The sequence below is a fragment of the Bos grunniens genome, chromosome 3 (assembly GCF_055505025.1).
Source record: "Bos grunniens cultivar Pamir isolate PY7600 chromosome 3, Bosgru_T2T1.0, whole genome shotgun sequence".
In the NCBI taxonomy this organism is placed as follows: Eukaryota; Metazoa; Chordata; class Mammalia; order Artiodactyla; family Bovidae; genus Bos; species Bos grunniens.
In genome coordinates this window covers 30,896,440-30,968,528 of record NC_141167.1, presented here as the reverse complement: position 1 = coordinate 30,968,528, position 72,089 = coordinate 30,896,440, and the positions used below count along the sequence as shown (strand labels likewise).

The 72,089-nt window shown below is 41.4% G+C and overlaps 1 long non-coding RNA gene across 2 annotated transcripts; it reads left to right on the top strand.

The window, feature by feature from the left end:
- The first annotated feature begins 17,596 nt into the window (after positions 1-17,596).
- On the top strand, positions 17,597-48,054 carry LOC147375416 (uncharacterized). Of its 2 annotated transcripts, none has more exons than XR_015161536.1 (3): positions 17,597-18,109; positions 47,176-47,295; positions 47,378-48,054. It is a non-coding gene; the product is annotated as an uncharacterized LOC147375416 (long non-coding RNA). The 2 variants fall into 2 exon arrangements; XR_015161537.1 differs by lacking the exon at positions 17,597-18,109 and adding an exon at positions 43,052-43,712.
- Positions 48,055-72,089: the final 24,035 nt, after the last annotated feature.

Sequence of the window (72,089 nt, the reverse complement as noted above, 5' to 3'; positions counted from 1 at the left end):
CTCTGTCGTTCCCTTCTCCTCCTGCCCCCAATCCCTCCCAGCATCAGAGTCTTTTCCAATGAGTCAACTCTTCACATGAGGTGGCCAAAGTACTGGAGTTTCAGCTTCAGCATCATTCCTTCCAAAGAAATCCCAGGGCTTATCTCCTTCAGAATGGACTGGTTGGATCTCCTTGCAGTCCAAGGGACTCTCAAGAGTCTTCTCCAACACCACGGTTCAAAAGCATCAATTCTTTGGCGCTCAGCCTTCTTCACAGTCCAACTCTCACATCCATGCATGACCACAGGAAAAACCACAGCCTTGACTAGATGGACCTTTGTTGGCAAAGTAATGTCTCTGCTTTTCAATATGCTATCTAGGTTGGTCATAACTTTTCTTCCAAGGAGTAAGCATCTTTTAATTTCATAGCTGCAGTCGCCATCTGCAGTGATTTTTGGAGCCCGAAAAAATAAAGTCTGACACTGTTTCCACTGTTTCCCCATCTACTTCCCATGAAGTGATGGGACCGGATGCCATGATCTTCATTTTCTGAATGTTGAACTTTAAGCCAACTTTTTCACTCTCCACTTTCACTTTCATCAAGAGGCTTTTGAGTTCCTCTTCACTTTCTGCCATAAGGGTGGTATCATCTGCATATCTGAGGTTATTTAGGTTATTCCAGCCTGTGTTTCTTCCAGTTCAGCGTTTCTCATGATGTACTCTGCATAGAAGTTAAATAAGCAGGGTGAAACCATAAGACCTGTGTCATCCTTCTCTGATACCACCCTGAGAAAATGTGATTCTCTACTTGTTGCTGCTTTTAACAGTTAATTTTAGCCCCCAGTTGACTTTTTCTCATTCTTAACCAGTACTAAGCAGATTACCTTTCCTACCGAAAGCAGACTTCCTTCTCTTTAAAGATATGTTTTGTCATGGTTTCAGGCTTGAGCTGTTTTTTTTTCTTCAACTTCCAGACTGTGTGTGGACCCTAGCTGTCTTGGTTTTCTGCCCTATGCTGCCTGTATAAACCAAAACTTTGGACAACTGCACCGCAAAGTCCTAGAACAGCACCGTGTTTTAGCACTTGCTTATTTGAACCTAAGTTGCCCTTGAAAACTAAGCACAACACTTACTTGCCAATTTAGCTGAGTATTGAGTAAAAATGCCCAACCTTTTAGGTGTTTGTATCGATTTTTCTATAATATTAGTTCTCCTATAATACCAGAAATGGAAAATGTAAAAGTCTTTTCCTAATGGGATTTTTGACTTGTGAAACATCTGTCTCTAAGTTGCTTTGACACTTTTGTGAGCTCCCCCATAATTCTCAGCACTAGCTAGACACAGTTTCCCTTCAACTCGACTGAAATTTTAAGGTCAGATCACATTGGAGGATAAAACTCAGTGTGGATTTATTAATATGTAATCATTTAGCACTCTTTCTGTTTAATAAAAATATAGTAGAGTGCTCTGTCTCGGGAGAATCTATTGTTCTCATCTTCCTCAGTTTCCCTCCTAGAGAACTGAACACTAGATGAAATCTGCGTATGTGTCGTTAGAAACCCCTTAGCACTCATTGGGGCAGGCGCTCATAGTATATGAGGCAATAATGAACTGGCAAATGTTAGACTTGAGTTTTCATGAGTATATGAAAGAGAACTGGAGAGGCAAACAGAGGACTGCTTTGAAGGGTGGAGAGGAAATCTTTTTTTCTCACATTTCTCTGAAGGGAGAGGGAAGGATTGTCCTATTTCCCATCAGATAGAAGAAACCGTAAGATGCTTAGTCTATAAGTGGACCCCAGAGATGTGAATTTGATCATAGGTAGGTTATTTGGGAAATGTGGAAAAGCTGGTAGAAGGAAGTGAAAGATGGAGAAAGACCTACTATTGGTGCATGATTATGCAAGCCACCATGAGAAAGCTAAGAAACTCTGGGAAAGGATGTAAGATACACTGAGGAATTCTCATACCTGAGGTGCAAAAGGACCTGGGGTATTTATACATCAACCTCTTGGTTACTGAGGAGGCCAAATATGGCAGATGAGTGAAAAGTGGTGATAGCCAAGGATATGTTCCTCTCAGAACAAAGCCCAGACAATGACCCACAGTGCACCACCATTGTCACACTAGATGGAACTTAGCTAAAGGGCTGTGAAGCTTTGCATGGGGCTTGCAGAGACTGACAGACTAGCATGATACTCTGACAGCATTCTATGCCTAATCCAGCTTCCTTCTCTCTCACACCAGTTGTTACTCCACAATAGACATTCAGTTCAGTCACTCAGTCATGTCCAACTCTTTGCAATGCCATGAACCACAGCACGCCAGGCCCCCTTGTCCATCACCAACTCCTGTAGTTTACCCAAACTCATGTCCATTTAGCTGGTGATGCCATCCAACCATCTCATCCTCTGTCATCCCCTTCTCCTCCTGCCTTCAATCTTTCCCAGCATCGGGCTCTTTTCAAATAAGTCAACTCTTTGCATGAGGTGGCCAAAGTATTGGAGTTTCAGCTTCAGCATCAATCCTTCCAAAGAACACCCAGGACTGGTCTCCTTCAGAATGGACTGGTTGGATCTCCTTGCAGTCCAAGGGACTCTCAAGAGTCTTCTCCAACACCACAGTTCAAAAGCATCAATTCTTCGGTGCTCAGCTTTATGGTCCAAATCTCACATCCATACATGACTACTGGAAAAACCATAGCCTTTACTAGATGGACCTTTGTTGACAACGTCTCTGCTTTTTAACATGCTGTCTAGGTTGATCATTTATGCAACTCTAATTCTCAGTATCTGCTGTCAGAAGAGCCCAGTTTGCAACAACTTCCTTACCTTCTTAGGGCTGATTAGAGTTTTTCTAGCTCAGGGATTTTTTACACATACCCAGACTTTATCACTGCACGCTCCTAGGCATCCAGGCAGACTTGGGCAGTATAGGGTGTGTGGGTAGATTGTGGCATGAGGAAGCCCTGCATATGGGAAATACTTCCCATGATGTCCTCTTAAATATCTGACTAGATACCTAAATGCATGTGGCTTATGAGCCTCTTGCTGCCAGTGATGGTTCTGCTTGAATCAAAGAAGGATCTTATAGCTGGTTTTGAATTGAAGAAATTGGCTAAAGCAGGGAGAGAGAAAAATACCAGTCAGAATCTGCTACCAACATCTCTCGTGTGAGACAACAGTATGTGGGGTTCAGGCAGTGTCAGTAAGCAAAACCAAAGTTCTTATCCAGGAAAGCTACATCTTAGTGGACCTAGTGAAGCACTCAAGGCAGACAACTTCATTGCCTGAAAACCTTGAGTTCTGGCTTTTGTGTTCTAGTTACTCTCAGTCAGTCTGAACTTAGTAATGGGAAAGAAGTAGGTGTACCTGCAAACAACATATATTAGTGTTGGATACCTCTTGGTTCCTTTGGAGGAGGGTAAGGCTGGCAACTTTTTATCCAGGTATGTAATACTATATGACTATATAAATGGATTTAGCCTTGTTGGCCTAGAGACTGTGGTCCAAACACTGTTCCCTGTGGACCGGTATTCTGTCCTTTTCTGATACCTATGTCTTCAATGCAATTAAAGATCTTATTAGAGGATTTTTACTCTGCCATCACTTTCTCTTCTAAGCTAAATTTAAGCTTACATCTCTCCATACAGATGGCATTTATCCCTGTTCCTTTCTTCTATTCAAAGCTCTTATGAGAAATGCCAAGGAAAGTGTAAAATCTTTTACTTGGCCCTAAAGCCTTAGAATTTATTCCTTATAATCATATCCTCAGAAAGATAACCTTTGTTAGAAATGTTAATGTTTAAATTTCTTGAATTTCCATCTCGTTGCCTTGTCACTTAGTTCTTTGTGGCTTTTGAAGAAAATGAGCCAATTCTTGATCACAAAAATGAGCGAGAGACCATGACAACCATGGACTTGGCCTGAGGGCTAGGAATTCTCCCCCTAGGAGAAATTAAGAGCAATTTGTCCAGATAGTTGTTGATACAGAAATGAGTAGGGAATCTATTCCTCTGTTTGTGACCTCCTCTATTGGAGAAAAGTTCATATTTCAGTATAGGTCTAGACTGTGTCTATAGTATAAATCTCATTTGGTATACAGTCTATTTTTAAATAACTTATTTTTTAATTGAAGGATAATTGATTTACAGAATTTTGTTGTCAATTGTGGTTTCCTTTCTGGAGGCTGCAGGATTATAGTTCTTGCTTCCTGATGGGAGGGACTGGCTGTGGGGAAAACTGGGTCTTGCTCTGGTGAGCAGGGCTATGCTCAGTATATCTTGAATCCAATTGTCTGATGGGTGGGGCTGTGCTCCCTCCCTATTAGTTGTTTGGCCTGAGGCAACCCAGTCTTGGAGTCTATAGGCTGTGCAGTAGGGCTACTGGTGACCTCCAAAAAGGACTTATGCCGACACATGCCTTCCAGGACTGCTGCTTCCAATGCCCCTATCCCCACAGCAGGCAACTGACCACCCATGCCTCCATAGGAGATCTTCAAACACTCACAAGGCAGGTCTGGCTCAGTCTCTCATGGGGTCACTGCTCCTTTCCCCTGGGTCCTGGTATGCACAAGATTTTTTGTGTGTGTGTGCCCTCCAAGAGTCTGTTTCCTTGAGTCCTTTAGCAGTTCTGTAATCAAATCCCACTATCCTTCAAAGTCAGATTCTCAGTTCAATTCATTTCAGTCGCTCAGTCGTGTCAGACTCTTTGGGACCCCATGGACTGCAGCACGCCAGGCTTCCCTGTCCATCACCAATTCATGGAGATTACTCAAAATCATGTCCATAGAGTTGGTGATGCCATCCAACCATCTCTGTCATCCCCTTTCTCCTCCGGCCTTCAATCTTTCCCAGCACCAGGCTCTTTTCAAAGGAGTCAGTTCTTCACATCAGGTGGCCAAAGTATTGGAGTTTCAGCTTCAACATCAGTCCTTCTAATGAATATTCAGGATTGATTTCCTTTAGAATTGACTGGTTGGGTCTCCTTACAGTCCAAAGGACTCTCAAGCATCAATTCCTCAGTGCTCTGCTTTCTTTATAGTCCAACTCTCACATCCATACATGACTACTGGAAAAACCATAGCTTTGACTAGACAGACCTTTGTTGGCAAATCAATGTCTCTGCTTTTTAATATGCTGTCCAGGTTGGTCATAGTTTTTCTTCCAGGGAGCAAGCATCTTTTAATTTCATGGCTGCAATCACCATCTGCAGTGATTTTGAAGCCCAAGAAAGTCTCCCTGTTTCCATTGTCTCCCCATCTATTTGCCATGAAGTGATGGAATCAGATGCCATGATCCTAGTTTTCTGAGGTTTTCTTTTGTTTTTCTAAGCCAACTTTTTCATTCTTTCACTTTCATCAAGAGGCTCTTTAGTTCTTCACTTTCTACCAAAAGGCTGGTTGTCATCTGCATATCTAAGGTTATTCATATTTCTCCCAGAAATCTTGATTCCAGCTTGTGCTTCATCCAGCCTGGCATTTCACATGATGTACTCTGCATCTAAGTTAAATAAGCAGGGTGACAATATACAGCCTTGACATACTCCTTTCCCGATTTGGAAACAGGCTGTTGTTCCATGTCCAATTCTAACTGTTGCTTATTGACCTGCGTACAGATTTCTCAGGGGCCAGGTCAGGCGGTCTGATATTCCCATCACTTTCAGAATTTTCCAGTTTGTTGTGATCCAAAAAGTCAAAAGCTTTGACATAGTTAATAAAGCAGAAGTAGATGTTTTTCTGGAACTCTCTTGCTTTTTTGATGGTCCAATGAAAGTTGGCAATCTGATCTCTGGTTCCTCTGCCTTTTCTAAATCCAGCTTGAACATCTGGAAGTTCGTGGTTCACGTACTGTTGAAGCCTGGCTTGGAGAATTTTGAGCATTACTTTGCTAGTGTGTGAGATGAGTGCAATTATGTGGTAGTTTGAGCATTATTTGGAATTGCCTTCCTTTGGGATTGGAATAAAAACTGACCTGTTGCAGTCCTGTGGCCACTGCTGAGTTTTCCAAATGTGCTGGCATATTGAGTGCAGCACTTTCAGAGCATCATCTTTCAGGATTTGAAATAGCTCAACTGGAATTCCATCACCTCCACTAGCTTTGTTTGTAGTAATGCTTCCTAAGACCCCTTGACTTCACATTCCAGGATGTCTGGCTCTAGGTTAGTGATCACACCATGATTATCTGGGTCATGAAGATCTTTTTTGTGTAGTTCTGTGTATTCTTGCCACCTCTTCTTAATATCTTCTGCTTCTGTTAGGTCCATACCATTTCTGTCTTTTATTGTACCTATATGCATGAAATGTTCCCTTGGTATCTCTAATTTTCTTGATCTCTAGTCTTTCCCATTCTATTGTTTTCCTCTATTTCTTTGCACTGATCACTGAGGAAGATTCCCTGGGGATTCCCAATCCCTTTGCTGTATCCCCAGGTTTGGAATTCTGGTGTGGGGCTCAGAATCTTCACAACAGTGTGAGAACTTCTTTGGTGGGAGTATTCTCTGGTTTGGAACAACTGATGTGAACTTTAAGGGAAATTCATGGTATGCCACCTGGAATGGCAATCCTTAGTGAGTTTTTAAAATGTAAAAAGTTTATCTTCAAAGATTGAACCTTCAGGGCTTTTTAAAAATCTATGAAGTTTATGCACCTCTGGGGCAGATTCAAAAGGATCTAAAGGTGTTTGCCAACTTCTCTCCACCTGTTAATGTCACTCTGACAAGCAGAGACATGTCCTTCAGCCACTCCAGGTAGCTAGGCCACCCATGCCTGGAGCCTGGTTGTCCCATTGCTGGTTCTCATTGAGCATGTAAACCTTTACCCACTGCCAAGTTTCAGCCTAAAGCTCAGGTTTTAGTATTTGTTGTAGTTCTTAACTGTTTTTTGAAGGAACTATGCTTATGGCTAGAAAGATGCCTATATTTGTGCTCTGGAAGTCAATAAAGATATCTACTTCACTGTCCCTGAAGTCACCCCAACCTGGCTCTGACCTGAGGAGGCCTTTCAAAGCCTGCCTTTCTCCACTAGGGATCCATGTAGCCCTTGTTGGAGTGTTTTTCCCCCCAGGATCCTGGTCCTTGGGACAAGTGCCATCTAGATATTGAGGTAGCATTTTTATACTACAGACCTTAACACATACTGGATGGTAGAGTGTGGAACAAGTTAATGTTACTGCAACTCTGTCTTGCCTTAAAGATACCTTCCCTCATTTCAGCATTAGATCTTCAAAACTTTTTTCCATTATGATGGGTATGAAGATCATTGTGAGTTTAAGGGTTTTCTCTGTGTTTAAGGTTAAAATGTATAAAATCTATCTAACAGCCAGTATTAGGTTTTGAATAATGGGGAAATATACCTGGTTCTACTAAGAAAAACATACAAAAAAAGTCTGGCTTTATCTAACTGCCTATGGTATATAAATAAAACCTTTAAAAAAAAAAAAAGACTATGCATGGTCAAATATTTATTTTTCTGCCATCTAAACTAGGGACATTGAAACCCTTAGAAATTTCTGAGTGATATGAGTGTCTTCTGTTTTTCATAAGGAACTTGTCTTGATCACACCTGTGTTTATGCTAATGAAGTAACTTAAAAGTAGTCCCCCTAAACAACCTCAGGAAGGGGACTGGTTATCAGAAAGAAGTAACTAGTGGATTGAATCTTCCAGCTCTACTCACTAACTTCCAGAAAAGGCAAGTAGGGGCTGGAACTTAATTTTGATAACTCTTGAACAATGAGACCTGAGCTTCTGCATTGGTGAACACATGGAAATGCTGGAAGGGTTGCATGCCCAGAGAAGGTATGGGAGCTCTGGGCCACTTGCCTGCCCCAAATCTTACCCTATGCATCTCTCCAACTTGGCTGTTTCTGAGTTAGTGTTTAACAAACCAGTAAGCATTAAGAACTCAGTTCCATGAACTGGTCTGTTAAATTACTGAACTTGACAGAGGGTGCAGTGGGAACACCAAATTTATAGCCAAGTTGGGCAGAAGTATGAATTGTCTTAACCCATGACTGGTGCCTTAAATGGGGACCTTGTGGGACCAGGTCCTAGTATCATTCATGTCCATGGTGTGAGACTAAGGTAATGAGTTAATGTATCCTAAACTTGAGCTGGTGTTTAGGACCCATGTATGTATCTCCACCACTGCAAACTCCATGATTGTCTCACATATTGAACTAAATGCTGCAGTTGCATTTACATCATACATTCATAGGATTAGTGTTCAATCTTAAGATTGACTGATGCATATGCTAAGTGAGATTGAGTGTCCTTTGAGCCCTGAGAACATCTTAGCTTCTCTGGCTGTTGGATAGCAACTTCTGTGAGTGTCCAGAGGCAGAACTTAAGTTTAGTCCTATCCATTTGGTTCACCGAGCTTTTGAGATTATTATGTATCTCCACCAGAAAGCCTCATTCTGGAATTTTTCTTGGAAAAACTAGGAGAAAGAGTAAATGGAAAAAAGGGATTTGTAACCCTCTGTCAAAGCTCATCCAAAGTGTATGATAATGGAAGCCCTAGATTTGACTTAAATTAGCAATACAGACAGACCCTGCATCTACAGCAGAAAGTGCGTTGAGTTCTCATAGTCTGAGAATCTCAAAAGCCTTATGGTTATGGTTCAACTGAGTAATTACTGGGGACAGATATAAATCAATTATTCAGTGGCTACCTGAGATTTCCAAAGTTAGAAGGTATATCAGTGGTAAAAAGAAGCCAACATCTACCACTACCCCAGAGAATGGAACAATTGTAAATGTCTTTCTACTGGAGAGAAGTTTCCAGGATGTTAACATGCTGAGAATAAGTGTCAGAGAGGGCTGTTCCCTGAGAGTAAAGACCAGGAGAAATTTGCAACTATAATGAGCTTTCCTGGTGGGTGTTAGGATGGCAGGCTTGGGGAATATTGCTGGGGCACGTGGCTGATAAGCCTAGAATAGGGAGCCCACATGTTAGGAGATAAGTAATTTATAATTACTTATATTTATAAATATTTATATTTATAAATACTCCTCACAGGCAGTTAAAAAATCCTCAACCTGGAATAAAGCATATGGTATCCTGTGTTCTGGGCAGTGGTGATGAATTGATGAAGGTAATCAAGGGGCTGTGCAGCCTCTTAAGAGGATGAACTTAGTTGTCCCATAGGTGACTGGTCTATCACTAACTCTGGCTGTGAAGTGACAATTTAGAAGCTCAACTAACAAGCAGGAGGTAGAGCCCTGTGGGCCATGAGTAAAGGAGTTGCTCAGGGCTATATGTCAGGCTACTGTGCTTCCTCTTGGGCTCACTGTGAGTAGTCGAGCATAATTTATTAGCAAACCATTTTGGGGACATCAGTATTCTTGTTCAAAACTCTGGAAATATTCCCAAATACTGTCCTTGGGCTCCAAAGAAATGACAAAGCTACATCCAGAAAGACCTAGTCATTGGGTCTTAACACAAGTCCTAAGTGGAGTGTATTAGAATGTTCACTCTGGGTGTTCCTGGTGGGAACACAAGGCCTGAACTTCAATTATTCTCATGGAATGCTTCTCTACTTTCTGAGATCTCTCACTAGCTATACTACTATCTGAGATCTCTCACTGCTGCTGCTGCTGCTAAGTCACTTCAGTTGTGTCCAACTCTGTGCGACCCCATAGACAGCAGCCCACCAGGCTCCCCAGTCCCTGGGATTCTCCAGGCAAGAACACTGGAGTGGATTGCCATTTCCTTCTCCAATGCATGAAAGTGAAAAGTGAAAGTGAAGTCGTTCAGTCGTGTCTGACTCTTAGCGACCCCATAGACTGCAGCCCACCAGGCTCCTCTGACTATGGGATTTTCCAGGCAAGAGTACTGGAGCTCACTAGCTATGAACAACAGCATGCAACTCCCTGCCTTAGCAGTCACATACTCTTCAGTTCTAGAGGACTTCTGCTATCTAGGGTCTCCATTTCTCAATCCCCAATTTTCCCCTTGTTGATGCTCACTAGTGTGGAACTTGTACACATCACCTTGATTTTTCCTAAAATTATTGCTTCCTAGTTTCTACCATTTTCAGTCCTGGAAACCTAGTGTTACTCCCAACTTGTGATGGTGGCTTCCAGGAGTATCTGGCTTTCTCTACTTAAAAAAAAAAAAAAAAATTACCCTCTCTGCAGTTCCAAGCAGTATCTAAACTTCAAATAGGCCTTTTTCAAAGTGAGGCTTCTAAGTCAAATTTTGTTCACAGGGTTCTCAAAGCAAGAATACTGAAGTGGTTGGCCAATGCCTTCTCCATTGGACCAAGTTTTGTCAGAACTCTACCATGACCCTTCCATCTTGGGTGACCTTACATGGCATGGCTCATAATTTCATGGAGTTAGAGAAGGCTATGGTCCATATGATCCATTTGATTAGCTCTCTGTGACTGTGGTTTTCATTCTGTCTGCCCTCTGATAAGAATAAGAGGCTTATGGAATCTTTGTGATGGGCAAGACTGACTGGGGGGAACTGGGTCTTGTTCTGACTGGCAGGGCCACGCTCAGTAAAGAGCCTCTTGATGAAAGTTGAAAGAGGAGCAAGAAAAAGTTGGCTTAAAACTCAACATTCAGAAAACTAAGATCATGGCATTCAGTCCCATGACTTCATGGCAAATAGATGGGGAAACAATGGAAACAGTGAGAAACTTTATTTTCTTGGGCTCCAGAATCACTGCAGATGGTGACTGTAGCCATGAAATTAAGACACTTGTTCCATGGAAGAAAATCTATGACAAACCTATACAACTTATAAAAAGCAGAGAGATTACTTTGCCAACAAAGGTCTGTCTAGTCAAAGTTATAGTTTTTCCAGTAGTCATGTATGAATATGATGGATGTGAGAGTTGGACTATAAAGAAAGCTGAGCACTGAAGAATGGATGCTTTTGAACTGTGGTGTTGGAGAAGTCCCTTGGACTGCAAGGAGATCCGACCAGTCCATCCTAAAGGAAATCAGTCCTAAATATTCATTGGAAGGACTGATGCTGAAGCTGAAACTCCAATAGTTTGGCCATCTCATGTGAAAAACTGACTCATTGGAAAAGACCCTGATGCTGGGAAAGATTGAAGGCAGGAGGAGAAAGGGGATGACAGAGTATGAGATGGTTGGGATGGCATCACCAACTCGATGGACATGAGTTTGAGCAAGCTTTGGGAGTTGGTGATGGACAGGGAAGGGTGGTGTGCTTCAGTCCACGGGGTTGCGAAGAGTCAGACAACTAAGCAACTAAACTGAATTAAGTCAAATTCTAGACATCTCAAGCTTCTGATGTCTAGATTTAAGATAACAGCATCCCATATTCACAACACTGGATAGAATGTACATCCCAAAATGCTAGCTACTTAACAATCTTAATGTAGAATAAGCCTTTCTCTGACTTAAAGTCCTGTGCTCATTTGCTTTACCAGTCAAAAACAAAAGTTTGGCCCCCTCCATCCAGTATTCCAGCCTACTTTAAGTTTAGGGCCTGGCAGAAAAAGTTGTTAAAAGTTTCCTTGAGCGTAGACAATTCTACTGGCCAGTTGAGTTTGGACAAACCTACATATGTAAACTTCCCAAATAAGTCAAATGTAGGAAAATTGTTACCTAAAGGAATAAGGGGAAAAAAAAAATCTACCTACTAGGGACAGATTAGTTTATATCTCCTATGATGCCTTCCTGTAGCTCCTGTAAGCCTAATAGGTTTGCCATATGATTCTCCTTTCTTTGGAAAACTTCCCAGAGTAAAATATCAAAGTAGCACTGGTTCCAAGTGAAGGTCAGAAGTGACATCCTCTAACATTTTTGGTTTTGCAACAACTGGCATCTGAGCTATGTGGCCAGCATAGCAAGACTAACTTTACTCCTCTGAAAACAGACTTCCTATGAGTACAGTTATATCTTCATGTTCTGTAGGCATCCTTGGCAAGAAGCTTGCATTCCAGGATCTCTGGAATAAGAATTAAGAAATAGACCAGCTTATCTTGGCAACTGGCTTTTTCTCTCCACCACCACTTCACCCCTGCTGAGATGGTAAAATGGCGGCTATGCTGAGCCCTGGCTGTTACACCTGGGGCACCCGCCTACCTTCTGCTCTTGAGGACTTCCACCTTGCTTGTCACTTTTAGTAGGGTTCTGGACTAGTAGCTTTTCTCCTGTCTTACTTCGAACTCTTTAAACTGCTTCTGCTTCATGACCATGGAGCCTATTCCACTGTGAAGATGTGTGACGAAGCAGAAATAATTAGAAGCACTAAGTCACTCACAATAAAGCCATATTTTAGGTAAACTTAACACCAAGGTCATTCATCCTTCCCCTCTGAGCATCTTCCTTTCTCATCCTCCCAATCAGCACAGGTTGTCAGAACTCAGTCAGACTCTGGCATTTTTTTTTCCCCAAAAATCCTGCCAGTTTTAAGATGGAACATCTGTCCAGAACTAGGCTCTTCCTATTCACTATCTCCAGAGAGCCATCATGTTGATGCCCCTTCTCTGTAGGACTTCCCTCCTGCTTGTGCCTGAGCCAGTAGTAAAGCTTTGAATTGCCTGATTGGCTCCAGTGTCATATCTTTTGTAAAGAGAGAGCATCAGGCCTAGTAGTGAACTAAGCTGAATTATAATAACACCCCATCTACCCTTCAGGAAGAGCTGGTACTGTGATATTGAAGACTCATTCTTCAGCCATCCTCTTGAAGACTCTGGGCTTGGTCTCTTAAGTTGCTTTCCTTTGATCTCTAGCTTTTTGAAGATCAATAAAGATGATGCCTCTTGGAATTTCAACTGAGGCAAGTCTGCATACGTTTTAATAACAAGTCTCCATGACTGTTTGCCAATGAGAGATTTGGGGGTGCTGCCTTTACGACTGTTAGAACATCATATATATTCTAGATTCTCCTCCTGTATAAGTTTGAGTTGAATTAAGCCCTGGTTCTTAAATTTTACTTTTTATATTCAGGTCTAGTGAAATACAATAAAATAAACCAGCCAAGGAGTTCAGGTACCTTTGGTAGTTCAGATTTGAGAACTCAAGTCTATGCTTTAGTATTTTCTACACTAGACTACACCTTTAACATTTTTATGGGTGGGAAAATAAGAACCCCAGCCTATAAAGATCTATGTAGGAAGCATCTTCGAACAAGCTGAAACAAGATTGCACATTTCATTGCTGCTGTTGTTCAGTTGCCCAGTTGTGTCCAACTCTTTGCAACCCCATGGACTGCAAAGAGAGTGAAAAAGTTGGCTTTGAGGCTCAACATCCAGCCACCTTCATACGGCTATTAAATGGTGGGTCTTGACTTATATGTAGACGTCACCTGAGAAAGAACATACTTGAAACTAATTATGCTTTATCTGCATGGTAGTGGCAGTTTAATTACTAAGTTGTGTTGGACTCTTTTGCGACCCCATGGACTGTAGCCCACCAGGTCCTTTGTCCATGGGATTTCCCAGGCAAGAATACTGGAGTGTGGGTTACCATTTCCTTCTCTAGGGGAACTTCCTGACTCAGGGATCAAATCCACTCCTCTTACATTGCCAAGTGGATTCTTTACAACTGAGCCACCAGGGAAGACCTATCTGCATGGTATTCATTATGCAAATATAATGGTTTAGAGCCTTTCAAAACAAGTGGTAACTTATGAATTTCTAAATATTTCATCTCTATGTAGAACCCAACTTCTCTAAATCTAATCAGTCAATTCTGAGCATTTTAGGATAGCTCTTCTATTCAGTAATTTACTCCAACCCTGTTCTCCAATGGTACTACTCTACTGTCACTGCTGACTACTGCATTAACACAGAACAAGAGATTCAAAAAAACTGTGAAGGTGAATATTTGAAGAATTCTTTAGTGTTAGGAATTTTATAGAAAATCTCAAGGCTTAACTTAACCCTTGAATAAGCAATATCCACACCACAGGATGACTAAGAAAATTCTCTGAGCTGGCACTGTATTAGGGAGCCCAAGAAAAAACAGCATAGTCAAACTAGAGTAACTCAATGAAGGTCTTATTTATAAAGGGAGAATGCAATAACCCAGAGTTGGTAGTAATGGAAGACTAAACAACAAAAGATGTAGCATCACAGCTTCAAAAGAAAAGAGTATGAATACTAGATTCTGGCAGGGAGAAGCTGACTGCCTGTGACAAATAAGCTTTTATTTATGCATGAAAGTTCTTCTATTCACCAGTGATTTCCAAGGGAATAATTGCCCTGATAGTCCCCTCTTCCTGTTGACTTCCTGCTAAGATTCCCCCAACCCAAACCAAATAGCCCAGCAATCTTATGAGAAGTGGTGTTTCCCCTCCTTATAGGGACTGAAAGCAGGATACAAAGGGACAAACACCATACATTCCACATAGACACAACTGTCTTATATGTCTTGCCAACTCAAGTGCAATTGTCAAGCAGTAGTTAAGCCACTTCTAAAGGTGTAGCGAATGGGATAGACTGCAAATAATTCTCAAAAGCTTACTCATTTTTGCAGCCTGTCTCTCCAGCTTTAACTGACATACTACATATGAAATTCCCCATGATCCTCTGGGACCAGTTTGAAAGAATCCTGCAAGACACCTGCTTGAGTTTTTCATGTGCTCCTCTAACCTTTATTTCTTACCCTGAAGTTCTATATCCAGATATCCAGTAAATAGGAAGATTTGGCTTCCTTTCTTTGATACTGTGAGAATCTTTTAGCTTCTGTCCACTATAAACTTCAGGTGCAAATAAGTTAATCTTGGTATCTTCTCATCTATGAACCTGCTTTCCTTGATATCCTTACATGTTTGCCAAAGCCTACACTTAACAGTGTTCACACTATAAAAATATGCATGTCCTCACCATGGGCTTCATGGTACTATGTTGGCATGTGGTGGGCTATGGATTACATCACTACTATAACATCAGTCTAAATGGTATGTACTCCTTCATATGAATCATACTAGCCATGCAGTGGAGCACATGGACTAACTGGGAATAGGAATCTTGACTCTCTGAAATCCATGTAGGAGGCTGTCTTTGGGTGCCAGGCAGCAGCAGAACAACAAAAAAGCCATTAAGATCTCTGGCACTAGTTCCTTTAAAAGGTGATATCAGTTATGTCAACCACCACTTTGAGTTCTGAGGTACCTACTAAAACTAAAAATAATGGCTTCTGAGGTTACTAGTGACCAAAGTCCTCTTTTCACAGTGGAGATTGTTGTGTCTATTTTAGGAATATATGGACCTAAGGATTGAGCTTGTTGAACTTAAATATTGCCAAGAAGCAATGTAGAGCTCATACTTGGCCCTGTAGTTCTGTGAAATCTTGAACTGTTAAGGTCAACAACTGAAGTATACCTAATTATCTAGAACATGAGAAATACATTCAACATGTATGACTAAAATTCTACCAGCTCTGCACAAATTCAGCACTTTTTTGTCAGAGGGAATTCTCTTGACTTTGGTAGTTCTTGAAGATGTTACTTTATCCTGTCACAAATTAAAGGCTTCTAGGGACTGAACCTTGACATGCCTGCTCCTTAGATCAGGCTAAGACCTGGTATCATCACATGAGTTAGTGGATTTTATTTTTCTCTCAGAACCAAGAAGACATTGGCTGGGTTAAAATTTTCCAGGCTCTGATGAGGACCCAGTAGTTCAGTAGAAGTATCCTCACCCCGGGACCTTCATGGGAGCACTGGAAACAATCTGAAATTTCTTTTACCAAATCTTGACTTACAATGCTGTATCAAACCCAAAAAGGAATTAGAAGTTCAGAAGACTTATTGGGGTTAACAACTAAGAAAGTGGGGGAGGGGCAGGATTAGGTAGGGAGAAACCTTACACTGTTTATAGGTCTAAGACTTGTGGAAAAGAAATGGGGAGGAAGAATTGAATAGGGAGGACTTTAGAACTATAGTGAACTAAGAGAGCTTCAGGCAGCCCAGCAGGGGGTCTCAGCACAAGGAGTACCTCTAGAAGAATCTTCTTTGAATGAAAATGGTCAGGCTTCACTTCTCCCACAGTGCCCAATTACTTGGGTAGGAGCTCCTAGGAAAACATGGACTCAACTTGAACATGATTGCATCCTGAAGGAAGGACAGATGGAGGTCAGTTCTGGAGGGGAGATCAGAGGGAGGGTACCTCTGTGGCTGCCACATAAGCTACAGTAGAAGATATTCCATGACAATGCTACTGACTTGACAAGAACTGCTGTGCATGTTAAGTTGAGCAAAGAAGCCAGACAGGATTTCTTGGCACAGGTCTAGAATAGGGCATGGGGCTATCAAAACTAAGAGTTTAGCCCCAAAAGTCCCTGCCAACATGGCAGAGAGAAGGTCCTCTAAACTTAGAATAACCTGTAGGAGTTGTTCCTCATTGGACTAAGAGGGTCAAGCTTTCATATAAACTCTCCTGCTTAGTCACTGGCCATGGATTGCTCTCCTAAAAGCATTTAACCTCAGGTTAAACCTGTAGCATAGTCACATACTGGAGGAGTTGATGGTTGAAGACTGTCTGCTGAGTGCCTTCTCTGTAGCTGAACAGTAAGTCCTTCAAGGGAGAGGATCTAGCTGGTGCATCTTTGAGTATCACAGCCAACGTCTCATCTGTAGAAGATTGGTCAAGTTGTTCCACATTAGGGAAAGGTTCCCCTTGACATTCGGCCAGTGGCACAGTTGGAAAATACCTACATCCATCCCCAGTGTGATGGTATCCATGGAAAATCATGTTAAGGCATTATAGTAGTTCAGTTCAGTCGCTCAGTCATATCTCTCTCTTTGCAACCCCATGAATCGCAGCATGCCAGGCCTCCCTGTCCATCACCAACTCCTGGAGTTCACTCAAACTCATGTCCATTGAGTTGGTGATGCCATCCAGCCATCTCATCCTCTGTTGTCCCCTTTTCCTCCTGCCCCCAATCCCTACCAGCATGAGTCTTTTCCAATGAGTCAACTCTCTGCATGAGGTGGCCAAAGTATTGAAGTTTCAGCTTTAGCATTAGTCCTTCCCATGAACACCCAGGGCTGATCTCCTTTAGGATGGACTGGTTGGATCTCCTTGCAGTCCAAGGGACTCTCAAGAGTCTTTTCAACAGTTCAAAAGCATCAATTCTTTGGCGCTCAGCTTTCTTCACAGTCCAACTCTCACCTCCATACATGACCACTGGAAAAACCACAGCCTTGACTAGATGGACCTTTGCTGGCAAAGTAATCCAGATTGGTCATAACTTTCCTTCCAAGGAGTAAGAGTCTTTTAACTTCATGGCTGCAGTCACCATCTGCAGTGATTTTGGAGCCCAAAAAATAAAGTCTGACACTGTTGCCACTGTTTCCCCATCTATTTTCCATGAAGTGATGGGACCAGATGCCATGATCTTAGTTATAGTAGTTAGGCTTCGGTTATGTCAGAAAGCTGCCACTCATCTAGCAAACATGAGCCTTGCAGTACTATCACAAATGGTCTAGTGTGTGCAGTGATAAAAGAAAGACCAGACACACACGATGAGAGGTGTGCTGATGGGACTTGGTAGAGCTTCCCTGAGAACTGCTTGCTATGTGAACCCAAGTAACTTCAGCCACAAGAGGCAAGAAAGGTAATCTAGTCCAAATCCTAGATAGTAGGGATAGTTAAAAACACAGTGGCAACTACCTGATTGTGGTATAGGGGATCAGAGTCTTAATATATGTAAAAATTCACATATTAAAAAGATTTCTGGATAACAATATGAGGATATGTTTAACTACAGATAATGAAGTTCCTCTTAAGGTATGGCAGTTTGAGGGACAGACTAAGATTTTAGTCTTCTTGAGGGAGCTAAATTAAGGAAGAGTATACATTTGGGGTAATGTTGTTCCACGTTCTGTCCTCTGCACACTCCTGATTTCTTCTACTCTATTCTGTGATATAGATCCCAAAACAGCCTCAACCATTCACAAGGGAAGCTCTAGAGCTAGAATCCCTTTTTGATTTGTTGAGTTTATATGGCTATACTTTTATCTTGCCACATAGGTTGGTTATGGATACAGGCCAGTCTGGGAAGATACATGACCTTAGGCATGAGGTGGCCCTCTGCAGCTGAAACAATCCATGAAGGAGCTGATACGGGCTACATAAACCACATCCAGAAGCAACAAGCCCTTGGTGGAAGGATCCAGTACTGCATCAGCATCCACCATACAGTTGGTGCCATTTTTTGTCTTTGCTTTTTTTCCTCTGATGGCCTCATGGCATCTCTACTAGGGCATGGTAAAAATTCTGTCTGGAGGTGAAGTCTGCAAGTGAAGTAGGCAAACATGGTCATATCACACTTCTGGGGACTTTTATAAACTAGTAATTTAGAAAAATTGGTAAACGATTTTAACTTGGGTCAAAACTATATACATACACAATATATAGAAAGACTCTTGGCTTTGCATCATTTCTGGTGGGCTATGTGTACCAACTGGATCTCTAATCTATAACATCCCATCCCATGACTCATTCAGGATGAGTCCAAAGACTGAGAGCTGACTTTTAAAGCTGGACCTGGGTTACTGAGGGCAGTGGAAGGAACGTTTCTGGAATCAGCCTGGATGATTTTTGCCTCTGTGGCCAGAAAATTCACATCGAAGAATTATAACGTCTTCCTATTACTGGGCAGAATAGAAGACACTAGCCTGCCTATAATCCCTTTCCTCAAAGACCAATGATCACACTTAGTATTTCAAACTGATTACCTTAGTCTGAGTTCTCCCACAGGAGCAGAGCTTGAAACAAGGATACAAGTGCACGTAGTTTAAAGAAGGTCATGTGAACGGAAGGAACCCCAACGTAAAGGCACACACTGAGGTCCTGACACAGGGCAACTTTACCATTGCACTCCCTTTGCCTGAACTTTAGGGTCCATACCCTAAGATTTCATAGAGTCTTGGCTGAGGTGCTTTATACTACTTAAAACTAAAAAATTATGTAGGTCATCATCTTACCTAGAAGACTAGATCACAAACAACATCCTCTAACTTCACTTGCCATTCTACCTGCCTTTTCTCAACCATTTTAGAATCACTATCTTTAACATATCTTGGTGTTAAAGATACTGACTTATGCTTTGTTTTCAAATTTGTCTAAAGATGCACACTAGTCCCAGAATGCAAATCACTTGGCCCCCATCATTGCTTCTTTTTACATAAAATTGACAGAATCAACCAAACTTTAAAACCACAGGTATTACTGAAGACTTGGGATGTAATATAATGTTTCCCAACTAAGAGGTAAGATTGGCAACTGTGCCTCTGCCTTGAAGTCACCTTACATTCCTCATGAAAATGAGAACTGGCAACATTGAGACTTCTTTGTACAAAACATAAAATGCCTGGAAGATTTTACATCCATCACTGACATTGCGACAAGCATATTACATCTATCTTCAAGCTCCTTTGAAGATAGAATACAGGTGATATCGGTGTTGCAACCTCCACGCAGTGTCACCAACAGAGACTCTCTCCTGTACTTAAAGGATTGTGTATCTGGACACCTAAGTCCATTCTTGATTTCCAAAAGAGGTTGTTAGGCTGTTCTGGCCACTATGACTAGAGGCATGAAATTCAGAGTTCATTTCACCGTTTTATTATTTTTTAAAAACAAACAAGCTCACGTTTCTCTGTATGTCCTTTTTACCCTTTTAGTGGACCAAATTGGCTTGAAACAACAGTGGTAGGAAGGCATATAAAACTAAGGGGAAAAAACTAGTACTGGTTTTAAACCATCTAAGAATTAGACATGGTAAAACATGTCTCCACAACAAACTGAAAATTCTGCAAGAAATGGTAGTATTTTTCTCAACCTTAGTATGCACATCAGTTTTTGTAACACCAGATCCTGTAAGTACCAGATGCCAAGATGGGATTAAAAGTTTTGAGGGAAATGCCTTCATGAAAGGAGATATGAAAGAAGACTTGGGAGCCTGAGAGAGCCATCAGTCTGTTCTAGGCTGGACCGTAGAAGATAAATATTTCCATAAAAGCATCCAAGACAGCCTTGCTAAACCTTCCTTAAACTGTGTGACTCCTCAGGAGTACTTGAATTGTCAAAAGTTCCCCAGTCAACTAGAAAACGGTCTACCTTACACCGTTTCATGTATGTATGCCAGCCACGTTGTCCTTGGGTGCAGCCCTTGCAAGATGGGGCCATGATACAAATGTAGATAAGATTTCAAAGAGCAGGAAAGGCCCAAGATGCATCATGAATAATCATTAGCTGTGAATAGCCTGGGGAGAGAGTGGCCTTGGTGTGAATGCTTCAAGCAACCTAGAGGTGTGATAACTGGAGATTATAACTACCCTCCTTACTGGCAGACTCAAGAGAAGGTCCTGAACATTCAAGTGTTCCTTAAGCTGTGGAAAACCATAACACAGCGGGGCCTGAGGATTTTCTTAACTAGTAGTTGGATAAACCAAGAACAGGGATTCCCTGGTGGCTCAAATGGTAAGGAGTCTGCCTGCAATGCGGGAGATCCGGGTTCAATTCCTCGGTCGGAAAGATCCCCTGGAGAAGGAAATGGCAACCCACTCCAGTGTTCTTGTCTGGGAAATCCCATGGACAGAGGAGTCTGGCAGGCTATAGTCCATGGAGTCTCAAAGAGTTGGACACAACTGAGCAACTTCATATTCACCTTCAAACCAAGAACATTTGAGAGCTTAATTTAACAAAATGGGGAAAGTATCTTCAGAAATGAAAATGCTTATGCAGAAGAAATGAAACCATGTGGTAACCAAGTAGTTCCATGAAACACACTAGAAGAATCCTTACTCCAGAATAACATGCCATAATTTAATTAACTACTGCTGGTCATCCTCCAAAACTGGCCACAGATGATATCCGGCTTCCTACTCAAGGAATTTATGATCCCTATTCAAAGAAAATAGGGTTAACACTGTGTCCTTGCCTTTCCGGAACATTCCTGGAGAAGCAAAACTTTTTCATACAGGCTGTGATGAGTTGGACGCGGTAGCTGACAGAGCTCCTGAGATCAGTTCACATAACATGAACCCAGGCCATACTTGATCTGGTATTATCGCAAGTCCATGGTAAGGAAATGTATAGATCATGATGTTCCTAATTAAAGGTATCAGCAGAAGTTTCTTCTAGCATTAAAATTCCAGTCAATGTTCAATTCAGTTTAGTCACTTAGTCGTGCCTGACTCTTTGTGACCCCATGGACTGCAGCACACCAGGCCTCGCTGTCCATCACCAATTCCCAGAGTTTACCCAAATTCCTGTCCACTGAGTTGGTGATGCCATCCAACTATCTCATCCTCTGTCCCCTTCTCCTCCCACCTTCAGTCTTTCCCAGCATCAGGGTCTTTCCAAATGAGTCAGGTCTTCTCATCAGGTGGCCAAAGAATTGGAACTTCAGCTTTAGCATCAGTCCTTCCAATGAATATTCAGGACTGATTTCCTTTAGGATGGACTGGTTTGATCTCCTTGCAGTCCAAGGGACTCTCAAGAGCCTTCTCCAGCACCACAGTTCAAAAGCATCAATTCTTCAGCACTCAGCTTTCTTTATAGTCCAACTCTCACATCTGTACATGACTACTGGAAAAACCATAGCCTTGACTAGATGGACCTTTGTTGGCAAAGTAATGTCTCTGGTTTTGAATATGCTGTCTGGCTTGGTCATAACTTCTCTTCCAAGGAGCAAGTGTCTTTTAATTTCATGGCTACAGTCACCATCTGCAGTGATTTTTGGAGCCCCATAAAAGTAAAGTCTATCACTGTTTCCACTGTTTCCCCATCTATTTGCCATAAAGTGATGGTACCAGATGCCATGATCTTAGTTTACCTGCCTTAATAGTTGCTAACTCCTGTCCTACTCTTTGCGTCCCATGACTATAGCCCAACAGCCTCCTCTGTCCATGGGATTTTCCAGGCAATAATACTGGAGTGGGTTGCCGTTCCCTTCGATGGGGGATCTTCCCCACCCAGGGATTGAACCTGGATCTGCTGCACTGCAAGTGGATTCTCTACCACATTTTACAAGTCCAGCTACTAGGCTGGTACCTGGAGGAAACAAGTTACTGAATGGTCCCACTGGCCTCTTATTCCTTGATTAGGTAATCTTTCAGACTCTGATTTGTGAGGCTGGCTAGCAAAAGCTATCCTAGTTCAAATTTTCATTAAGCAGACAGGAAAACATGAAATCATTTTTGAATTAAGTGCTTCTCCACGGTGAGACTTTGGAGCATTGTGACCAATTGAGATGATACCTGGCCTTTCTCCATCTTACCTTTTTTTTTTTTTAAATCCAACATCTGAGAACACACTTCTATAATCTTGGTAGGAGTTGTGTTAAAAAATTAAATCTGCTCTTGACTTCCATAACAGAATGCATCGGCCATTGTCTGAGAGCCACACTTCAGTTTCATCATGAAATATCTTGACTTCAGATATTTATCTGTACTTCAGTCTATCCATTGAAAGAACTGATTGTCTTGAAAGGCCCTGACATCAGATTGCATATCATGAATTCAGACCCCCTCTTTGGTCTTGTGAGTATTACAAAGTCCTAAGAGGAGGTGGTTAACAGATCTTGTGATAAATGGCTGATAACAGGAATTAGCAGAGAAGCCTCCCAGCATCAGTTAAAGCTCTGAGACTATGAAGTCAAAAAAAAAAAGCAGGGATGCTGGCATGCAGGGATATAAAACCCACCAGATGACTGTCCCAAGAAAGACCCAGTGGACAATCTCATTACTAAAGCAGTAAGAAATATACTGATGGGAGGGAACTAGAATCAGAGAAACTCAGTGTTGGCTGTGTTCTGTAGGCTTGGGCTGAAAAATAAATATATTACAAATCTAGATTTTTCAAAGGTGATGAGGAGGATGGCATTATCAAGAATAATATAAACTAGGTGGTAGTGCTCAACCACCTGAACAGGGCTGACCAGGGAGAGTTGGGGATGCCTTGTTCTATTAGCTGTTTTCTTAAGGGCAAGACAGGCTACTAAAGACATGGCTCAACGTATACAACCAGAAGTCAGATATGGATGAGGCTCAGGGCAGTCATAATAGGCATGCTCTCTTGCCAGATTTCGAGATGTGAGCCTCATTTCAGACTTGGAAATAAGGACTAGAGAACATGATCATGCCCTGGATGAAAGACTCTACAACACTATGGCAAGTGGTGTTGTTCAGTTGCCAAGTCATGTCTGACTCAGACCCCATGGAATGCAGCATGCCAAGCTTCCCTGTCCTTCACCATCTCCTGCAGCTTGCTCAAACTCATTTCCATTGAGTTGGTGATGCCAGGTACATGATTCATGCCAGGTATATAGCAAGTGTACATGGTTATGATTTCTCACTTCTCCAAAGGGCCAAATTCTATGTAGCTGGGGCATCAGTGCTGTTGTCTTTTTCCAAATATTTTATGACTGAGACACAGGTCCCAACTCAACATTGATATCTGGAGATCCAGAGCATAATTGGGGTACCCCTGTTAAAGAAGTTACATGTTGGGCCAGATAATCAATGGAGTCCTGGCCCCACCTCACTGTCCGGACAACCCCCCTGGTCGTTTCCCTGATTGGTGAAAGTGAAAGTCACTCAGTCATGTCTGACTCTTTGACCTCATGAACTATACAGTCCATGGAATTCTCCAGGCCAGAATACTGGAGTGGGTAGCCATTCCCTTCTCTCAGGATCTTCCCAACCCAGGGATCAAACCCAGGTCTCCCACATTGCAGACCGATTCTTTACCATCTGAGCCACCAGGGAAGCCTGAGAATACTGTAGTAGGTAGCCTTTACCTTCTCCAGTGGATCTTCCAAATCTAGGAATTGAACTGGGGTCTCCTGCATTGCAGGCAGATTCTTTACCAGCTGAGCTATCAGGGAAGCCCCTGGTTGGTATTTGACTGTATAATCAGTATGAAAATGTTTGGTCTTTGGCACATTTCTTATATTGTTAGCTTATGAGGAAAGAACTGTCATAATGGAGAAGGCCAAAAGGAAGGACTCCAAAACTGGGCCTTTGGCCAAAATTGAAAATCAAATATTACATCCTGGAAAGAATTGGTTCCAAAAAGACACTCAGTTCAGTTCAGTCACTCAGTCGTGTCCGATTCTTTGCGATTCCATGAATCGCAGCACACCAGGCCTCCCTGTCCATCACCAACTCCTGGAGTTCACCCAGACTCACGTCCGTTGAGTCGGTGATGCCATCCAGCCATCTCATCCTCTGTCATCCCCTTCTCCTCCTGCCCTCAATCCCTCCCAGCATCAGTCTTTTCCAATGAGTCAACTCTTCACATGAGGTGGCCAAAGTACTGGAGTTTCAGCTTCAGCATCATTCCCTCCAAAGAAATCCCAGGGCTGATCTCCTTCAGAATGGACTGGTTGGATCTCCATGCAGTCCAAGGCACTCTCAAGAGTCTTCTCCAACACCACACTTCAAAGGCATCAATTCTTTGGCACTCGTTCTTCTTCACAGTCCAACTCTCACATCCATACATGACCACAGGAAAAACCATAACCTTGACTAGATGAACCTTTGTTGGCAAAGTAATGTCTCTGCTTTTGAATATGCTATCTAGGTTGGTCATAACTTTCCTTCCAAGGAGTAAGCACCTTTTAATTTCATGGCTGCAGTCCCCATCTGCAGTGATTTTGGAGCCCAAAAAAATAAAGTCTGACACTGCTTCCACTGTTTCCCCATCTATTTCCCATGAAGTGATGGGGCCAGATGCTATGATCTTCGTTTTCTGAATGTTGAGCTTTAAGCCAACTTTTTCACTCTCCACTTTCACTTTCATCAAGAGGCTTTTTAGTTCCTCTTCACTTTCTGCCATAAGGGTTGTATCGTCTGCATATCTGAGGTTATTGATATTTCTCCTGGCCATCTTGATTCCAGCTTGTGTTTCTTCCAATCCAGCATTTCTCATGATGTACTCTGCATGTAAGTTAAATAAGCAGGGTGACAATATACAGCCTTGACATACTCCTTTTCCTATTTTCAAGTCTTATTGTATAAGATGGCTATTCAGTCAATCAGTGGGTGCCTGTGTGTCAGATAGCAATAAGTCCTAGTGGCAGTAAACTCAAAAGAAATCCCTGCCATTAAGTAGTTCAACATATACTGAACATAAATACCCTAGTTCAGATCCTATAAATGGAATAGGATAAAGTTGGAGTGAAGCATGCCAGCATGGGAATAATTCAATGACCTCCTTATATGCTTATCTCTCACTGTGACATGCAACCTCATCATCTCCAACATTCTTGGCCAGTGCTCATCCATCCTAGGCATGGGATGAGGCAGCTCCAGACTTAATCCTGAGAAACCGCAGCTCTTCCCACTAATTTCAGACTTAACCAAATCACTGACATGAGCTGTGAAGTCCAAACTCCTGTTGGTATGTTTCTGATGGAAAGATATTTAAAGACAGGCTACCCTAGCTTGATCATGCAGAAGAGGAAAATTGAACCCAGGCTTACCCCATACAGAGCATATATTCAAAGGTTAAGTTTTAAAGAAAAGCAGTACTATGACTCCTCAAATCTATAAGCTTCTATCCTGCAGTTTCTCAGGATTAAGTCTGGAGCTGCTTCCATTGAATTATTCCCATACAACTGCAGAGAGATTCATCAAGATTTTAACACTTGTAGCTCTTATTTTGAGGCGCTGTAGAAATCTACCAAAGTATTGAGATGACTTTTGGTCATAAAACAATTAGCACATTGGCCCTGAATTCTCTCTGTAATATAGACCAGAAATGGCAAGTGGGTTTGTTGTTGTTGTTGTTGTTTTTGTTTTTTGCTAATGTAGAATGTCAGGATTTTTCTGTATAATATCTGAGCATTGTATATATGCTGCTGCTGCTAAGTCGCTTCAGTTGTGTCCGACTCTGTGTGACCCCATAGACAGCAGCCTACCAGGCTCCCCTCCCTGGGATTCTCCAGGCAAGAGTACTGGAGTGGGGTGTCATTGCCTTCTCTGATTGTATATATAAATTATTGTAAAAATACAGATGTGTGGACTTGCTACTGAAGGGATACCAATTTGACCTGCATCAAAAGTAACCAATGAGACAACAGTGTTGGTAAATGAATGAGTATATATTTAATCACATCTAAGGAGGGTAGGAGATCTATTATGAGATCTAGATTAACACTGGGATTGGACCTGGCCTCAGGTTCAATAGTCCCACTGGCAATGTTGTACATGCTAGAGGATAGGCTACATTGATTTTAATCCAGGCTGCAGAGGCTGTGGTTTTGGTGCTCTTTGTACTGATCTGATTAGTCTTTAGGGCTGTAGCTTCCCATTTTGTGATTCTTTGAGTATAAATTCAATATCTGAGAGCTGTTTTGAAGGCCAGTTCTGGGTCATTGAAGGCAGGAATTGACATTTTTCAGGAATAAACTAGCTGATATTTCTTTCCTGTATCCAGACAATCCATGTGGAAGAGTATATGAAGAGTATAATCATATTATTGTACAAAGACACTCTTCCAAGCCTATTTATATCTGTAATCCTATTTCTTGAAGACAAGATCATGTTAAATGTTCTAATCTTATTGCTTTATTTGGAGTTCTATCTCTAGCACAGAGCCTGTGGCAAGAATTTAGATGTTGATGGTATAAAGCAAGGAGAATAAATAGTGCTAGGGAAGGAACTCCAATATAAAGGTCCATGTTGAGGTCCTGACACAATATAACTTCACCTCTGACTTCCCCTTATCTGTCTACAACCTGAGACATCCTGGAGCCTCCATGGAACCTTAGCTCAGGAAACTGATATCTAGAAAAGATCATCAAAAACATGCTCTGGTATTATTTGTTATTATACTTAGCCTTTGTCTCTTCAGTCATTTTCAAATCAGTCTCTATAATACAATACTGGTATTTTCTTTTCTGTAACAACAACAACAAAAAAACCATTGGGTTACCTTTATTTAAGATAGTATTCACATACTATAAATCTTACCCCTTTAGAGTACACAACTCTGCTGCTGCTAAGTCTCTTCAGTCGTGTCCGACTCTGTGCGACCCCATAGACGGCAGCCCACCAGGCTCCTCCATCCCTGGGATTCTCCAGGCAAGAGCACTGGAATGGGTTGCCATTTCTTTCTCCAATGCATGAAAGTGAAGAGTGAAAGTGAAGTCGCTCAGTCGTGTCTGACTCTTAGTGACCCCATGGACTGCAGCCCACCAGGCTCCTCCGCCCATGGGATTTTCCAGGCAAGAGTTCTGGAGTGGGGTGCCATTGCCTTCTCCACACAACTCTGGTTTTGAAAATATTCACAAAGTTTTGTGGTGGTGATCTAGAATAAGTAGTGTTTATCACTCACCAAAATTTAACCATTAGCAGTCATTTCTTGCTAAATCCAGCTTCTGGCAATATAAGCCTTAATATTGTCTTTGAAAGATGCCCACTAGTTCCAAGAGAAATCAAGTTTTTGTACTTATTGCTTTTTCTATACAAAACTGCCTACAAAACTTTGCCAGTTAAAACTGTAGATAGTGTTTTGAGGACATAGAAGGTCGTCAACACTGATTCCATGCTTGGGAAGTAGAACATTAATTTCATTCTCAGAATGTAGGGCAATGTGTGCCCTTGCCTTATAGTCACTTTCCATTATCTTTAAAAGGAAAAAGTTTCGCAAGCCTTTGACTTCTTTGTCTGAAATAGGTATAGAACCTCCCAAGCAATTTCTGTCACTCTGCCTTTGGATTAGCAGGTCAGTCTGAATCAGAACAGAACCAAGAATTATGAGAAGAATATATTTGCCTCAAGCACTTAAGAGGACACAGGTAATATCTAAGGGTTCATACTCTGATATTCTAGCAGAGAAATGAGACAACATGTATTTTTATTCCAGAATGGGATTATAAGACTGGACAACTAAATATATTCTTGATTTCCAATAAAAAATACAAGGGCCTCTGTCTGGGGATCTGCAGTTCAGAGTTCCATCTCATCTCATAGCATATCCAGATTTTAGATGCCTATCTACATTTGCGTGTACACCATGAAAGGACCAGATGGACCTGAAAGCCTGCTAGGAAGGCTCTAGAAATACCTGATATTTGTTTAAATGACTGTGTAAAAACCAGACATGGTTAATCATGTCTCTACAACAAACTGAATGTATTACTGTAGGAAACCAGAAAACCTATTTCTTCTCACTGTTTCATGTTAAGCTGGATTCTGCGAAATTCAGATGCCAAAGTACAAGTATGCAAAGACAACATTGAATACAAAAGCCTGCACGGAGGTCAAAATGGAAAAAGCTTGGGATGACTAGGAGAGACATCAGTCTATGTGACCACATTGAAGACAAGGGAAGAAACTTGGGAGGAAGCATCCTAGACAACCTCATAGTGTCAATAGTTTTGGACAAAGGTGAAGTGCTAGAACTGCCTCAGGGGTCCCCTGCCTCCCAGGAGAGAATTCCTCAGCCATGTTGCCATTGGGCAGCAGTCCTTACGAGGCACAGTCCTGTTGTCACAAGGCAGCAGCCCTTAGCCAGCATGGCCTCTCGTGTAGAGATGGATCTCAGTAGCAGCTGGACCCTCATCAATCCCTCTCTGAAGTCTGTGGGATCCAAGAGAACTACATATAAAGAGATACTGATCCCCACACTTCTCTTTAAAAGAAAAATAAGTGGATGTTTCAATAAAGTCCTGATCATTAAACCTGGACCTAAGGAAAGGAGCTGGCTCATTCCCATAGATCCCATCAGTTCAGTTCAGTCGCTCAGGTGTGCCCGACTCTGTTACCCCATGGACTGCAGTATTCCAGGCCTCCCTGTCCATCAGCAACTCCTGGAGCTTGCTCAAACTCACGTCCATCAAGTTGGTGATGCCATCCCATAGGTAAAAGATAACGCATAGGTACAAGCTACCAGTCTTTGACCTTTGAACAGCTTAATATACGGATGTATATCGGCTGCTTTTAAGTATGACACTGTGCTTAGTCTCTGTCATGTCCAACTCCTTGCAATCCTGTGGACTGTAGCCTGCCAGGCTCCTCCATTCATGGTGATTCTCCAGGCAAGAATACTGGAGTAGGTTGCCATGCCCTCCTCTAGGGGATCTTCCCAACCCAGGGATTGAACCCCAGGTCTCCCATATGGCAAGCAGATTCTTTTACCATCTGAGCCACCAGGACACTGTGGTCACTAAAATTTGTCTGCCCTATTTCTTGTACTGTTCTGACTCTAATCATTGAGTAAAAGCCTTTGTAGGAAATATTGATAGCCCCCGAGCTTTCTTTGTGGCTGGTTTAGAGTCATAGCACCTTAGGAGAATGATGACTTGGACTTTAATCATCATTTACCTCCCATATCTGTGAGGTTTAGATGGGATGACACAAAGAAACTGAGTGTAGTTAATGTGTGAATTGACCAGTATTCCCATGTCAGCCAATCTGGGCTTTACCTAAAAGCCAGGTAACAGATATGTCATGTAGAATGTTAAAATCATTTAAGAAGATAGTCAAAGTCAGCATCCATAAGACTAGAGAGTGTGTGTTGGTTCGAATCTCCAAGAAGCAGATATCTGGTGAAACTACTTTGGGAAAAAGCCATACGGAAAAGAGGGAGATGGGAGCAGGGGTGGGTGGGGAGAGACTTTGAAAGGCAATGCAGATCTGACATCTGAAACAATAAGGAAGGAGAAATAGGTAAGAGGAGGCACAGTGCACTGCAGACTTGACTGGGGCTCCCCATTGTCTACCATTGCCTTCTGGTGCAGGACTCTTATAGGTTAATTTGAGAAAGCTTTGGCCAATATTTCTATAACCATGTCATGCTCAGTCCTTAGCTGGGATTATCCCGAGAAAGTGGTTGTCTGTATGGATCCTGAAGTCAAGAAGGGCAGCAGTTGGGGGTGGGGGGTGGGGGCAGTTCCCTATCGACTACTCGCTTGAAACCTACAAAGATTTCTTTCATGGAGAAACCAGTGAGGGGTATGTTTGAGAGGCAATTTCTCCTTGGTTCTCAAGGCTCAGGGGAGTTTGAGCAACTAAAATCATTAAGGACCCACACAGATGTCTCCATCTGATGTTTCAGGGTCCCATATTTTTCCAGGCAGAGCCCTAACTTTAGAGACCTGCCTTACTTGAGCATGCAATGGTTTTGACCTGTCTCTAAGCTAGCTTCTTTGCCTCTGCTCTTTTTCTATAGGAGATAAGGGCATTCTTGAAAACTACTAGGGATGCCTTCTGGCCCTCACACTTAACTGTTCCATATTAATGATCGTCATGCTTGAGCTAAATTGCTTTAGTCATGTCCAACTCCTTGAGATCCTATGGACTGTAGTCCACCAGGCTTCTCTGTCTATGGGATTTTCCAGGCAAGGAGACTGGATTGGATTGCCATTTCCTTCTCCAGGGGATGTTCTAGGGATCAAACCCATGTCTCCTGGGTCTCTTGCATTGGCAGGTAGATTCTCTACCACTAGCACCACCTGGGAAGCCCCTCAGTTATTCAGTAAATCACTGTCACACATTGATTCCATCTAAGACAACTAGCCATTTCTGCTGTCCTTTTAGTCAACGTTACCCTGTACTATTCAATGCTTATATCATTACATTTCCAGTAGCATCCCCAGAGGGAAACTTTCTAGTGTACTAGTAGTGAATTGTTTAGTAGTTAGAGCTCCTTATTCTTGGGGCTTCCTACGTGGCCTATATTCCATTTGACATCATCTAAACCACATCACACTGCCTACTTTCTTGGACCATTTCCAGTACTGTGTCCATCCAGATCTTACAGGAAGTAAACATGTAATATCTCTTGAAGAAAATACTTTGTAAAATGAAGAGTGAACAGAAATGGATGAAGCTGAATACTGGTTTAATAGGTGAAAAGGGAAACTGGGTACAAGGAGACTAAGATTGGTGGATAGCTCTAGGAAAGCCTCAGCACATCATAGATTCCTAGGGCAAAACCTACACATGGAAAGTGCTCATTGAGCAAAATGACGTAGATTTAATAACAAGTCATAATCAATCACTGGCTGTGACCAGCCTGGGGAGAGGGTGACCTTCATATAAAGGCTTCAAAAATCCTGGAGATGTTGCCCCTTAAGGATGTTATTATCCTCTTTACAGGAACTTCTCTTGAATTTTCTTCCACTAGAATCAAATACTCCTATGTCTTCAACCATGGAAAACGTACTAAGGAAGGGGGGAGTGTGATTGAACTGTCCTAAATCTTAGATAAGACTCTCAAATGTCTACTTGAATTATCTAAAAAGATTCTGTTCAGAAACACAAAATATGTACCTTAAAGGAATGAAATAACATGATAACCAACTAAGTTCAATCAAGGGGACTAGAAGAACCATGATTCTAGAATCAAGACACTTCATAGTGTTACTTAACCATGATCGTCATCAACTGGTCATGGATGTCACACTTCCTTATTGAGGATTTATTCTCCCAATTCCAAGGGAATTGGCTTACATATTATTGGCTTTATATAATACTCCTGCAGGGGTAAAAACTCCTAATTCAGGAATTCCACTGGCTGATCATTGATTATCTGGATTCAGGGCTGACAATGGAGCTCATGGAATCACCTTGCACTCCAACTCTTGGTCTTGCTATCATAATATGAGGATGGGAGAATTTACAGATCTTAAGATCTCAATTAAAGATACCAACAGAAAAGTCTTCTAGAATTTCTAAGTTTCTAGGCCGTGAGATGAATTAACACTATGGAAATAAAGGATGTTGGAATGACAGGATGGAAAATACACCCAATGACCATGTGCCACAGAGAAACTTTGACTGAGAGAAAATTCGCATCATTGTGAAACTCGGTGACCATTTTTCCATAGACTGGGACTGAAAAGAGATGACAATATAAATCTGGACTTTTCAAAAGCAATGGGAATGGTACAGTCCAGAAATAGCTAGTGGTAGTGATTAATCAATGCCTGGAAGATAGAAACCATTATCATAATGAGATGTAAGATCAACAGGGCAGACCCATGGAGAGTTAAATTGTTAAAGCTTCTCTAAGGCAAGATGTGGATGGACAGGCAAGAATTGCTAGAGCTCTATGCAACAGAAAAAATCAAGCATTAATGAGAACATCCATGATAGTCATGATCTTTTGCCAAGTTTTCAGATCTTAAGCCTCTTTTAAATCTGAAAACCAAGGTCTGTAAGAGGTTGAATCCTCAAGAAGAGAGATCCTATAACACCATGGCATGTGTTTATGGTAACTGCCTACTACTTCCACAAAGGGACCTAAAACTATCTACGTGGGTCACCAACACTGGGTATTTTTTCCCCAAAACATTTCATGAGTATTAAATACAAATTCTAAGGCAACAATGATATTTGCAGATCCAAAGCATTCATTTTTGCCATGTAAGGTTAAATAGTGGGCCAGATAATTGAGTCCTAAATGTCTTCAGTGTCCATGGACTTAGCTGACAGTCAGTTTCCTGGCCCTGACTGTATAAAGGCAATGAAAATGCTTGGTTGCTGGCAGAATGCTAATACAATTTTCTTAACTTAGGTACATGTAGATGACCGACAGGAAGTGTCTAAAACTCATCTCAAATAGCCAGAACAGAAATCAAATATTACATCCTTGAAACAAATGGCAAGCAAAAGTATCACTCTTTTAAAAAATTGCATTTTCCATGTTTCCCTTAAGCCATCAATCTGAAGAAAGTGGATTACTTAAAATCAACTCAGTATTATAACAAGGTACTGTGCTAAGCTGGTTTATACCCCCTCAGGTACAAAGGGCTGGGACAAGGCTATCCATAAATATATGATTGTCTTCCTGAGGCCATGTGCATTCTATCTTCTGTCAAAATAGCCTGAGAAAACTGGTACATCTGAAAATTTTGCATAATATTTCATTAGTTTTCTATAGTACATTAATGACAATTGGTACAGATAAAGAAGAGGTGGCACTGGAAGAACTCCAGAGGGTGAGAGTTTAAAATGCATGGAGATTCAAGAGGCTATCATTTTAGTAATGTTTTTAGGAGTCCGGTGGTTTGTAGGGCATAGCCTCAAAATAAAGGACAATCGTCACCATGAAGACAGAACTGCAAACAATGGCTGCTGCACCCCTTCAGGCCTGGAGGCAGCATATACATCTATACACCAGATGATGGAAAAGCCTACCATCTTGGGCGGTGCCTGGAGTTGGAAGGGGCCCTGCTGCTTGGGCCATACATCTGGTGTATCCTATGGCATTAGTGGTAACTATGTGAGGGGAAAATGGCATGTAAAATTGATGGCATGTTAATTAAAATCAAAGCATAGATCTCTATTAGAACAAGGTCTTGGTTTCTATGGCAGAGAACTATCTTAGTTCTTAGTATTCTGTTGGACAGAGCACACCTTATCCTGGGACCCCAAGAGAGTATGTGGCCATAACTATCTATATACTGATGCGGATTTGTCAGACTCACCAAGTCATAAATTCAAGTAGGTTAGCAATAATTTATCACAAAATAGAAATTGTACATTCTGCACCAAACACAGTTGGTACAACCAAAGTTATAAAATTATGTGGCCCAGGATGTCATGTCATCCATAGACATTTTATAGATTCCTCTCCATCAAATCACACCTACAGCCATGTTGTTGTTCAGTGGCTAAGTTGTGTCTGCTTGCGACTTCATGGACTGTAGGACTCCAGGCTCCTCTGTCCTCCACAATCTCCGAGTTTGCTCTAATTTATGTCCATTGAGTTGATGGTGCTATCTAACCCTCTCATTCTCTGCCACCCCCTTTTCCTTGTACCTTCAGTCTTTCCCAGCATCAGGGTCTTTTCTAATGAGTGGACTCTCCACATCAGGTGGCCAAAGTATTAGAGCTTCAACAGTCCTTCCAGTGAATATTCAGGGTTGATTTCCTTTAGGATTTATTGGTTTGATCTCCTTATAGCCCAATGGATTCTCAAGAATCTTCTCCAGCACCACCCAGCACCTCAATTCAAAGCATCGGTTCTTCAGTGCTCAGGCTTCTTTATGGTCCAACTCTCACAGCTGTACATGACTATTGGAAAAAAAAAACTTTGTATGAATCTTTGTTGGCAAAATGATGTCTCTGCTTTTTAATACTCTGTTTAGGTTTGTCATCGCTTTCCTTCCAAGGAGAAAGCATCTTTTAATTTCATGGTTGTAGTCACTGTCCAGAGTGATTTTAGAGCACCTCCCACCCCCGCTCTTCCAAATAAAATCTGTCACTGCTTCTGCTTTTTCCCCTTCTCTTTACCATGAAGTGATGGGGACCCACTGCCATGATCTTAGCTTTTTTAACATTGAATTTCAAGTCACCTTTTTCAGTCTCCTTAGTCTCATCAAGAAGCTCTTTAGTTCCTCATTTTCTGCCATTAAAGTGGCATAATTTGTATATCTGAGATTATTAGATATTTCTCCTGACCATTTTGATCCCAGCTTGTGATTAATCTAGCCTGGCATTTCACATGATGTACTCCACATGTAAATTTAAGGTGATGATATAGGGCATTTTTTAGCCAGTTGTCATAAAAAGATGAGGTTGGTTCCTAAATGGGTCATCTCACATGTGGCTACTACAAAGGACTGCTACTGTATACAGCTCAACCAAAACTAGAGAGAAATACCTCCAAGTGGGCATAGCTTTGAGTGGTGAATCTAGATAAGTACTTCAGAAAAAATAATTGCAAATATATATATATATATATATAATCATGAGAGTGATAAATGACCTGGGTAGTTTGTATAGGACCTGGAAATCAAGACTAGAAGATGAAGGGAAAAGAGGTCTGGTGAAGAGGCATACAAAAACAAATATATGGGAATGGGCATTATGATGAGAATTTTTGTATTAACACTCACCAGAAAGGCAACTACACAGATCACTTTACAATAAGGTAGACAGACTGGTTCTGCCAGTTGAAAAGAATCATTTGCTTTATTGAACTCATGCTCTCCTAGTAAGCACGGGAGTGGATTATTGGTGATAAACAGAGAGAAAAGCTGTGCATGAAGCCAAAACTACTGACTCCCATTCACCAGTGCTAGTCTAGCTACTACTGTTGCCCAACATACAAAATGCCAGCAATGGAATATGACAACATCTCTGGAGAACAACTGGTCACTTGGCAGTTCATGTGATAGGAACAGACACACATTCCAGGCATAGGTTTGCCTTTCTTGCCAGCAGGGCCTTTACCAGTATTCCTAACCTGAGGTCTGCAGGGTGTTTAATCCAGTGGCAGAAAATCTTACATATTACATGGGGTAAGAGAACCACTTTATAGCAATAGGATGGTGCTAAGCACATGACCATGGGATTTCTTGGTCCTAAACCCTCTTCTACCACCTGGAGTTCTAGGCTTGATGAAATGATGGAATAGCCTGTTTAATGTACAACAGATTCAAGGGTAAAAATGATCATGCAGGTGGTTGGTATCCCATCAGAGTGCATGTGCAGACTGAAATCAATATGGTGCTATATCACCAATATGTAAAATATCTGGGTCCAGGAGTCAAGATGAAAGCAAATGTGTTCTCATTTCAAATTCCTAAACTTGGTAACTTTGTTTCTAGTTTTTGCAACTTTGAACTCTGTGGTTTTAGAGAATGTGGTTACCAGAGTGATAATGTATTCTCTAGTGAACGCAGAGCAGCAAAAATGCCATTGTATCTCAATCTATGGCTGGCACAAAATGACTTCTGTGTCCTGGTGCTCAGAGATTAGCAGACAAGACAAGTTAGCATCTTGGACCTGATTGTCGGGAGAAGGCAGGGCTGCTGGTACAAAATGGAGACAATAAGTATGGAACCTAGTCGACAACTTGGGCACTTCTTGGTAATTCCTTGACAAATTGTGATGGTGAAAAGATGGGTATAACAACCCCTTCCTGCCAGCACAACTTTGGCCACCACTACAACTCTTATTGTACCATAAGTAACAGGATCAGCAGAAGAGTAGTCAAGGGTGAGGGATGTCTAGAATGATGGGGTTGAGGATTATCAATATCATTGAGACCAGCTACAGGGGCTGTAGGTTATTCTACTAACCCTGTTCCCCTAGGGAAAGAAGCTCAACAGAAACTTTGAGGTAAGTTCATCCAAGATGTATATGGATTGAACTGTAGTGGATACTGTTGTCCCACCTGGATGTCCCCTTCTCACCCTCACCCCCAATTCAGATTAGGCATCATTCCCTCAGTTTCTGAAAACATTGGCAGCTAAAAACATTCATCTGAATCTTTACCTTGCCCTTAGATGAAAGAGCTGTGAGCCCAGGATAATGCTTAATTCCTGAACCAGCTTCAGTGACTATTTAAATACAAAAATATCAGGACTCTAGCTCCATTTTACATTGACTCTGAAAGGCCACTGCAGATCCAGATATCTCTGTAGGATTGTCTGAGGCCTTTGATATGGCTGTGTCAGAGATCCACTTCTTCTGCCCCATCCTGCTTCCTCTCCTCCCACAATGGGCATTTCTCCTGAAAGTACTCCTTTGTAAGCTTTCTGAAAATTCTCCATCTCAGCCTTTCTTGATCTGCAACAGCCATATGTGTTACGTTCTCTGTACCTGTCATGTTCTATAATAAAAATACTCAAGGGAAAACCTAGATTCAAAAAGGTAGTTCCTGAATAAGTTATTTACATTAAACATTTTGACTCAATCACCATGATCCTTGTCATGCTACATGTTAAGGAAGAACACTTGAAATGGCCATCTACAATAAAGGCTAAAGGAAATTATGTAATAACCAAACCTTAATTGTCTTAGAATGAGATTAGCATGAAACTGTCAGCATGAAATTATCAGTTTTGTTTGCCTAATGCACAGCAAGTCAAACGTGTAGACTGACATTTGTAGCAGAAAAAAGTTTCAGGAGACAGCCAAAGGTGGGGACGTAGATCTTCCTGAAAATAGGGTTTGGGTTATTAGAGAAAGAGGTAGGATGGTCTGAGGGATAGGGAAATGAGATTGGAGGTAAGAAAGAGTCTGTGCAAGCAGAGAGAACGCCATGGCTCCTCACAAGAAACCAGTTCAGAAAATGGTGGTGGTAGCATGTTTCCAGGGTCTTTTTTGGCCCAACAAAATATCGTCTGTTAGACACACATGCAGGTTAAGGTCTCAACTTGTCTGAAATGATGTAGTAGTAGTACTGGAAAGCAATTTAAGCAATGGTAGATATAGTCAGACTTACCTCAAATGTTACCTGTAAAGAAGCCAGTGGGAGTTTAAAGTCGGCTAAAAGCAAGAGAGACAAATTGATTTGGCAGGTCTAATCATGTTATCCCTGGGTTTCCTCAGGATGGTTAGAGTATATGGACTAAAACCACTGGATGAATATCTTCTTATAATTGCTCTCAAGTCCAGTACAAACTTGTATTCATCTGTGCTTGACTGCTAGAAGAATAAATTTGGGGTCTTTTCAGGAGATTGACAGGGACTCACTAAGTCATTCTCAAGGAAGGCTATTAGCAGGGATTGAATCCCTTTTTTGCCCCTTTCTTTAATGGGTTTTGCACTCAGTTTGGAACATTGGCCCAACAACTGAGTCTGACCTCTATAAATATGGATTTTTTGCTCTCCTTGATCCTCCTTTCAGCCCATAGGTCTTGTTGCAAAGACAAGACTCATCTGGTCGCAAAGAGTCAGACACAACTGAGCGACTTCACTATATTCACTAGCTGGAAGTCTGATCATGGCTTTCCTCTTTGGAAGATGTGAATCAGACTAAGGTGGAGAAGATGCATGAGAGCTGGTAGAATAGAGGGAGTCACTCAGAAATCAATCTGGGTACCTGACCAGGAGTTAAAGAACTGTGGTTACCTACCAGTTTCACAGCTCTGCATCTGGATTCTTCCTAGCAGTTCTCAACACTCTGACCACACTGCCATCCTCAAATGCCTCCAACATGGCTCTCAAGAAGTTGGCCTCTTAGGATGAGGCTCCTGGTGCCTTGGAATCCATTGCTTTCATCACAGCCTGGCACCTGCCCACATTGAGCCATAGGTTATCATCCTTGTATCTTTTCCTGCAATGAAGCAGTGCCTCAGAGTATTGGGAAAACAGCGGATGGCCAGCTTCTGAAGGCATGCAGTTACTACGGGTGACTGGTTCTTTTCCAAAAAGTCATAGCTGGCTTAGAGACGATAGCAATGACAACCAAGCCACTTGTATCATCCTCCCCTGACTCCAACCAATTTTCTGTTTGTGCTTCCTTTTGACAGTTAATTTTAGCCCCAAATATGTGAGTTTTTCTTACTCTTACCTAATGCTAAGAGAAGTAGTTTCCTGTATCTACCTAATGAAGCCTGGCTGCAGAGCACCCTGTTTACTTTTCTTCCTCTCATTTCCTCCTGAATATGTTCTGTTATTAAAAACTTTAAAAGACAATTTCAACTGGTTGAGACTTAGGCTTCCCTGGGGGCCCCTTCTTTCTCCTGTAACTTCCTCTGTTTGTCAGGGGCACCTTGAATATTGAATGTCATCTAAAGTTTCCGGTGTCACAGGATATATTTTGATGTGTTGCCTATACACCTCAAAGACCTTTACAAGAAACTCAGTGATCCTCCTTTGGTTTTCATTTTCCTTTTGTACTGTCTAGGGCTTTGTTTGGGTCACCACTTTTTGTAGACTCGGAAGAATGCAGTCTTGTAAATGTTAGTACCCATTAGGGCAGGCAGTAGCAATGCATCAGGCAATAATAGACCGGCAAAGGTTAGATTGAGTTTTCATGAGTGCACACAGGAACATTGACTGGCAAACTAGGACCACTTTGTAGTTGGAGGAAAGTCTTTGTTCTCACATTTTTCTGAAGAGGGAAGGTTTGCCCTATTCCCATCATATAGAAGAAACCATATAATGCTTATTCTGTAAGTGGACCTGAAAGATGTGATTTTGATTTCATGTACTGTACTTGAGAGATGTGAGAAAGCTGGTATAACAGGGAAGGGAAAGGTAGAGAGGCAGGCATCTAGTATTGGTGCATTCTGCCTATAACCACTGGAAACTAACCTGAGCAAATGGAGAAATGGTGTAAAAGACACCTAGGAATTCTCACACCTGAGGTGCAAAAGGAGCTGGGGTATTATACACCAACCTCTCAGTTACTGAGGGGGCTCATGTAACAGGCTTCTAGCAGATGAGTGGGCAGAGTGGTGATGGCCAAGGATACATCCCTCTCAGGACAAAGCCCAGACAGTGACTCAATATGGTGATGGTGCATCACCACATCTGCCCTAGGCAGAATTCGGGTAGCAGGCTGTGAAGCTTTCTATTAGACCACCATGCTAACCTAATACTCTCTGCTAGCCTGACAGCATTCTGTGCCCAATCCATCTTCCTTGCCTCTTACATCACAGGTGTTTGTCCCTAATAAACTTCATGCAATTATAACTTTGTTGCCAGAAGAGCCCAGTTTGTAATAACTTCATGCCTGAGCAGAGCTGATCAGTGTGTTCTGTTGCCTCCTAAGGATTTCTATTCATATCCAACCTTTATGGCTGCTTGGATCATCAGGTTTGCAGTTCTTGATGGGCTGCTAATGTTGCATAATTAGATGGTGTATCAGACTCTGTAGAGGCCCAGCAGCAACTCTGAAGTGGCTTTTCAAATAGAGCACATCTATTAGTCAGGAAGATGACATGTGTCTTGGGGCTTGCCAGAGGCTCCATTAGCATCCTCTTTCCAACACACCTCAAACTCCAGTGGATCTGAGGGCATAAGGGTCAGGGGAGGGTGTCCCACAACCTAGATGAGCTGCAGGACTTCTTTAGTGCTGAGTTCAGCTCTTAGCAGATTAGGTAACTCACAGCTATCAGTTCAACTACTTGGAATTGGAGTCTTCCAGCCCATATTTTTGGATATCAGGTGCTGAAAAGGCAATATTTCATCGTAAATATATTTTTGCTGGAGATACTTTATCATTCCTTCCTGGATTGTCCTCTCAAATAATTCTTTAGCTTTGGGAAACTTTATTCTATTTTCATTCTCAGGCAATCCTGAAGGAGAGAGGTCAATGTTCATAATTTGTTATAACTCTCCTTTAGCCCCTGCATCTTTTGGTTTACTATTTCCCTGTTTAAGACATAAGTTTTCAGCTTCAGTCTCCCTACAGTGGCTCTACTCAGTCTCTAGGATCTGCTTTTTAATAGGTCAAAATCATCTATCCTCAGATGTTCTTCTAAATTGCATCCCTTCTTTCAAAGGCCATTAAAGCTTACCTATACTCTCTTCCTGCTCTTGGGGTCACTAGTACACAGTGAGGTGTTTGGATAACGTGTGGGGTGTGCCTACAGAATGTCACTTCTTTTCCGCAGTCCTTGTTCTTGTCCTTGGTTTTGGCAAACTGCTGAATTATCCTGTGTAGAATTGTTTTCCTCCCCTCATCCCATTGTGCTAAACGGTGTTCTTGTGAACACTTGCTCCCCGGTTATTACTAGGAAATGTCCTGCCAATAATTGTGACCTTATTCACAGTTAATTTTAGACTAGACAGTAGCTTAAGTGTCTAAATACAGGTTTCTGACTATCACACAGCCAGACTCTGAGACCTTATGTCACATATATGATCCTTTCTAACCTATTTCCTTCTCCAGTCCTCCTAAACCTTAGTAACCTGGGGCTGATGCCATTGCTATAAGAATATTTAACAGTCTCAGCTTGGATTTGGGATCATAATTTATGTAAGAAATTATAGGATTCTATTCAAGAGTCAATAGAGTCCCAGGATTCTGCAGAGAAGGTAGTCAGATCTCATAACACAGCGATGCGCAGGTCCAGTCTGACTAGACTGCAGGCCCACATTTAGAACATGGTCGTCTTCTAAGCGTGCTTTGTCTCCTAGGCATCCAGGTGGATCTGGGCAATAGTCTGTGGTATGTGGGTAGCTTCTGCCAAGACGTGGCCCCGGATATGGGAAATACTCCACATGATTGACTTCAAAAGTTTACCTTCTACTGGATAACAATCCAGGTGCATGTAAATTAGCAACTTCTGCTGCCAGTGGTGTTTCAGCTTGAAGAATCAAAGACAGATCCTATTCCTACTTCTGAATCACAGGAAATCAGGTAGAACGAAGAGTGAGGCAGATTCCAGTTAGAATCTGCTGCCGAGCTCCCTGCTACTGTGAGGCAACTACTTAGGGGACAGGCAGTGTCAGTATGTGTTAAGTCACTTCAGTCGTGTCTCTTTGCAACCCTATAGACCTCGACCTGCCAGGCTCCTCTGTCCATGGAATTCTCTAGGCGAGAATACCAGAGTGGGTTGCCATGCCCTCCTCAAGTCAGTCAGTGTCAGGAAGTGAAGCAAAATTCTCTGGCAATTGTGTTCTTTCATACTAGAAAGCCTGAACTTGGGTCATGAAAAGGTGTGCCTTATATATGTACCAATAATGTAAGCAACATATATTGGCTCTGGGCACCTCAGTACCTTTAGAGGTTGAAAAGTGAAAGTAAAAGTAAAGTCGCTCAGTCATGTCTGACTCTTTGCAACCCCATGGACAGTAGTCTACCAGGCTCCTTCGTCTATGGGATTTTCCAGGCAAGAATACTGGAGAGAGGGTTGCCATTTCCTTCTCCAGATCTTCCCAACCCAGGGATTGAACCCAGGTCTTCCGCATTGTAGGCAGATGCTTTACAGTCTGAGCCATCAGGGCAGTCCTTAGAGGTTGAGGGTGGTAACTTTTTATCTAACCCCTGTAGGTGACTGTAGAAATGGAATATTAGCCTAGAGACTGCAGCCCAAAGTTTCCTATGGGCCTAGTTTGAACTTAAGGCTTTGGCTAAAGACATGTGGATCCATATTCCATTCTTCTTCCTGTTTCCTGTTTATACCTATATCTTTGGTATTAAAGATTACCTTTTTATAAGTTTTTTTTTTACTCGTGCCATCACATTTTCTCTAAGTTGAACTTCAGCTACCATTGCTCTATAGATGCCATTGATCCTGTTTTTCTATTCTAATGTTTTATAAGGAAATATTAATGATACAGCTAAAGCTTAAAACATTTTCAGTTCAGTCGCTCAGTCATGTCTGACTCTTTGTGACCCCACAGACCGCAGTCAGGTTTCCCTGTCCATCACCAACTCCTGGAGCTACCCAAACTCACGTCTATCAAGTCAGTGATGCCATCCAACAATCTCATCCTCTGTCATCTCTTTCTCCTTCTGCTTTCAATCTTTCCCATCATCAGGCTCTTTTCAAATGAGTCAGTTCTTCACATCAGGTGGCCGAAGTATTGGAACTTCAGCTTTAGCATAAGTCCTTCCAATGAATATTCAGGACTGATTTCCTTTAGGATGGACTGGTTTGATCTCCTTGCAGTCCAAGGACTCTCAAGAGTCTTCTCCAACACCACAGTTCAAAAGCATCCATTCTTCGGTGCTCAGCTTTCTTTATGATCCAATTCTCACATCCATACATGACTACTGGAAAAACCATAGCTTTGATTAGACAGACCCTTATTGGCAAAGTACTGTCTCTGCTTTTTAATACGCTGTCTAGGTTAGTCATAACTTTTCTTCCAAGGAGCAAGTATCTTTTAATTTCATGGCTGCAGTCACCATTTTCAGTGATTTTTGGAACTCCAAAAAATAGTTTCTCACTGCTTCCATTGAATCCCCATCTATTTCCCATGAAGTGATGGGACCAGATGCCATGATCTTAGTTTTCTGAATGTTGAGTTTGAAGCCAGCTTTTTCACTTTCCTCTCTCACTCTCATCAAGAGGCTCTTTAGTTCTTCTTCGCTTTCTGCCATAAGGGTGGTGTCATCTACATATCTGAGATTATTGATATTTCTCCCGGCAATCTTGATTCCAGCTTGTGCTTCTTCCAGCCCAGCATTTCACATGAGGTACTCTACATATAAGTTAAATAAGCAGAATGACAATATACAGCCTTGACATACTCCTTTCCCGATTTGGAACCAGTCTGTTGTTCATGTCCAGTTCTAACTGTTGTTTCCTGACCTGCATACAGGTTTCTCAAGAGGTACATCAGGTGGTCTGGTATTCCCATTTCTTTCAGAATTTTCTACAGTTTATTGTGATCCACACAGTCAAAGGCTTTGGCATAGTCAGTAAAGGAGTAGATATTTTTCTGGAACCCTCTTGCTTTTTCAATGATCCAGTGGAAGTTGTGGAGAAGGCAATGGCACCCCACTCCAGTACTCTTGCCTGGAAAATCCTATGGGCGGAGGAGCCTGGTAGGCTGCAGTCAGTCCATGGGGTCGCTAAGAGTCGAACACGACTGAGCGACTTCCCTTTCACTCTTCACTTTCATGCATTGGAGAAGGAAATGGCAACCCACTCCAGTATTCTTTTCTGGAGAATCCCAGTGACGAGGGAGCCTGATGGGCTGCCCTCTATGGGGTCGCACAGAGTCGGACATGACTGACTGAGCAGCAGTAGCAGCAGAAGTTGACGATTTGATCTCTGGTTCCTCTGGCTTTGCTAAATCCAGCTTGAACATCTGGAAGCTCACAGTTCATATACTGTTGAAGCCTAGCTTGGAGAATTTTGAGCATTACTTTGCTAATGTGTGAGATGTGTGCAATCGTGTGGTAGTTTGAGCATTCTTTGGCATTGCCTTTCTTTGGGATTGGAAGGAAATCTGACCTCTTCTAGTCCTGTGGCCACTGCTGAGGTTTCCAAATTTGCTAGCATATTGGGAACAGCACTTTCAGAGCATCATCATTTAGGATTTCAAACAGCTCAGTTGGAATTCCATCACCTCCATTAGCTTTGTTTGTAGCAATGCTTCCTAAGGCCCACTTGACTTCGCATTCCAGGATGTCTGGCTCTAGGTGAGTGGTCACACCATTGTGATTATCTGGGTCATAAAGATGTTTTTTGTATAGTTCTTCTGTGTATTCTTGCCACCTCTTCTTAATATCTTCTGCTTCTGTTAGGTCCATACCATTTCTGTCCTTTATCGAGCCCATCTTTGCATGAAATATTCCTTTGGTATCTCTAATTTTCTTGAGATCTCTACTCTTTGCCATTTTGTTGTTTTCCTCTATTTCTTTGCACTGATCACTGAGGAAGGCTTTCTTATCTCTCCTTGCTATTCTTTACAACTCTGCATTCAAATGGGTATTTCTTTCCTTTCTTCCTTTGCCTTTAGCTATAGTAAAACATTTTACTCTGTCTGAAATCTTAGAGTTTAGTCCTCAAAATAAATCTCCTCCCAGAAACACAACTTTTCTCAGCAGGAATATTAAAGCTTAAATGTCTCAAATTTTCATTAAAGTGCCCTGTTGTTTAATTTTATGTCTCAATGAATTTGAATTTTGAATAGATTGAGGCAATTCTTGGGCATGAAAATTAAGGAGGGACCATGGATTTGGCCTCAGGGCTAGGAACTCATTCTTTAGGTAAAACCAGGAACAAGTTGCCCAAATAGTTGCTGATATAGAGACAACTAGTAATTCTATACTTCTGCTGATGACCTCCTATGGGTATATAATTTTATACCATCCATATTGGAGAAAAAGTCTGTATTTCAATACAGATCTACTCTCTGTACCTGTAGTGACAATTTGTTCAGTATGAAGTCTTGATAAGAACTGTTCATTTCTTTCTCTTGTAAAGATTTAGGCTATTGAGCACATCTAGCTGCTTCTATTTTTTTCCTTTTGCATGTTCATAAAATCACTTCTCTTCATAATGTCTCCTTTCTATTTCTATCACTCAGGTTTTAGCATTTCTGGTAGCTGCCTTTCAAAAAATTTAAGAGCCTTTATTTCTAACTGGCTAGAAAGCTGCTTAACATTTGTCTGTGCTCTGAAAATCAACAAGGGGCTCCACTTACCTGTTCCTAAAGTCAGCCCAGCTGTCTCTGACCCTAAATGGAGCCCTTAAAAGCCTGTCTATCCCCATTAGGGATTCATGTAGCCCTGTCCTTGAGGGCTTGGTTCTCTAAGATCTTGCTCTTTCTTAGGAAAGTGCCATCTAAATGTTAAGGTAGGGTTTTCTATACTATAGACCTTAACACATTCTGGATGGTAGAGTGTGCAAGAAGTTATTGTCATTGAAGACACTTTCATCTATAGTCAGCAATAATGGAGCACTTCTAAACTTTTCCATTATTGATGAATGTATGTTAATGCATCATCATGAGTTTAAGGTTTTCTCTGCATTTTATGGTTAAAATGCAGTGTATAAATTCTATTTAACGGCCAGCATTAGGTTTTGAGTAGAAGGAAAATATATCTGGCTTAATAAGAGAAATATACAAAAGTGCTTGGCTTTACCACATGATGTATGGTATTTGAGTTAAAGAAACCATTTAGACTATGCATGGTCAAATATATTTATGTCTCTGTCCCCATTTCCTGGTACAAATCTAAAACTCATAGAATTTCTTTAGTTACAGGAGTGTCTTCTGTTATTCATACCAAGCCCTTTTTGATCACACAGGAGTTCATGCTAATGAGATGACTTAGAGTGGTCCCCTTAAATAACCTCAAAGGGACTAATCACCAGAAAGAAGTAGAGGGTTGGATCTCTCATCTCTGTCTAGTGACTTTCAGAAAATAGAGGGAGATGAAGATTAAGTTCTATACCTTTTTCTTTTTTATATAACTCTTGAATAATGAGATCTGAGCTTCTGCATTGAACACATGGAAATACTGGGAGATTTGCATGCCTATACAGGGCATGGAAGCTTTGTGCCACTTGCCCTGCCCCAAACCTTACTATGCATCTTTTCAATAGGTTACTGCTTTACAATAAACTGGGAAGCATTAAGTATTCAGTTCCATGAAATCGGTTCAGTTCAGTTCAGTCACTCAGTCATGTCCGACTCTTTGTGACCCCATGAATCGCAGCACGCCAGGCCTTCCTGTCCATCACCAACTCCCGGAGTTCACCCAGACTCACATCCATCGAGTCAGTGATGCCATCCAGCCATCTCATCCTCTGTCGTCCCCTTCTCCTGCCCCCAATCCCTCCCAGTATCAGAGTCTTTTCCAATGAGTCAACTCTCCACATGAGGTGGCCAAAGTACTGGAGTTTCAGCTTTAGCATCCATGAACTAGTTCCATGAACTAGTCTAGTAAATTATTGAACCTGATGGAGGGGAGAATCGGAACACAGTTTATAGACAAATCGAACAGGAGTATAGGTTGTAACACAACCTGTGACTGTTACCTGAGTAGGGACATCTTGTTATACTGGGTCCTTTCATTTGTATCTGACAATAATTCCAAGTTAGTGGTGTCAGTTGAATTGTTGGACATCTGGTTGGTGTTGAAATTTGTTAATATAGGAACACTTCAGACTATACATGAGGAAAATGGACATTTTAATCCTATACTGAAAGTTATATTTGAACAAAGGTTTGAAATGAATGTCTCAGCAAGGTTTTTGGCAGAGCATGGCTTTACACTGAACTTGTAGATGTGATACAGTTATTTCTTGAAAAATGGAAGTAACCATTGTTCTCATGGAATGGTCTGAAATGCTGGATTTTTAGTAGTCTAATTTCATCGTGGGGCAGAAATGCTCAGCAGCATATGACTCATCCCTCTGGAATAAGAATGCTGTGAATGGTTCAGGCTGAGGAATATTGGTAGCCTTGTCAGACTAACCAATTATACCCATCATGCTAGGCTGAACAGCATCCCTTAAACAGCTACAACGGTAGTTACTATGATGTATGTGAAATAATTTCCTTCACTGGTTCCTGGCAATAGTTTGCAAATTGGCTTTTACAGGCTTTTGATGGTATATAACCTGCTGCCTTGGAAGCTCAATCAGCATTTTTAATCAAGGCATCTAATACTTCAGTTCTTCCTACCAAAATCTTCGTATCACTTGTGCCCATGGTGTGAGACTAATGTACTGAGTAGATGGATCCTAAGCTTGGGAGGCTGGGTATACACAAATGTCTGTCCCATTGGAAATGCCATGATTTTCTCATATATTGGACTAACCACTACAGTTGTGCTTATTTTTTACCTTCATAGGATTAGGATTCAGTCTTAAGATTGTCTCGTGCAGATGTTAAATGAGATTTTGGGGTGTTTTTTGAGCCCTGAGTACATTTTATCTTGCTGACATATCTTACTGACTGTGCCTATTAGATGCATGGACTACTGTGTTGGGCACTCTGAGACTGTTTCTTAAGTTCATTCCTACCCAATTAGTGAAACCAGTTTTGAGATTCTGTGTCTCATTAATGGAAGGCCTAATTCTGGACTTTACTTTTTTTTTTTTAATGATAAAGAAAAGCCCTTTGTAATCACCTGTCAAAACTCTTTCAAGGTGGATGCTGATAGAAGCCCTAATTATGATTGAAACCAGCAACACAGCCAAAGCCTTCATCATGGGCAGGAGGTACCTCATGTGGCTCATAACTTCACCTTGTTGGGATATCTGTATCCTGTGAGTAACCACCTCCTCTCCCAGTACAAGTATTTAGAGTCATATCAAATGATGATGATTTTTCCTTTCCAACCCCTTTCAGAAGGAAGAGTGTAGCTTCAGCCTGAAAAGCCCAGGTCTAGAAGTCAATCACTTTGACCATAACATTAATGATGGATAAAGTCTCCTAATCCAAAGCTTCGTAAGTAGAAAATCAAGACCTCTCATATTTTGAGAACCTCAGATGAGAAACCTAATGCTTCCTGTTTATCAACTCAAAAAATACTGGGCACAGATACGTCAGTTACTTGTTCAGTGGCTACTGGAAAGCTTCGCCGAACTAGGTGTATCAGTGATAACAAGACATCAACAGCTACCATGACCCCAGAAGATGGAAAAATACTAAATGCTTTGCTATCAGGGGGAAGAAAATTTCGAGGATGTCACTGCTAAGAATAAATGTCACAGAAAAGGCTGTCTCCTGCAGGTAAAGATAAGGAGGTCTGGAGTTTGAACCTATAACAAGCTTTCCTGATTGGTGTATGGCTGGCGGTATTGGAAACAACTGCTGTAGAAGGTAGCTGAAAACCTGGCATAGAGTAGCCATGTCTTGGGTGATAAGAGATACTTCATACGTGCCTGAACAGACTCATGTGCAAGTACAAAACCCTGACCCTAGAATGAAAGTATGTGCTCTCCTTGAGTCTGGGTGTTAGTGATGTGATTAAAATTGAGGACAATCTAAGGGTTGTACAGAGTCTTAAGAGGGTGAATTTAGACGACTCACCTAAGGAACAACTTCTATTACTAACACTGGCTGTGAAGTGACAGTTTAGCAGACTTAGCTAATGAGACAGAGCCCTGTGGGCCATGAGTGTAGAAGATTTGCTCAGGGCTAGATATCAGGCTTCTGTGCTTCCTCTTTGGTTCATTTGACGTACTGTGAGTAGTCTAGCATAGTTTATTAGGAAACTATTTGGGGAAATCTATATTCTCATTCAAAACTCGGGATAGTCCCAGATACTTTTTCCCCCCTTTTTGGAGTCCAATGACAGTGTGACAAAGCTACCTCTAGAAGTCCCTGATCACTGGGTCCTGTACAGGTCCTAAGTGAGGTTGTACTAGAATGTTCACCCTGGTAGTGCTTAGACAGAATAACATGCCCAAGCTTCAGCTATCCTTATGGAATTCCTCTCAACTATTCTGAGTTGTCATAATAGTTGTGAATATCAGCATGTAATTCCATGCACCATCTCTCTGCCAGGAGAGCCTTGGGCAGTCCCATAATCTTCAGTCTCAGATGGCTTCTGCTATATAAACTGTCCATTTCCCAATCCTCAATTTTCTTCTTGTTGGTGCTCACTAATGTGGAGCTTAGGCACATCCCCTTGTTGGTTGTTCCTAAAATCTTTGCTTCCTAACTTTTATCCCCTCCAGTCCATGAGTCCTAGGGTTCTCCCAACTTGTGGTGGCAGCTATTAGTAGACTCTGGCTTTCTCTTCTCCAAAAATATTAAACACTATTTTATCTTCCCTGTACTCCTAAATACAGTTTATACCTCAAACTAGCCTTTGTTTCTAAGACCTTTTATTGACTCGTTTTAGATATTTCCAGCTTCTAATGTCTGGATTAGGATAACAGCATCCCATGTTCACAACACTATTTGAATCTAAATCCAAAAAGGCCAGCTACTCTAACATCTTAATGTAAAATAACCCTCTTTCTTACTGCAAATCCTCTACTCATTTGCTTTACCAGTCAAGACCAAATGTGTGGCTGGTCGTCTCCATCCAGAAACACGGCTACCTTGAGATTGGGGCCTGGAAGAAAAAGCCATTAGAGGTTTTCAAGGGTCATTGACTCTTGATTGGCCAGGTGAGTTTAGACAAACCTGCAGATAAATATCCCAAGCCACACTACTAATCACACTATTTCTCTATTGCTTATTAAAATATAAAACAGAAAAAGCACATAAGTAACAAACGTAGACCTCAGTATCTCCATGGAGGCTATGAACCTTCTGTTCTGAGGTAAACTGGCCTCTCTTTTCACTTTGGAAATCTCATGTGTCCTCCATCCGACTAGTTTCTGAAGAGTTTGTTGGCTATTGAGTGAAATTATAGGTAAATTGGGACTTTGAACAAACAAATCAAATGTGGAGAAATTGCTACTTAATTGATGAGGGGGGAAAAAAAAACAAACATAAGCTAATCCCTCCCTAGTAGAAGGAATATCTCCTACGATGCCTTCCTGTAACTCCTGGATGCTTAAGAGGTTTGCCATATGATTCTTTTTGTCTTTGACTGGAAACTTCCCAGAGTAAAATGTCATCAGACTAGCTTTGGTTCCAGGTGAATATCAGAAGTGACGTCCTCTAATATTTTTTTGTTTTGCAACAACTGGAATCTGAGCTATGTGACCAGCATTGCAAGAGTAAGCTTTATACCTCTGAAAAAAAGAATTCCTGTGAATATAATTATATTTTCATGTTCTGTAGGCATTCCTTGGCAAGAGGCTTGCATTCCAGAATCCCTGGAATGGGAATTGGAGAATAGACCAGCTCATCCTGTCAGTTGGTTCTTTCTCTCCACCATTACCACCTCTGCTTAGGTGGTATGATGGTAGCCATTCTGAGACCTGGCCCTTACATCTGGGGTGTCCCCTACCTTCTGCTCTTGAGGACTTCCACCTTGCCTGTTTACCAGTGTCTTGAACTGTTAACTTGTCTCCTGTCTTTTAACTCTTTAAACTGCTTCTGCTTCATGACCATGGAAACTATTCTACTATGAATCTTCATGATGATAAAGAATTAGAAGTAGTTCACAGTGAAGCCATATTTAAACTTAACACCAACGCAACACACTCTGCCCCTCTGAGCATCTTCCTTTCTCACCCTCCCAATCAGCACAAGCTGTCAGAACCCAGTTGGCCTCTGGAATTTTTAAAATCCTGCCAATTTAAGATGTCCCAGGATTAGGCTATTTCTGTCCACTATCTTCAGAGAGCCATCTTGTTGGTGAAACCCTCTCTGAAAAACTCTTTTGCATCCCCTGCACTATCCATGGGATTTTCCATGCAAGAATACCAGAGTGGGTTACCATTTCCTGTAGGTTCCATGAAAAGGCTAGAAGAATCCTTATTCCAGAATCATAACCTCCCATAATCTTATTTAATCACTACTAATCAACTCCTAAAATTGGCCATGGATATCTGGCTTCTTACTCTAGGAATTTATAATCCCCTTTCAAAGGGAATACGGTTAATATTGCATCCTTACCTCTCAGAAACATTACTGAAGAGGTAAAACTTTCCAGTGTGTAGTTCAGTTGACTGATTGTGATCATCTGGACATGGTGGCTGACAGAACTGAGATCAAGTCACATGGCATCAACCCAGGCCACCTCTTGGTTGGGTACCATCATAATCCCACAGTAAGGAAATCTCAGAAATCTTGAGATAGTCCTGATTAAAGTTATCAACAGAAGAGTTTCCTTTAGCATCATTTAAGGTTCTAGTCAATGAGGTGAAGAAAATTAATAAAGAAAAAGAAGCTAGAATGTAAGAATGGTACCAGAATGTGTAATTGAACAACAACAACAAAAAAAACTCAACTATTGGTAGAATGATAGTACTGTTTCATTAGCCTGTGGGAAAGAACAATCATCATTGTTCAGTTGCTAAGCCCTGTCTGACTCTGCGACTGTGGACTGTAGCACATCAGGCCACCTCGTCCTTCACTGTTTCCTGGAGTTTGATCAAACTATCAAAGCTAGACTTGAGTCTCTGATGCCATCCAACAATCTCATCCTCTGTCACCCCTTTCTCCTCTTGCCCTCAATCTTTCTTGTCAACAGTTTTTATCTTGGAGTGGTAACTTTTTGATTATCTGGTCTATCTAATTCCCTGCTTTCCAGTATTTGATCTTATTAAAAATTGATGGGCATCCAGATTCCTCAGCCTCCTACAACTTTGGCACAGTACTTCAAGAACTTGATCAATTATTTACACTTCTGAAATCAACTGTATCATCATAGTAATTTCTAATTCTTGGTTTAAGTCTGAGGAAACTCACTCAGGCAGAATGTTGGAAAGTACTTCCACAAGTCATCAAAGAGGTGGTGGTTTTATTGTTGCTGTTGTTCAGTTGCTAACTCATGTCTGACTCTGTGACCCCATGGATTGCAGCAAATCAGGCTGCTCTGTCTTCTGTTATCTTCCAGAGTTTGCTGAAACCCATGTCCATTAAGTCAATGATGCTACCTAACCATCTCATCCTCTGCTGCTCCCTTCTCCTTTTGCCTTCAATCTTTCCCAGCATTAGGGTCTTTTACAATGAGTTGGCTCTTCAAATCAGGTGGCCAAATTATTGGAGCTTCAGCATCAGTCCTTCCAATGAATATTCAGGGTTGATTTCTTTTAGGATTGACTGGTTTGATCTCTTTGCTGTCCAAGGGACTATCATCATAGAGAAGACCAAATAAAAGATTCTCAAACTTATCCTTTAATAGCAAAGAAGGAAAAAAAAAATTGCATCCTGGAAGGAATAACTTATATCTACTATTCAGGTCCTGTTGTATCAGATGAGGTTTCAACCATTGTGTTCCCACTATGTTTCACACACCATTTTAAGTCCCATGAGTTTTTCTAAGATACTCAGTGAAAGCAAGAGAAATATTTCAGCCATAAAGCTTAATGTGATATAGACTGAACACAATTAAAGTTTCTCATCAGTTAGAGAGTGTTCACACTATAAATGGAGACAGATAAAGGGAGTCAGGCTACCAGTGAGCAATAATTTAAGTTTTTAAATGGACTGTGAGGATTGAATTCACTGAAGGGACTCTGACCCAAAAGTAAGAGGGAGTAGTAAGCAGGTTATTAGGTGGAAACAGGCATGAGCCAGGTATGCTGGCATCTTTGCCATCAGGAAGCAGAATAACTCCTGGACATTCCAAGAAGATGAGAGGTTAGAGTTATTACCATCAGTTTTCGTTCCTTATTGAGAAATGTTGCCATGGGTATTCCATTTTCTATGCAAAATGTAAACAGCTGATACTTTATAAATTTGTGTTGCTTTCTGACTCAAGTTTTCTAATTATCTGCTTTACTAGGCAAAATGATTGTGTATATTATCCATCCATTTGAAAACTTCAGCTACCTTGAGGCTGGTACCCAGAGGGAACTAGGTAATAAATGAGTCAATTGCCATTTATTCCTTGGCTAGATAATGATTCATATTCTGACTTGTAAGGCTGCTTAGCAAATGCTATTCTACTTCAACTTTCTATTAAGCAGGCAGGAAAACATGAAATCCATTTTTGAATTAAGTAGTTTTTCTCTTCTCTGTGGTGATACTTTTAGAACATTCTGATCTTTTAAGGTGGAACCTGGCCTGTTTCTTCTTTATTTTTTTTCTATTAAATATTTGAAAGAACATATTTCTATAGTCATAGAAGTATGGTAGGGATTGTAAAAACCAGATAATTAAATCCATTCTTTATTTCCATAATAGAAAGTTTCTGAGAGCCACAGTTCAGTTTCATCTCATGAAATATGTTGATTTTTAGATGATTAGCTGCACTTTCATCTGTCCACTGAAAGGAGCATATTGGCTTCAAAGGCCCTGACTCTGACATCAGGTTGTATGTCTTGAATTCAGTCCCCCTTCTTGGTCTTGCTACCATTACAATTGTAGGAGAGGGAAGTTTACAGAACTTGAAATAAATGCCTGATTACAAGAATTGTGCCTCCAAATAAGGCTCTAGACTATGAAGTAAAATAGTAGATTAGAAAACAGAAGTGGGGATGCTGGTATGTAGGGATATAAAACTCACCAGGATGACTGTCCTAAGAAAGGCCCAATGACCACCCTATGTATTATGTAGAAAGCAATAGAAATTACTGTTAATGAGCTAGAGTCATTGAGAAACATAGTAGTTGCTGTTCTCTGTAGGTTCAGGCTGAGAGTAAAAAATTATGAATTGAGGCTCATCAAAGCCAGTGAGGATGATACCATCAAGGATAATAGAAACTAGGTGGCTATGCTTAACCATCAAAAGGAAGGATGGACAACTTTAAATGAGACAAGATCAAAAGAACTGACCATGGAGAGTTAAGAAAATGGTTGATAGAACACAGCATTTCTAAGAGCAAGTCAGATGGATGTACGGGCTACCAAAGACGTGGCTCAACATATACAACCAGAAGAAATAAAACATGAGGCTCAGAGCAGTCATAATAGTCCTGATCTCTTGCCAAGTTTCCAGATGAGAGTCATTTCAGACCTAGAAATCAGGGCTAAGGAAAACATGACATCTGGGTGAAAGACCCTATAACACCAAGTATACCTGGTTGATTTCCCGCTTCTTCCCCAAAGGACCTAATCTTACATAGCTGGGACACCAATACTGACATTTTTTTCCCAAACATTTTGCAGCTGAGACACATGTCCCAACACAACATTGATATCTAGAGATGCACAGCATAATCATGACATTCCTGTAAAAGAAAATATAAATTGAAAGATGGTGTTGGACTAGATCATCAGTGGAGTCCTAGCCCAGCCACACTGTCCACAGAGCACCCCAATGGTCATTTCCCTGGTACCTGACTGCATAATCAATATGAAAATACTTGGTATACAATACATTTCTAATAGTGGTTGTTTTAGCTTGTGAGTAAGAACTGTCAAAATGGAGAAGACCAAAATGGTCAGCTTTTGGCCAAAACAGAAAATCAAATGTAACATCCTGGAAGGAAATGGCAAAGACTTGGTTAGACCTAATTTTTCAGGTTCTGTTGTATAAGATGAATATTCAGTCAATCAGTGGGTGCCTATGTGTCATATCAATAAGTCCTGGTGACATTTGGCGGACTCGGAAGTCCCTGCCATTAAGAAGTTCAATGTATACTGAACAGTAGAGAGTACACATGGCACAGGATAAAGGTGTCAGGCATGGTCAAGTTTGAATTCATTGAAGTGCTTGGACCCAAAACTTGGAGGAGGGGAAGAGCAAACACTTGGCTTTGTGGAGGAGGTAGACATGAGCCAGATCTGCTAGCATCTTCCTAAAATGGAAGCAGAATTGGGGGTTCCCAGAGGATGGGAAGAAGGAGGAGTCGTCCACCAGTCCTGTTTCCTGTCATTGATTCTTCTCACCATGGGTGGTAAAATTTCAATATAGCATAAAAATATATTTTCAGGAATTTGGAATTGGTCACTTCCTGACCAAAACTTTATAATGTTTATTTTGTCTATCAAATATATATTGTCATCTTTACATTTGAGAAATCCAGCTCCCTTGACCACCCTGAGGCTCGTGCCAAGATGGAACAAGCTATTTGTAGCTTCCATTGTCCCTCAACTAGACAAGTCTTCTAGGTTGTGACTTCTGATGTTACCAAACACTTTTACTTTTCTCAATAAGTATAAGAACAGAGAAAAACATGCAAATATATAATGACTTATACTAAGTGTTCCTCTGTGGTGATCCTTTAGAGGGCTTCTGATCTGTTGAGGAAGATCTTGACTGACTCCCCCTTTATTCATGTACCTGCCCCTTCAACAGTTCCAGGCTCTGAGTGTTCCTTTACCTGTCCTGATGGACAAATGCTCAGACCCCACAATTATTGGCTTCATTTATGTCTGCATTCGGAGAAGGCAATGGCACCCTACTCCAGTACTCTTGCCTGAAAAATACCATGGATGGAGGAGCCTGGAAGGCTGCAGTCCATGGGATCGCTCAGAGTTGGACACGACTGAGCGACTTCACTTTCACTTTTCACTTTCATGCATTGGAGAAGGAAATGGCAACCCACTCCAGTGTTCTTGCCTGGAGAATCCCAGGGACGGGGGAGCCTGGCGGGCTGCCATCTATGGGGTCGCACAGAGTCGGACAAGACTGAAGCAACTTAGCAGCAGCATATCTGCATTATAGAGATCCCCGTGCTCTGGCAAAAAGTACCAGATTAGCCTCCTTATTCTTTTTTGATGGGATTAGCCTCCTTGATCTCCCTTGGTGAAATCTGAGCCTGAATCAAGGATGAATGGTTTGTTGGTAATTCTAAATATAAAACCAATCAACCCATCCTGGGGATTAGCACATGATGAATGTGATTTCCCTTGTAAATTAAGGAATTATTAGGGATGAAAATACTTTCAAATTTCAGCTTATATCACTACTCAAATTATTTAATTTATTGGTGTGATAGAAGACTGGGTTCTGTTTTTCTCCACATGATCTGGAGAAAATCTGCCAGTTATGCTAAAACCATTTTGAAACACCTTTTTAACAGAAACAGAATAACAGGGCAGCTAAACTTCACACCTCCCCTCACAGCACTTCTTTTGAGTCTGAATTTGGTGAGAAGGTGCTATATTTTCTCTGGGTCTGTGAGGCCTGGGACTAATCCTGGAGCCACCTCATCTTCTGGAATAGTGTGATGTGGACCATGCCAAAGCTTGGCCTCATCTTGGACAAGCCATGGCCAAGGATGTTGGAGATGATGGGCAGTATCTGGGCTCTCCTTTTGAGCATGAGGCTGCATGTCAAGGTGACAAAGATGGAAGAATCTGAGGAGGTATTGAACTATCCCCAGACATTACCAGAGAGTTCCTCATCCAGGTTCTGATAACTATATTCATGTATCCAGGAAGTCCTACAAAATTCATCTGATGGATTTTGGTCGTAAAACTTAGAATTACTATACTGACTCTGAGTTCCCTCCAGAAATGGTGTGTTTTTTTGTTTTTTTTTTTTTTTAACATAGCAATTCCAGGTTTTTCACAAAATCTGAGAACTGTATAGTTTTCAGTATACAGATGTATGAAGCAACTGCTAAAGAAACTGTTAACTGAATCTATTAATAGTCATCTATAACATTCTATATATAATAGTCATTAATAGTTAATAGTCATCTAGGTGACTACTGAGACAAGACTGTTGGGTAAATTGGTCATGTGTTCAGTCACATCTAGGCAGGGCAAGAGATGATGTGACCTCAGAGTCATCTTTTCAGACTCTAATAAAGGGAAATATGGACCCCTAAAATCTGGGGATTGTATAGGAGTATCTGAAAGGGACCTTGAAGAATCTGGCCCTTGGAAGTCATCTTTTTTCTCTTTATTACTACTGCCAATCTAAAAAGTCCTGTCCTGGGATTATCAATTCTGACACCAAAAGGAAAAGCACCTGCCTATTAACCTACCACCTCTGGTCTACAGATGATACAGAGGTCTTCTGAGACCTTCTCTAAAGATGAGAGAGCCATCAGAAAGGGATAAACATCTGACCCTGTGAAGGGACAAAGAAGGAAGGACTAAGAAGAAACTCTGACTATGTGTCACCTTTCAGAAAGTTTTCACCAGGCAATAGGAGGTCTTAGAGTTAGAACAGAGTTCTGTGCTGGGCAGGAGTAAGGTTTAGACTGCAAACAACCGAGGGGAGGACAAGGCCTTGGCCTGAATGTTGCAGTAGATCCTTGAGGTGCGGCTGCTGGTAGCTGTCGGTCATCTACACATGTCCAAGCATGCCACAATTTGGAATAAAGGTACTACCTTTAATCAACCATTTACTAGATTTTTAAGGTAATAGAAGAGCAAGCATACTTCATCTCATGGGGCATTGGTAGCTGATGTATTAGTATGTTGGGAAGAATCCAATATTTTTCTAAGCATCAGAAAAGCATGCTGGGCTGAATCATCAGTACCTGCTTAAGGGAGGCATGTGGCTTCAGTTTTGCATAAAACAGTATTTACTTCTCCTGTTCTGAAGACTCCTAAAACTTTTTAAAACTTATATCCCACAAGTCAAAAAGGATTAGACACTTAGAGCAATTTCAACTTTTGTCCAAACAATGCTGTAAGATGTTTTCCTAGATTTACATTTACATTTTTCTTGCTGTATCTCAGAGCTACCTTTACAAATCCCATGTTGTAGAAATGCTAAAGATGTAAGTAACATACAACAGCAGTAAAACAAGCAGAAAACATTCATATCCTTCTTCACTGTGGGGCCACTGAGAACCAAATGTGATTCTTAATATACTCTAGTATATTCATATACATTATTCTGATATTCAAAAAAACCAAAGCTTAGTTTACATTATATATGTATCTTTTTAAGGGTAAGTGGTCTACTTGATATGTTGTTTGCCCTTAGAAAGTGAAAGTGAAGTTGCTCAGTCCTGTCTGACTCTTTGCGACCCCATGGATGTAACCCACAGAATTTTCCAGGCAGCAGTACTGGAGTGGGTCTCCCACATTGCAGGCAGAGGCTTTACCTCTGAGCCACCAGGGGAGCCCTGTTGGCCCTTAATGAGTCTAATCCTACATATGACTGCATAGCCCTCATAATACATATGAAATCAGGTTCATCATGTTTAAAGTTGGGAAATTATAGTATTTTTCAAGATAATTTCCACATTAATAAGTTTGCTTATGAGCAACCAGTTCAGTTTGATAGCAATTTTGAAGAGATCACCAATGGCACAAATTTTCCACCTTTTATATTTACAAAGAATACTTAGATTTGGCAGAATAGTATGATTTTAAATTTCATATAGTATTGGAGAAGGCTTGAACTTTCTCTAAAATCAAGGCATATTTGTATTATGAACTCTAAATTATAAATCTTTATGGTAAATTATCACATTGTTTAACTTCTAAGAATTCCAAAAGGCCAAAGAGCAACAGAATGAATGGGCCAGAACTGTGTTCACCAAGTCATATAATCAATTCACATTTCACAATTCACAATATCAACATGCTTTCCATGCTCATCACTACCCAGGGAATGAGAAAACACAGCAAATGGCATCATACTTGCTTTAGAACTTGAAGTTTTTTGTAGGAATATATAGATGTTCAGGTGCAAGTAAAAGAATGGAAAATGTGTTAGGCATCTGTAGAAGGATTATCACAAATGGAACCTCAAGAGAAAATGAGTTTGTTCCATTTTGCAATCTGTCATAGGGACTAGAATTATTAGTACTTCTAAAAAGGAACATTGTTGTCTGAAATACCGTGTACTATATGCTTTAAAAAGTTAGCTTGAGGTATGGTTATTAAAAACTTAAATTCTACATGATATATATCACAGAATTCTACATGATATCTACAGAGGGGTGTGTGTGTGTATACATACATATACCCTAGAAACAGAAAATACCAGCTGGTCTAAAGAGACACCAAGGTCATCCTACTTGATGGTGACCTAGCCTCGTGATGTGAAGTCTGAAGATGCTCTCTGTAGTTCTGAGACACACAGAGATCACGGATGGTCTTAGGGAAAAGAAAGACCTGGATTGAGACAGGGGTTGGACCTGGATTCAAGTTCAATAATCCCTCGTCTTGTCCTGTTCATAGCAAAGTTGTGATCTGCATGGTCACAACTGAAAATGGAGACACGTTCAGTTCAGTCACTCAGTTGTGTCCAACTCTTTGCAACCTCATAGACTGCAGCACGCCGGGCTTCCCTGTCCATCACCAATTCCCAGAGCTTACTCAAATTCATGTGCATCCAGTTGGTGATGAGACACATTAGCTCCATTCAAATCCATGCTTTCAGAGGCTGAAGTTTTGGCATCACGTGCACCAATTGGTAAGCCTTTAAAGGCTATAGATATTCATTCTCTGGCTTATCTAGAGTGGGTCCCATATCTGAAAGCTTGTTTTCTAGGCCAGGTCTGGATCATTGATAGCAAGGCTTTTCATGATCTGGGGACAGATCTAGGCTGATTTTGTTCTTATAGCCAGAATATCCATGTGGAAGAAGGTAAGTCTATTTTACTAAACAAAATAGACCATTACCATGTTTGTTTGTAGCTCCCATCCTACAAGAAAAATGATCATATTGACTGACCTGATTTTTAATGCCTTAATTTGGACCCTTCCAGGAACAGAGCCTGAGACAAGAATTTAATGCTGACAGTGCAAAGTGAGGAAGGAATGGGTAGCGTGGAGGGAAGAAATGCAGCCTTAAGGACCCACTGAACTCCTGACAAAATACACCTTTACTTTTCTTTCCCTTTACCTAAGTTTCTATTTTTCTAAGGTTTCCTTGAGTCTCCTTGGAGCGTTTTCTGAGGCACTTCACATCTTACAACTATAAAAACAATACAGATTATACAGTCTAGAAAATAGGGTCATCCTTTAACTGGTAAACCTATGGCTGTGTATTGGCCATTTCTATTATGCATGAAGTAGAGAAAAGAGGAGGTGGGGGAGACTTGAATACGTTATAAGTCTGATACCTGAAATTGCACAGGAGACTTTGGGGCTCCGCATTGGCTGAACAAAAGGTTTGGAATAAAGGTACAACCACTTACGTGATTTTTAAGGCAAGAGAAGGGGAAGCATACTTCATCTCATGGGCCATTGGTAGTTGACTTATTAGTATGTTGGGACACATCCAATACTTTTCTAGGCATCAGAAAACATGCTGGGATGAATCATCAGTACCTACATCAGGGAGGCATGTGCCTTCAGTGTTGTATAAAATAGGTACTTATTTCTCCTGTTCTGCATACTGCAAACTGCAGTCTATGGCTGCCCCGAATCAAATCCTGAATCACAGGAGTGGCCGGGCTGCTGTGTTCTCAATGGCTAGGAGAATGTGAGAGAAGTATTGAATGGGAATCTCAGTTCAGGGCACCTTTGAGAAATTCTCACCCAGGCCAGTGTTTATTAGCAGGGCAAAAATTACCCATAGATGAGTCTCAGTGAATTTGAAAAGGCATCTGCAGAAAGCAGGAGGACGGAACATTTGTAGCCTTCAGGAATGTCACTGGAACTGAAACCACTAGTAGATCTCAACAATGATTTTTGAGCTCTGTGCAATGTCTTGCACTTTAAGCTTATGCTGAGCATATTCTAAGTTATCTAAAACAAACATTGTACATTGTATTATATATCCTGCTATGTATCTCAATCTTAGATATTAAAATATTAAATACCAATAAATGCTGGTCTTAAAGAAGGAACAAAAAGCAACCCATAGTGTGGTGGCCTTGTCCATTCACTTCGAAGCCTGAAGCTACCCAACAACCTGAGAATTTGAAGTATCAAGAGTGGCCTTCAGGGAAAAGACCTGGATTGAATCTGGGGTTTGTCCTGGACTCATGTTTAATAGTCCTTTTTCTGGTCCTTCTAGTGGCAAAGTTGAAATCTGAATTGAAGAGATAACAAGCTTGATTCAAATCTAGTTTGTGGGCAGGCTGAGATTTTCAGGGGGCTGCAGTATATCCTAGATGGGTTAGAATTGTTGTTCCCAGGTTTAATCACTGAACCTTAAAGGGAGAAGACTAGTATCATAATAGTGAGGCAAGACAATAAAGGGGCCCTCAGGACTTTGGTTAATGATTAGGAGTCTAGATATGATTCCATGCAAGATGTATGATACATAGGAACATTTAGTGTACTCTCTTCTCACACATTCTCCCAATTTGCCAGAGTAAGAGTTAGCCACTGGTGGACAATGTTCCTATATCTTTTGTCCACCTAAAGGAAAGCAATTAGGACATTGCCAACAAGTTGGTAAGTGATCCAATTGGAAACTCTAGCCTTAGAGACTGCTTTCTTGGCTTACTCCTCCTAGTAGGGTCCCTGAATCTCCCTAAGGGAGAGCCTTAGTAGCCTAGCCCTGTCGTTACAGGGCAGCAGCCCTTAGCAGGCATGGCTTCTAGTGTAGAGATGGAACTCAGCAGCAGCTGGACCCCCATCAATTTCCTCTCTGAAGTAGTCTGTTGGATTCAAGAGAATTATGTACAGAGGTGATGGTTCTCATACCACTCTGCTGAAGTATCCACTAATTATTTTGTTTCAAAAAGATTCTAGTCATCAAAGTCTTGGACTTGGAGAAAGAAGCTGGTTTATTCCCATAGATCATACAAGTTATGAGCCATTCATCCTTGAATGCCTAGTCTATGGCTATATATCAGCTGCTTTTAAGTATGACACTGTGATCACTCAAATTAGTTTGCCTATTTCTTATACTGTTCTGACTCGAATCACTGAGAGAGACATTGTAGGAAATCAATAGTCTCTGAGAATATCTTTGGAACCATCAGGGTAATAGCACTTTGGTGGTATGCAGAAATGGCCCTTGATCTCCTTCTACTTGCCCTGTGAGGCTTAGATGGGATGAAGCAGAGGAACTGAGTGTAGCTAATGTGTGAACTGACCAGTGTTCCCAAGTCAGCAAGCCTGAGCTTTACCTAAAGCAGGTAGCAAGACCTCTCACCTACAAAGTTAAAAATCATCTGAGAAGATATGTCAAAGTCAGCATCCATAGGATTAGAGGGAGTTTGTGGGTTCAGATCCTCCATGAAGCAGGCATCTGATGGAATCACTTTGGGAAAAAGCTGTAAGGGTAAGAGGAAGACGAGAGCAGGAGCGGGTGAGGAAAGACTTTGAAAGGCAATGCAGACCTGACATCCGAAATAGGAGAACTGGGTAGGAGGAGGCACACTGCATTGCAATGCTGACTGGGGCTCCCCACTGACTGGCCAAAACTTTCTCAAATTCTCCTGTAAGAGTTCTGCACCAGAGGTGAATGGTAATGTTCCTACAAGCATGCCATGCTCAGTTCTTAGCTGGGAGTATCCCAAGAAGATTGTTGCCTGCATGGATCCTGCACTCAGGCAGGGCACCAGCTGGAGGGGGTCCCCACCATTTAATTTCCTTGTACAAAATTCTCTTGAAAGAAATCTGAGCATCATATCTGTAGAGATTATTTCTGTCATAAAGAAATAAATTAGTGAGGTACATGTTTGAGAGCCAATTCCTCCTTGGTTCACAAGGCTCAAGGAAGTTTGAATAGCTAAAATCATTTAAGGACCCATACAGGTGTCTCAATCTGATGCTTCAGGGCTCCATGTTTTTCCAGACAGAGCCTTGACATTAGCATAGACATGCTTTAGTTAAGCATGCAGTGTGTTTTGAACTTTTGTCTCTAAGCTAGCTTCTTGGCCTCTGCTTTTTCTGTAGGGGATAAGGGCCTTCTTTAAAACTACTAGAGATGCCTTCTGGGCCTCACAACATTGATATCTAGAGATATGGATACAAAGAATAATCACTGTTATGTTAGGTTCCATGTTGGGCCAGGTAACACTGAGTCCTAACAGATTCAGTGTCCTTGGGCCAAACCAGTGGTTAAGTCACTGGTCCTGACTGTATGTTAGTTGCTCAGTTGTGTCTGACTCTGTGATTCCAAGGACTGTAGCCTGCCAGGATTCTCTGTCCATGGAATTTTTCAGTCAAGAATACTGGAATGGGTTGCCACTTCCTCCTCTAAGAGATCTTCCCAACCCAGGATTGAACCTAGGTCTCCTGCATTGCAGGCAGGTTCTTTACCACCTGAGCTACCAGGAAACCCCTGACTATATAAATGCAAAGAAAATGGTCATTGGCAGAACCCTCATACCATTTTCTTAACTTAGGTAGGAACTATCATCACGGAAGTGACAAAAGGGAAGTTTCTAAAGCTCATCTCTAATGGCCAATGTAGAAATCAACTATTACATCCTTAAAAGAAATGGCAAGCAAGTATACCACTATGATTTGGGAGAATGGCATTGAAACATGTATAATATCATATAAGAAATGAATCGCCAGTCCAGGTTCAATTCAGGATACAGGATGCTTGGGGTCGGTGCACTGGGATGACCCAGAGGGATGGTACAGGGAGGGAGGTGGGAGGGGGACTCAGGATGGGGAACATGTGTACACCCATGGTGGATTCATGTTGATGTATGGCAAAACCAATACAATATTGTAAAGTAATTAGCCTCCAATTAAAATAAATAAATTTAAATAAAAAAATAAAACAATTTTTAAATACATCTTTCCAACATTTTTTTCCTTAAACCATTGATCTGGTCTATAGAAATCCAGGTTTCTGAAGAAAGTTCCTGGAAAAAGAGGATTACTTAAACTTAATTCAGTATTAGATGAGGTTCTTTGTTAAACTGGTTATTACCACTTCAGGTACAAAGGCCTGGGACAAGGCTATCCATGTATATGATTGTCTTCATGGGGCTAGCTCGTTCTACCTTCTGTCAAAATAGCCTGAAAGGACTGGTACATCTGGATATTCTGCAGAACATTTCATTAGTTTTTTATACTGTTAAGTCACTTCAGTCGTGTCTGACTCTGTGCTACCCCATAGACAGCAGCCCACCAGGCTCCCCCGTCCCTGGGATTCTCCAGGCAAGAACACTGGAGTGGGTTGCCATTTCCTTCTCCAATGCATGAAAGTGAAAGTGAAGTCGCTCAGTTGTGTCTGACTCTTAGTGACCCCATGGACTGCAGCCTACTAGGCTCCTCCATCCATGGGATTTTCTAGGCAAGAGTACTGGAGTGGGGTGCCATTGACTATATTGATGATATATTGACCCAGACAAACTGGAAGTTGGAAATATATTAGAAGTACACCAGGATTGAGAGTTTAAAGCACATGAAGATTCAAGAGACTGTCATTTTAGTGACATGTTTAGGAGTTTAATACATTGTACGGCATAACCTCAAAGGACAATTTTCACTATGAAGATAGAAGTACATCAATGGATGATACAGTGCTTCAGATTCTGGAGGCTGCATATGCTCCCATGGTAATAACATTTTGCTCTTTGTAACATTTACACCAAATGACAGAAATGGTGCCAGTTTGAATGGTGCCTAGAATTGCAAAGGGCCCTGCTGCTTGGGCCATATGTGCATGCATACTAAGTCGTATCTAACTCTTAGCTTTGCTACATGTTAGGGAAAAACATGAACTAGCCATTTACAATAAAGGTTAAAAAAAACTGTGAACTAATCAATTCTCAACTGTTTTCAGTTCATTCGCTCAGTCATGTCCGACTCTTTGCGACCCCATGAACCGCAGCACGCCAGGCCTCCCTGTCCATCAACAACTTCCTGGAGTCCACCCAAACCCATCTCCATCGAGTCACTGATGCCATCCAACCATCTCATCCTCTGTCATCCCCTTCTCCTCCTGCCCTCAATCTTTCCCAGAATAAGGGTCTTTTCAAATGAGTCAGCCCTTTGCATCAGGTGGCCAAAGTATTGGAGTTTCAGCTTCAGCATCAGTCCTTCCAATGAACACCCAGGGCTGATCTCGTTTAGGATGAACTGATTGGATCTCCTTGCAGTCCAAGGGACTTTCTTTTTTTTTTTTTTTTCCCAAGGGACTTTCAAGAGTCTTCTCCAACACCACAGTTCAAAAGCATCAATTCTTCGGTGCTCAGCTTTCTTTACAGTCCAACCCTCACATCTGTACGTGACCACTGGAAAAACCATAGCCTTGACTAGACAGACCTTTGTTGGAAAAGTAATGTCTTTGCTTTTGAATATGCTGTCTAGGTTGGTCATAACTTTCCAAGGAGTAAACATCTTTTAATTTCATGGCTACAATCACCATCTGCAGTGATTTTGGAGCCCAGAAAAATAAAGTCTGACACTGTTTCCACTGTTTCCCCATCTATTTCCCATGAAGTGATGGGACTGGATGTCATGATCTTAGTTTTCTGAATGTTGAGCTTTAAACCAACTTTTTCACTCTCCTCTTTCACTTTCATCAAGAGGCTTTTGAGTTCCTCTTCACTTTCTGCCATAAGGGTGGTATCATCTGCATATCTGAGGTTATTGATATTTCTCCCAACAATCTTGATTCCAGCTTGTGCTTCTTCCAGTCCAGCATTTCTCATGATGAACTCTGCATATAAGTTAAATAAGCAGGGTGACAATATACAGCCTTGACAAACTCCTTTTCCTAGAAATGAGATTAGCCTGAAATTGTTACCAAGACAGTTTTGTTTGCCTAAAGCAAAGCAAGTCAAATGCCTGAACACTGAGGTTTGCAATGAAGTTTCATTAAGGAGGAAGCCAAGGGAGAAGACACAAACAAATCCCAAATGCACCTTCCTGAAAATCAGGTTCAGGCTGTTGATAAGATAATATGATCTGAGACAGGGAAATGGTGACAGAAAGTATGAAAGGTGAGGTGCTAGATGGGCTGTGCAAGCATGATCAAACTCCATGGCTCTTCATAGGATGCAAGATTAAAAAAAAAAAAAAGTGTGTTATGAGGGTGTGCCGGGAGCCAGTGAGGCATTCCACTCGTGACAAAGGTCATGAGGAAGGAGGCCCGGCATATGCAAAGGCAGGATCGAGCCTCAGGAGTCCCCCTGGATATTCTCGAGCATCTACCCCCCCAAAAAAACAGAGTCTGCCTCCTTTATTGCTTTGTGCTCTCACCTCTGACTTTACTGGGGGCTGTCCCCCACCACCATCTCGCTGTCTCTGTCAAAGAGTTAACTTACAGCTCCAATTAATAAAGTTCCTGGGCAATTAAGAGTGTTTAAATCCAAACCCCTCAGATAGCTCTCTAACTCGCCTGACAAATTTACCCAGACTCCTACAGCTATGCATATGATTGTTTACAGTCTACCAGCCTCGAGAGGCATGGGAAGCTTAAGATATTCAAATAGCTTAGAGCCTCTCAGAGAGTTAGAAACTGTCAGAATAAAACTAGTAAAAGATTTCATTGATGAGCCAATGCTTGCTGCCAAGTTTTCACATCCCCTGTGTTGTATCCTTGAATGTGTATTAATTAATATAGTTGGTATGTAGAAAAAATAAGTAGTGGCCTTAGTGTTAGCAACTTTAGACCCTTAAGGTAATAAATTCTTTCCTTTGTTGTAAACCCATTGCACATCCGCCCTATAGGAATGCAATTTTATCTAACACCTTCAGAAGATGGCGCCAAACCTTAAAATAATTGCTCTTAGAGAAAATAAGTCTTTGTTGATAAGTCTTTGTCAAGAGTCATAAAATGTTAATAGGCCTTCTGGCCAGAAGATGATGTAAATCACCTAAACCATTTGTATACGATAAATTTGCAGGAAAGAAACCCTGGTTTTTGATAAGGATCAAAGACTGCTGACTTTGCATCCCCTATTATCCTCTATGTGTAACTTAGGGTATATAAGCCCCTGTTGAAAATAAAGCTACGGGCCTTGCTCACCAAAGCTTGGTCTCCCCATGTCATTCTTCCCCTCAATTTCCAGCTGAGTCTCCATCTGGAGCGCGGAAATCCTCTGCGACCATTTATTTGCCTGGGCTTGTAAGACCCACTCAAGAAGGTGTCTAAGGTGGGGCACCTTCCGCTATTCGAGAGGGCGCCTGCGGCCTCCGTGGTCAGAGCTAACCTGGTGTCACAGGTTATATTGATTTTCCGCATAAACCAAGCTACTCAGCTTCTTTTCTCCACTGAATTTTCCTACTGAACTATCCTCATTCTATTACTCTTTATATCTGTAATTAACATTTGAATAGGTCGCTGAAGCCGTCTCTCCTTCGAATACCCTGGATCAGCCGGGGCTGGACCCCAGCAAGGGTGGAGCCTTTGGCCCTCTGAGGTCAAAAAGCCATCCATTAAACTTTCACACAGGGCTCCATAAATGTTCTTGTGCAGTTCATACATGTTGGTTTCTCAAGCTCTAAGTGCCTGATAACAACTTTAGCAATCCTTACTATAGTAGCAGTGTCAGATACTTAGTCATATCCAACTGTTTGTGATCCCATGGACTGTACCCTGCCAGGCTCCTCTGTCCATGGGATTCTCCAGGCAAGCATACTGGAATGGGTGGCCATTTCCTTCTCCAGGGGATCTTTTGGACCCAGGGATCGAACCTGTGTCTCCTGCTTTACAGACAGATTCTTCACTGTCTGAGCCACCAGGGAAGCCCAAATATAATTAAAGTGCTATGTAAATAATTGAAGATGAGTGGAAAATTCAAGTTTTACTTCACGGAATTTTTTTCCAAATATTTTCCATCTTTTGATTGAATCCGTGGAAATGCAGATACAAAGGGCCAACTGTATTTTCTTCTCCAAATGTCAAATTCCCAGCAAATATATAATACCATATACAGTTTCAAATTAAATTCACAGGTTTGGGGATTTTTTTGTTTAATTTTGCTTTGACCTGTCACATAACATACTGCCATGAGTCTTTGGATGTGGATTCTAACCAAAAAAGCTGCATATGGTCACTCTATATGAGAGATGTAAATATGTAAGGTGACAACATTTGTGTGAACCATATTTAAAACATGATAAATGGCATTATCAACATTACTCATGATTTAAATATTATGTATACATTACAGATCATCTCCATATCAACAACTATATAAGGAGAACACTAGAAAATAAAAATTTTATAATGTTTTTATGCAGTGTTTAAGCAATTGAATGCTTTATCTGAAGAGTCTGTGATGTAAAAATTAAAATCAAAGTTTTGCTTTTTGAATGCATGGGCTGTAACCCACAGAAAATGAGCAAATTGTTTGGTCAGGATCTTGTTTAAGAAGCAAAAAATTTAAGAATCAAAATATGTACACCATTAAAAATACTAATTCTGAGTATTATATATCTAAAAATTATATCACCCTGTCCAGCAAGTTTCAAAAAATTCACACGTTTCAAATATTAAGGCAACTTGTTCCCAACTAAACAGTACCTTATAAAAATGTCACTTCAAAGCATCATATACATAGTAACAATAAATTTAGCTAGTTTTAATCTTTAATGCATTAATAAAGAGTAATGACCCGTATATCTGTGTTGGTAGAGTAAGGAAGCTAAAGGGAATTCAATTGAAAATCAACTAAAAGTGAGAGCAGCAGGTTAGGTCTGGCTGGCCTGAGCAGGTTACCCCTGGGTTTTAGTGTCCCCTGTCTTTGCTCATTTGTCTTTCTTTAGGGATTCAGAAAAAGGATCCCTTTGGCTACTTTCTGATGGCAAGGGGGCATAGACCTAATGAGAGCCTGAGGAACAAAACTATTCAGCATTCATCTAGAATAGTCCATTTCCCAGCTCATATTTTACAGTGTTAGAATTGCCATATCTCATTCCTCATTCAACAGCTTTAGTGAAACATTTAAGAGCATGTTTTTATCAGCAAATACCTTTCCAAAATCTAGATCAGTTAAGTGCAGGTAACCCAAGCATTAATAGTCCCTGAAGAATAGATGTTCTTCCCATGTGCAATCCAGGACTTTTGACCCTGAAAACCAACTTGAACCTGGCACTTCTGGGGATACTTGTTTTAGCCAAGTAGCTTATTGCCGTATTTTGCATATGTGGGTTTCAACAGTAGTAGAGATATTGATGTATGCATGAATGCATGTAGGTATGCTAAGTCACTTCCATTGTGTCCGAAGCTTTGCAACCCTATAGACTGTAGCCTGCCAGGCTTCTCTGTCCATGGGATTCTCCAGGCAAAATACTGGAGTTGGTTGCCTTGTCCTCCTCCGGGGATCTTCCTGACTCAGGGATCAAACTCGTGTCTCATATATCTCTGGCATTGGCAGGCAGATTCTTTACCACTAGCACTACGTGGAAAGCCAAAATTATTAGCAACAGTACAAATGCAACCTTATTCAGCCAGGATGTCATCTAGAGCTCTGCAGTTATCTAGGACAATTTCCTTCTTTGGGGCAGCAGTAGCTAAGGCAGCTTCATGTGCTATTATGTCTAGGGTCATGAGAATTTTCTAATTTATGTGCTCATGTGGTCTGACTCCCCACCATGGTAAAAGTACTCTACCGAACATGTACCAAAAGTCATCTCCTTGATCTCCAGATAGGTAGGAGACTTTTTACTCTGGAGAACAATTTGAAAGAACTAGTCCAATATTGAGTCTCACTGGAGTCACAGACAGCAAAGGGAATGACTAAGCACCCTACTAGGGCTGCTGCTGTTTAGTCACTCAGTCATGTCTGACTCTTTGTGACCCTATGGACTGTAGCTAACCAGGCTCCTCTGTCCATGGGATTTAGGGTGGTATGCCCAATTATCCAATTAACTCAATATGTATAGGCCCAAAGTTCATCACTCAAACTGCAAAGATGTGTCCTGAGTGAGCACAGAAAATGCCAGACATATTTTACACATTGAGTGTCTCATTCTTGAGAAAGTCTAGAACTTATACAAGTTAGGGCTCACCATGAGTTAGTACCCATGAAGATTACTATACTTTATAGCTTGAGAGGGGAGTAAGATGACCCACTCCTTGAAAATATACCAAGTCTTGCTATTGGAAGTGAGATATAATTGAGAGTGCAATAACCTGGCATTGGGATGCACGTTTCCAGTACAAGGAAATAAGCTAGGGAAGAGAACTGAGTAGGCTCACCCCTTTACTAGATGACATGAATTTCCCCAACAGAAAAGATGTGGCTTTGGTGGCAGTGTCAACTTTTGGTTTCTACAGTTTCTCCAGAGACCATTATCCTTGTTTGGGTAGGGAGGATTAGGAAGAAACAGAAGATGAAGGGCCTTGATAACCATTATAACTTTATAGGTTTTGAGTATGTGTCACATAAAAAAATAGGAATGACTGAAAAGTGTTAATGGCACAACCAAGGGAGATCAGTATGATTTTGTGAAGGTTTTGAATGACATTATCCAATGTCTCAATAACCTAAGATACACAGATGACACCACCCTTATGGCAGAAAGCAAAAAACTAAAGAGCCTCTTGGTGAAACTAAAAGAAGAGAGTGAAAAAGCTGGCTTAAAACTCAATATTCAGAAAATTAAGATCATGACAACTGGTCCCATCACTTCACAGCAAATAGATGGGGAAACAATAGAAACAGTGACAGACTTTATTTTCTTGGGCTCCAAAATCACTGCAGATGGTGACTGCAGCCATGAAATTAAAAGATGCTTGCTCCTTAAAATGAAAGCTATGATCAACCTAGACAGCATATTAAAAAGCAGAGACATTACTTTGCCAACAAAGGTCCATCTAGTCAAAGCTATGGTTTTTCCAGTACTCATGTATGGATGTGAGAGTTGGTCTATAAAGAAAGCTGAGCACCAAAGAATTGATGCTTTTGAACTGTGGGGTTGGAGAAGACTCTTGAGAGCCCCTTGGACTGCAAGGAGATCCAAAAAGCCCACCCTAAAGGAAATCAGTCCTGAATATTTATTGGAAGGACTGGTGCTGAAGCTGAAACTCTGAAAATCTGGCCACCTGATGTGAAGAACTGATTCACTAGAAAAGACCCTGATGCTGGGAAAGATTGAAGGTGGGAGAAGAAGGGCCTGACAGAGGATGAGATGGTTGGATGGCATCACTGACTTCATGGACATGAGTTTGAGTAAGATCCAGGAGTTGGTGTTGGACAAGGAAGCCTGGCATGCTGCAGTCCATGGGGTTGCAAAGAGTTGGACATGACTGAGTGACTGAACTAACTGATCCAATGTCTCAAGACATACCTGCCTTTGCCAGCAATTGGGAAATTCTCATCAAGAATTGTCCTTCCAAGCCTGGGGTGGTGGGGGTGTAGGGATCAAGTGCAACAAGGAAGCTTGACAAAAAGGAGAAAGGCAATCATATTTCTAGTTCAATGTGTGGATTTAGAAGAATCAAGCAAACAATCTAACAAGGGTGTTACTCCTTACTTTAGGAAACTGCTTTCTGAATAGCAACTTAAAACCTATTAGGGTTTCACTATTTAGGGGGCTTAGTGTCTGGGGTGTAGAACCAGCCAAAGTTGGGGTGATAATGTAATGGTCATGGTGTTCTCACATGGGGTGGCTGTCATTCCCTGTGAAGTTTCTGTAAATAGGACAGAGTGACCCTGAGGATCATTGTGGAGCCACGTGATTCCAGTTTGAGTCCATGGATTAACTCATTCTCAATATCACTGAGGAATGCGTCATTCACTTCAGTTCAGTTCAGTCTCTCAGTCGTGTCCAACTCTTTGCGACCCCATGAATCGCAGCACGCCAGGCCTCCCTGTCCATCACCAACTCCCAGAGTTCACTCAGACTCACGTCCATCGAGTCAGTGATGCCATCCAGCCATCTCATCCTCTGTTGTCCCCTTCTCCTCCTGCCCCCAGTCCCTCTCAGCATCAGAGTCTTTTCCAATGAGTCAACTCTTCGCATGAGGTGGCTAAAGTACTGGAGTTTCAGCTTTAGCATCATTCCTTCCAAAGAACACCCAGGGCTAATCTCCTTCAGAATGGACTGGTTGGATCTCCTTGCAGTCCAAGGGACTCTCAAGAGTCTTCTCCAACACCACACTTCAAAAGCATCAATTCTTTGGTGCTCAGCCTTCCTCACAGTCCAACTCTCACATCCATACATGACCACTGGAAAAACAATAGCCTTGCCTAGATGGACCTTTGTTGGCAAAGTAATGTCTCTGCTTTTGAATATGCTATCTAGGTTGGTGACAACTTTCCTTCCAAGGAGTAAACGTCTTTTAATTTCATGGCTGCAGTCACCATCTGCAATGATTTGGAGCCCCCAAAAATAAAGTCTGACACCGTTTCCACTGTTTCCCCATCTATTTCCCATGAAGTGATGGGACCGGATGCCGTGATCTTCGTTTTCTGAATGTTGAGCTTTAAGCCAACTTTTTCACTCTCCTCTTTCACTTTCATCAAGAGGCTTTTTAGTTCCTCTTCACTTTCTGCCATAAGGGTGGTGTCATCTGCATATCTGAGGTTATTGATATTTCTCCCGGGCAATCTTGATTCCAGCTTGTGCTTCTTCCAGCCCAGCATTTCTCATGATGTACTCTGCATAGAAGTTAAATAAGCAGGGTGACAATAGTAGTGGCATGTCAAATTGTTCAATGAGGATGGAGCTGGTTTTCTGGATGCTTATTTTTCTACAGTTTCCACAGGACCCAGCCTATAGGAAAGAAATGGTGCAGAGGAACATCTGAGGCAAGCAAACTTCAACCTTTTAGAAGCAAACTTATGTAGAGCAGTTATACTAGCTCACA